This window comes from Chlamydotis macqueenii, chromosome 6 (assembly GCF_036417535.1).
Source record: "Chlamydotis macqueenii isolate bChlMac1 chromosome 6, bChlMac1.mat, whole genome shotgun sequence".
Lineage (NCBI taxonomy): Eukaryota > Metazoa > Chordata > Aves > Otidiformes > Otididae > Chlamydotis > Chlamydotis macqueenii.
In genome coordinates, this window is record NC_141561.1 from 39395241 (window position 1) to 39456188 (window position 60948).

At 51.6% G+C, this 60948-nt stretch overlaps 4 protein-coding genes across 6 annotated transcripts; 3 read left to right on the plus strand and 1 right to left on the minus strand.

Moving 5' to 3' along the window:
* Positions 1 to 31752: 31752 nt before the first annotated feature.
* Positions 31753 to 43960, minus strand: MREG (melanoregulin). Its single transcript, XM_086750981.1, has 5 exons — positions 43689 to 43960; positions 40833 to 40992; positions 35006 to 35096; positions 33418 to 33581; positions 31753 to 32941 (listed from the first exon to the last, which is right to left on the minus strand). Exons 1-5 carry the CDS (start codon positions 43958 to 43960, stop codon positions 32807 to 32809), a joined length of 822 nt encoding a protein of 273 aa, XP_086607107.1. The 3' UTR covers positions 31753 to 32806.
* A 246-nt stretch (positions 43961 to 44206) lies between these two features.
* LOC147600253 (putative methyltransferase DDB_G0268948) lies at positions 44207 to 53358 on the plus strand. Of its 3 annotated transcripts, XM_086750984.1 has the most exons (9): positions 44592 to 44704; positions 45046 to 45167; positions 45433 to 45593; positions 45750 to 45963; positions 46225 to 46325; positions 46564 to 46701; positions 47000 to 47139; positions 47188 to 47331; positions 53303 to 53358. In XM_086750984.1, the coding sequence occupies exons 2-7, from the start codon at positions 45057 to 45059 to the stop codon at positions 47088 to 47090; spliced, it is 816 nt and encodes a 271-aa protein (XP_086607110.1). In that variant the 5' UTR covers positions 44592 to 44704; positions 45046 to 45056; the 3' UTR covers positions 47091 to 47139; positions 47188 to 47331; positions 53303 to 53358. The 3 variants fall into 3 exon arrangements, with proteins under 3 accessions (XP_086607112.1, XP_086607110.1, XP_086607109.1); XM_086750986.1 differs by lacking the exon at positions 44592 to 44704 and adding an exon at positions 44207 to 44345 and having other exon boundaries at positions 47000 to 47331; XM_086750983.1 differs by having other exon boundaries at positions 47000 to 47331.
* LOC104484456 (putative methyltransferase DDB_G0268948) lies at positions 50254 to 53358 on the plus strand. The gene is made up of 7 exons (XM_086750982.1): positions 50254 to 50390; positions 50712 to 50833; positions 51103 to 51263; positions 51419 to 51632; positions 51883 to 51983; positions 52582 to 52719; positions 53018 to 53358. Exons 2-7 carry the CDS (start codon positions 50723 to 50725, stop codon positions 53106 to 53108), a joined length of 816 nt encoding a protein of 271 aa, XP_086607108.1. The 5' UTR covers positions 50254 to 50390; positions 50712 to 50722; the 3' UTR covers positions 53109 to 53358.
* A 4516-nt stretch (positions 53359 to 57874) lies between these two features.
* Positions 57875 to 59077, plus strand: LOC104481749 (interferon lambda-3-like). Its single transcript, XM_010123054.2, has 5 exons — positions 57875 to 58036; positions 58305 to 58382; positions 58539 to 58682; positions 58796 to 58876; positions 58982 to 59077. The coding sequence occupies exons 1-5, from the start codon at positions 57875 to 57877 to the stop codon at positions 59075 to 59077; spliced, it is 561 nt and encodes a 186-aa protein (XP_010121356.1).
* The last annotated feature ends 1871 nt before the right edge of the window (positions 59078 to 60948 follow it).

Genomic DNA, 60948 nt, shown 5'->3' on the forward strand with positions numbered 1-60948 from the left:
ACAAGGGAGAGGAGAGGATGAGCTGGGCAAGAGCCCACATGTGCTCGAACAGAAAGCCTCTGATGTTTCGCAGACGTGGGGAGGAATGCTCCCAGAGACACAAGGCGCAGCCCAGGCTGGATGAGCTGTTACAGCTCTCGCTTCAGAATAAAAGCCCAGCTTTCCCAAAAAAAAGCCACGTGCTCTGGCCGAAGGGACAGGGAAACAAGCCGCTTCTCCTAAAGCCTGCCTGTGTTATCAAGTCCTAAGGACGATAATGCTCCTCTTTGGCCTGGGCAGCTGGGGCCTGCAACCCTGAGAAGTGACAAACTCATTGCTGACACCTGGGAAAACCAGCTCGAAGATGCTTCCGGCACGGGTAACGCTGCCAGCTTCCGTCAGTGGTTTAGGGAAATTACCAGCTAGACATGGATGCTTTTGCATTTTCTAGAGTGTCACGATTTGGGGTTGTTTTGATGAAAGCCTGGTTGCATTTGAGGAGCTCTAATTATCCCTTCCAGGGATATGAAGGAGCAGCAGACTGTCTGCAGCACCTAGAAAGTTCAGGGTCACCCTGACCCAAGCTCTGACTCAGACTGCCCAAAAAGAGCCCGTCTCCGTGGGCAACGTGTTTGTAATCGCCCTGGTCGAGCCCTGAAGGCAAGTTGGGGCCTGGGGTGGTCCCAAACAAGCAGACGGCACAAAAACAACGCTCCTGAGACACATTTTGTGACGTAGCTTGGGAAAAAGTGCTTTTGCACTTTGGGCCAAAGCTGTGAAGAGCAGGAATGTGGCTGAGGACACCTGCCCTGGCTGCTAAGTGGGTACGTGATTCAGCTGCGTTAGGTCCACCGCACATCCCTCCTCCACCACCCAATTAGGCAGCTCTTCTTATAGGGTGAGATTTGCACCCTGACCTTTGGCTCCTGCCTGTTCCCAAGAGGAAATAACTCATCCCTGGTGACACAGCCCTTCGCAATGGTGCAGGAATTGCTGGGACGCTCTAGGAGCTGTGGTTTACAACAGGTATTTATCCTTTGATGGTGTTGGTTTTTCCTCCTGGTGTGCTGGGAGCCCAATAATTGAAATGTTGGTATTGCACCTTCTTTTTCTACTGCCTTTCTTGCAAGGGTTTGCCAGCCAGAGTCTTTAGTCTGACAGAGTGTTGTTGGGAACCAAGTGGCAAATGTCCCAACTGGGCACTTGGGTTGTATAATGAGGCTGCTCAGGAGGTTATGTGATGGAGAAATGGGAATGGTAATGTTACTGGGAGGGAAAAAAAAAATATTTTGGGAGGTTGTATAAGAGCTTGGAGGTGTTTGGGGTGCTAACGGGTCTTGAAGGACCTGGCCCAAAGAAGGCTTGAGTGGCACAATGGAGGTGTGTATGACTGCATCTGGAGTTTGTCTGTTTGTGTCTCTCTTGGAAGAGTTCCTACAGGAGGGGAAAGCTGGTACGTGGCTTTGTGTGGTGCAGCTTGCACGTGCCCTCCCCGCAGAGGTGCGGTGTTGGCCAAACGTAGGCGCAAAGGCCGTGTGTAAGGGCTGATGAAGTGGAGCAGACCTTAGCAAAAGGGGCTGGCCGCTGTGGTAGACGTCAATGATAGGCAACCACCAGGAGATGGGAATGTGTTCTGAAAGGGAGAGTTTTCAGTGGGATTTAAGAGCAAATAAAAGGAGCCCTTGTGAACTCCCAAATCCCACAAATCTGTAAGTCTAGTGAGGGAGAAAAGCGAGTTCACGTCTAACATGGTGACAAACCAGATCTAAGGAGATGGAAGAAGTTGCTTGTGCTGGCAAGCCCTTCAAGGGGATGGAGATTGCCCAAGCTGTCTTTGGGAAAAAAAAAAAAAACAACAAACAACTTTTTTTTTTTCTTTAAAAAAAAAATAAAAGCATCACAGCTGTTTTTGCAGGGAGTCTCTCTGTCAGGAAGTAATGAGATCTCGCTGCCTGATTGATAAAACACACACAGCCTTGGAGTAAAGAGATTTCATCTGTTGTGGTCTTCAGGGCATCACTGTGCTCTGTGATATAAAAAAAAATTAAAAATCACTCTCTGCTGACTCATGCTTTGCTCTCTGGAAACTGTAGCCCTCTTGGCAATCCCCTTCCTTTCCACCCCTGGCATTTTTTTTCCTTGACTGCAGTTGTCCAATTTTTTTTTTTTTTTTAACTCAAACTACATCCAAAAGAGTATAGCTGGTCGAAGGTAGCGTTTTGTCTCCTCTAATCCGATTGGGAGCAGATGGAAGATCACCGAAAAGCACGCCAGTGCGACTGGGAAAAGTGCTACGGTATCCCTCGCTGCCCGTGTGTCGTTGCCTCACGCACATCCAGCCATATGCGAGGCAGACCAGAATGGTTTTTCCCAAATTATTCCAGTAAAGTGACTTGAAAAGAGCTGGGGTGAGAATGTGAGTGTTTCAAAATGACTTTAATTTCAAAGCTTTCTGGAAAACAAGACAACTTGAAACAAGCAGTTGCTGGTTGTCCTAAACAATGCTATTTTGGAGTGGGTTTTTTCCTATTGACCTGATGTTTTTACTTCAGATGTGTTTGTAAGATGAAGGCTAATCTCGTCTAACAGCTGCCAAATTAAGACCACTGATGTTTTTCCCCTTTGAAATATGTATTTTGGTTGGTTGGGTTTTTTTTCTTGTGTTCTTCTCAGCGCGAGCTGATGTGGAAAGTGCTTTGAGCATCCTTGGAATGTGGTTTGCTCAGGGCAGAAAAGAGTTTCGGAACCAAGCTGTCTTTCCAGAGTCCTCGTACCCATCACCTCTTTTCAGCCTGGTCTTCAGTGTCTCTTGTGGTCATCGACTGCTTTTTCCAAAATAGCAAACCCCTCAGCGGTCAGGAATTCCCAGTCTGACTTGATGACCTCAAGCATCTCTGCTAAGAAGTGGATAAGTGATGTGGGGGGGACCCTTAAACATGGAACACTAATAATGTTTGGGGTACTGGTTTTGGGGTTTTTTTTTAACTTCTAAAAAATCTGAGAAAGCCGTGATCATACTTAATCATGATTTGACCATGATTACTTTGCCCTTTTTGAGATTCTTCTTACTCATCACCTAGTTGCTGCTTCTGACAGTTTCCCGTTGATCCCCCTGCCTTTAAAAAGCCTTTTCCAGTTCATTGTTGTTGTCACTGGGATTGTTGTTATAATAACAGCGATTATTATTTTCATAATCAGAATGACAGACCATCTGGGGAACTTTGGCTTTGCGATGTAACTACTTGAGATTCTGAGAGGCTTTACCTTTAACCAAATAAAAGCTTTGTCCTCAGTGCTGCGGAGAAAGTCATGACAAATGCAAAAGCAAATGAGAGAAACTCAGTCATGTGATTGGGCTGAATAATCAATGTCTTTAAAGCCTGGTGTGCCAATAAAAATCCTTCACGTATTTTCTTCTAATAATGGCGAGAGACTGTGTTAATCCAGTAATCACAGAATGGTTTGGGTTGGAAGGGACCTTCAAAGCCCACCCAGTCCAACCCCCCTGCCAGGAGCAGGGACATCTCCAACCAGATCAGGTTGCTCAGAGCCCCGGCCAACCTGGCCTGGAATGTTTCCAGGAATGGGGCTTCCACCATCTCTCTGGGCAACCTGGGCCAGGGTTCCACCACCCTCTGTGTAAAAACTTTTTTTCCTGATGTCTAATCTGAATCTACCTCCTTCTATTTTAAAACTATTACCCCTTGTTTTATTACAACAGACCCTACTGAAGAGTCTCTCCCCATCTTTCCTGCAGGCCACCTTAAGGTACTGGAAGGCCACTGTAAAGTCTCCCTGGAGCCTCCTCTTCTCCAGGCTGAACAACTCCAGTTCTCTAGGCCTCCAACTTAAACTTCTTCTTGCTCACTTGACTGTTGTGAGTTTCTTCAGTTAGAAGTCTGAGTCCACAAATTTAGCTGAAAAGAGGAAAATTATGCTCTACATAGCATTTTGTGAAGTCAAGTACTCCTCAAATCTACTACTCCAGCATATCTACTGACAAGCCCATTGCAAATGTTCCCGTGTGCTCTTTGGTGGTGTAATTTGCCCCTATTTGTATCGTTAGCACCTGGAAATTATAGGATATCCAGGGAGTGACTGTATTTCTTGTAGGGTGCTCAGTATAGACCCATTTGTCTCTTGGTGCAACCAAAGTAATGAGGGGGAGTGAGTTTAGGGGTTTTGATGAGGCGATTGCTGGAGTTTAATTTATTTTTTTCTGTGGTGGTTGATATTTGCAGTGCTATAGGCCTGCTTGGCTTTTTTCCTCATCTGCTTCTGCTCAGCTTGGTGACTCAACTCACGTCCTAATAGAAAGAAGGAGAATCAGCAAGAAGTAATTGAAGCTGTATCTTCTGCCTTGTCTCAAAGGCTTCTCATGAGAAATTTGGCAGAAAAACAAAGTGAGCCAGAACTGCAGTTTACAACCTGATCATCTGTAAACTAATCAGCAGAGTTTTTCCAGTTCATACAGGTTTGGATAGTTGAGATTCTGGCCCTGGATCTCTTGTTTCTAGAGCGGAAACAACCAACCAACCTCCTTCAGCTTTCATCTTGCGTGGTCATGACATGCTCATTTAGTTTAAGATGTTTTTTTCAGCCAAGGAGCAGCCATATGAGCTTGGACGCTCTCTGTACAAAACAAGTGTCCTTACTGGAGACAGAAGGGCAGTAGGACTGCAAGACCACCATCTATTTCTCCAAAACTTGGGTGGACCAAGCCCACGTATGGGACTGCGTGATGCACTGCTGTCACAGCCTCCCAGGAAAGTCACTGTTTTTGCACGACCTGGAGCATTTGCCGTCTCCCTGTGTCTGCCCCTCGTGCTGGGACGTGAGTGTTTGAGGGCGGGCACCATCTTGTTTTGTTCTGTTTCCTACAATACTTGGCAAAGAGGAAAGAGAAGGGCGTCTTGGCTCTCTACCAAGTCTCCAAATTGCTAAAATAATACCAACCCTGTAATTAATCTAAAATTTTTATTATTGTCTGACACTCCACAGCTTATTTTGGCCCTGGGAGTCTGCAAATTTGGACAAAAAAAATTGTAAAAACTTCTCAATGTGGAGCAAAAGAGAGCGCCCAGCTCCAGTCTGTTTAGCAAGACACAACTATGAATCACTGCTCCTTGGTGAGAAGAACATAGGATTTCCTGGAAAAAAAAAAAAAATCAGGCCTTGACAGAGCTGTTTGATCTTCAGTTGATGTTTTGTTTTTGTTTTCTAAGCAGCAATAACATCATTTTTCCCTTGTCCTTGAAGTGAGGCATTAATTAGTTAATAACACGAATTAGTTACTGCCTGTGACAATTGTTTCGTCATATTTGGTGGCTAAATAAATGGTTTGTCCAATTAATTACCAAGGAGATCTTGCTGATGGGGCTGTGGACAGTTTATTGTGGAATGTTTATGTGCGTATGTCAAGCAGCCAAAAGAGGACACGACAGTTCGTATGTCCTCAAATAAAATAGACGTTATTCTTTGATGGAGATGCTCCTGTAAACAAGCAGGGAAGAAACAAAAGCCTGGCCAGCCTGGGAGTGCCTGTCCTCCTTTTGGGAAGCCAGTTTAGTGCTTAGCTTGGGCTCCTCGTGCTTGGCTCTTGCCTCTGCCCTCTGCGACCCGTGTCCTGTTGATGTGCTCTGAGTCAGGTGTCATGGTTTGGCCTTCAAACTACATTTTGGTAACCTGGTAGTAGCAATGAATGAGAGGTGCCGCATGGACAACAAGCGGAGTAACTTCCAGGAATGTATCCCTCTGCCAGGTTCCTTCACCAAACTTGTAATGGTGAAGACCTGTGCTAAAGCATAGAAAACCAAACCTATTCCATGCTTCCCAGCATCTCTTGGCAGCTCACACATTACGTCTTTATCACGGCACCTTAAATATGCACTTTTTTTTTTTCCACACCCCTCTCAAACTGAAGGGAAACCTGGCAAATTCAAAGGGGAAAAAGAAGAATCTGTTGGTTTCTTTATTGAAGTGGTAAAACCGCCTCGGTGGTTCCACATTGCTCTGTCTATTTTGGGGACAAATGCTTGTCACTCTTGAGAAACTCCTGGCCAGTCTGGGCCATTAATGGGCATGGGTAATGTGTTCAGTCTGACCAGAGTAGCTGGGCAGCCCATGAAAGTCCAGACATATAATTTAGAAGCTGTGACTTTACCAGATTTTCATCAGATCTCTGTTGTTCTTCTATGTCCTCTCTCCCTCCATGTGGGCCTGGTTTAATTTCCACCAAAGTCTTCCAAAGCTACCTTTGGTAGGTGGGCAGGTGGATCCAGGCCAAGCATGGCCCTGTCTGTGGGATGCCAGTGAGAACAGGCAGTAGCAACCTGTTATAGGGATGGCACATCTGATTTTTTTTTTTTTTTTTAACCCTGTGACTGCTCTGTGGGGATGGCAGCGTCTCTACTGTGTGACACTAAAACCCCCAGTGCTCCTAGTCTTAGCTGGATGTGGGTGACAGACTTTGGCAGGTTTCTGTGGCAGCACGGTAAAAGACAGCCTACAAATGAGGCCAGGCTGAGAGAGCTGGGGCTGTGCAGCCTGGAGAAGAGGAGGCTCTGGGGAGACCTGAGAGCAGCCTTCCAGTGCCTGAAGGGGGCTGCAGGAAAGGTGGGGAGAGACTGGTCAGTAGGGGCTGTTGTGACAGGACAAGGGGCAATGGTTTCAAAACAGAGGGAGATGGATCAGACATCAGGAAAAAATTTCTTACACTGAGGGTGGTGGAACACTGGCCCAGGTTGCCCAGAGAGGTGGTGGATGCCCCATCCCTGGAAACGTTCAAGGCCAGGTTGGACAGGGCTCTGAGCAACCTGATCTGGTTGGAGATGTCCCTGCTTCTTGCAGGGGGGTTGCACTGGGTGGGCGTTGAAGGTCCCTTCCAACCCAAACCAGTCTGTGGTTCTAATGAAAAACTGCTCATAGACGAGGCTGATTCCCAACCCCTCAGCCTGGCTCCTTCTCCGAGGTGGGAGACCTGTAACCTCTGAAAATGCTGCGTAACAGCACTGGGTACCCTCACTTTTCGTAGCATCGCATAGTTGAGATCTTGCAAGTGCTTGGCTGTATAGGTGATGTCCTGCAGCAATGGTTCCACTGGTGAGGAAAGCATTTCTGGTATTTGAGGGTAACGTGTTGATTTTGTGTTTGTGTTTGGTTTTTTGTATCAGCCCTTGTCAACTTCTTCCTGCAACACAAAAAGAACCATTTCCCTTAGATAAGTCCGGGCTGAGAAACATATATTAAACACTTTTTTTTTTTTTCTCTCCTTTTTTCAGATTAACCACTCCTCTTTCTTTCTCCTGCTGTCCCCGAAGTGGAAGTATTTGAGGTTCTTTCATAGAATCATAGAATCATAGAATAGTTAGAGTTGGAAGGGACCTTCAATGGTCATCTAGTCCAACCCCCCTGCAAGAAGCAGGGACATCCCTGACTAGGTCAGGTTGCTCAGAGCCCCGTCCCGCCTGGCCTTGAACGATTCCAGGGATGGGGCATCCGCCACCTCTCTGGGCAACCTGTTCCAGCTTTCCTGGCTTTAGCCTCTATTTTTCAGACCTGCTTAATTCTGGGTTTTAAGCTGTGGCACTTTAAGGTTCAGCAGGCCATAAAAACTTGTCCAAGTCCTGCTTGAGGACACCAGCGTTGTGTATTTCAGTGACATGTGTGCGCTCTGCTCTTCATGTAGCATCACACAGCGTTCCCGTGGCTGTGACAAGCTTTGGGTTGGGAGCGATGTCCTGCCTACCTCCAGCTGAAGGATCCAGCCCTTGCACTGGGGCGTACAGCCCTCCAGAGATGTTCAGGTGGGGTCGGCGAGGGTGGGATGGTGCCTGGTAGGGCTGTGGCAGGGGAGCGCCGAGAGGTGGCTGGGACCCGGAGGAAGTTCTGGTTTGCGAGGAGGGAGCGCGGTGCTGAGCAGGGCAGCGGTCCAAGCAGATTTGAGACTCTGCCAACTGTTAGCAATGGAAATCTTGCTGATAGGTGGCGATCGGCCCATCCTGCCCGGGGTCAGCTTCCCCGCAGGCGTGAGTCGTCCTTCCTGCTCGTGGCCCCACGCACGCTCTGCTCCCAGGGGAGCTGATTGCAGCTTTTAGGCAAAAAGATTACACCAGTGCCAGCTGATGTCACGATCCCATTCCCAAATGCTTTTCCACACGCTTGAGATGTGTTTAGCAGGTAAGGGGGAGCTGACAACTGTCACGAACTGCAAAGCGAAGACTCCTCTGCTCTGTTTAGCTCGTTCTAGTTCGTTTGACTCAGAGCTTCCCATGGGCTTAGCAAGCCATGTCGGTGTGTCTGCATCTTCATCCTGGCTTTAAACCCACCCTGTGAAATGTTAATGCTGGCTTTTGCTAGCCGAGTGTGGGATCACGCTAGCCAAAAGGGTCAAGGCATTGGAAGCATCGTGGAGAGCTTCTACAGCCCCAGAGCTCCAAAGGCCACCAGCTCTCCTCTGTGTGTTGGTTGGCAGAGTGTTTGAGGGAACTGAAGAACTGCGTGTTTGGGGTTGCCTCACAGGTCTCTTGGAAGATGTACTGAGCCACTCAGACGGAGGTTGTGACCTATCTGTCCTCTATAAGACTTGTGTGTGTTGCCAGCAGTCAATGTGGACTTGACGTCTGAATATAAGCCCTTGAGGTAATCTTGGGAGCTACCCACCAGATACCAATACCCTTCCTGCAGCTGCTTCCTCCTCCCTGTCATACCCTCTCTTTGCTCTGGAGAAACCAGCCCAAGGCCATGAACCAGCAGTGAATATTGACACAACTGGCCCAGTAGCATGGTGTGCTGTTCCCTGCTGGGCCCAAGGCCCTGTTGATAGGAGTCCCTTAGTCCCAGCTGCAGGGACTGCAGTAGCATGATGCTTTGGATCAACTGAAACAGTGGTCGTTGGGGCCAATACGATGAGGGGTAATGGTTTTAAAATAGAGGGAGGTAGTTTCAGATTGGACATAAGGAAAAAATGTTTTTACAGTGAGGGTGGTGTTGCCCAGAGAGGTGGTGGATGCCCCATCCCTGGAAACGTTCAAGGCCAGGTTGGACAGGGCTCTGAGCAACCTGATCTGGTTGGAGATGTCCCTGTTCCTTGCAGGCGGGTTGAACTGGATGGCCTTCAAAGGTCCTTTCCCACCCAAACCATTCTGTGATTCTAATGTTTGCTACTGCATAGTTTGGTCTGGTGAGAGCTGATCCTCTATTCCCCAAAAAGTGGGCACGAAAAACACATCCTCAACTATCCGCTTGTGCCTAACGCAAGCTTCCCAGTAGCTTGTGCAGGACATAAGGAGTTTATAGGGAGTCCCAGGTGACATTCAGTGCTTCACGCTGACCCAATGCTGGCGTCCCTCATGGACGCCACTAATCCAGCTGGCTGGATCCTCTCAAGCTGCACATGGGGTGTGTGCATGCTGTGGGGACTTGGGGGGCTTGTTCTCGTGGTTGGCTGGGAAGAACCTCTTCTGTTCATCACTGCGGAAAAAATGCACTTCCTGAAAGCTGTTTTTCGTCGCTCCCCAGAGAAAGCTGAGTGTGAAGGGCTGTTGACAAGAACTGATAGTACTGGCTTCTTCCTCCAGAGGAGGAATGTGGCTGTGGGCAGGGCTCGAGTTAGGACAAAGGAGTAGTGAGGATGGGCCTTATTTTCACGTTCTGCCCAACGGGGATGTGGCTGCTCCTCCTGTATCCAACCCAGTTGTCAAATGTTATTGCCTTGCCTGCCTTCAAGAGCAATGCATTACTTCCTTGGAGCTCCACAGAGCTTGCTCTGGTCTTAGCTGAGGCACTGGAGATAGTGGCTGTGGACTGAAATGTGAATCTAACAGGTGAGACCTGATGTTTCCTCACGTGCTACTGCAGTACGTAAGAGCAAATGAAGAAATAGCTTGTTAAGTACTTCTTAAAAACTTATTTTAATGTGAAATCCTTTCAAGGAATCTGGCCCATGCAGGTCATGCCTCTTGGTTTAGGAACAGCAGAAACTGGAATCACAGCTTTCCTGGGTAGACCTACTCAGTTCTCCTTCCCCTATAAAATATGAGGGATGACTAAAGCTTTCTGCTCCTGTAGAGACTGTAAGGGTCCATGCCAGTAGATGTTACTGGTCATGAGGGGCTATGACAACCAGCTGCTGCATGTGGTGACGCGTCCCTACTCCAAGAAGCTTATTCCAGACCAATCCTTGTGGAACTAGAAATATCACTGACCTGGGGAATAGGACACAACTGGCTACCACACTTGTGGGGCCTTTGGACTTGGCACGAGGTACATCTGACAAAACTCACGCAAGGAATGGGCTTGGCAGCTCCTACCAAGCTCTTAAAATGAGGAGGTAAACCAGGGGTAAGCAACCTTTCTGGATGAGAGGGATTAAAACCAACCCCTTAGTTCTGCCACTGGTGCAACATGGATCTGACACAGGGCTCTCCTTACATCCTCTAAAGCCTAGGAACTTTCTTTCTTTTTCCCCATCTTTGATTCTCAGCTCTGATGAGGGTGTCATCAAGAACTACAATTTGTTAGTAACCATTTGATACTGACTTTTCAGGCTTCAGGGAGACTGGACATGCAAATAAAAGTGCCATGAGAATCACAAGACCTGAGGCTGAAAATACTGTACTGCGGAACACTGTTTCTATTGTGAGCGCAATCACAAAACAACAAGAAACTCATCTCATGCCAATTAGCTGTGTGGGCGTTCTTGTTTTTAAACGCAGATTTCCATATGCAAAAGATGTGGGTAGTTCCCACTTCATTTATCTTTGCTCTTGAGTTCGTGTGCAAACAACCCGAATTCCAGATATGTTATTTCATGGCGATAAAGTGAACGGGATCCCATAACACATAGCTCCTTAAAGCTAGGTTAAGTGGCCCTCCAACTTTGAGGGCCGTGCTCTGAATTGATGCAAAATGAAATGGATGGGACTGTTCTGGCTTTCTGTGCGTTGATTTAACCGTGGCAATTCCAACAGAGCTGTGTCTGTTTCTAGAGCACCTTGTTGCCCCCTCTTTTTTCTTTCAGATTCGTTTAAAGAAAGTAAATTTCCCATATACCTAGAGGAGAACAATAAAGAACCTCTGGTTGGTGGAGAGATAACATCTTATAGTGCCCTTTAACGTATCAGATGGAGGGGTGGGGGTGGAATATACAACAAAAAGCTGGAGGACAGGCTCTGGATTATGTTCTCAGTGTCTAATGATCTTGTTCAATCTCAGGGTACGTTCAAGGGCATGTCTGGGTGAGGGAAGCTGGAAGAGCAGCTGTGCTCTGGAAGCAGCGGTGTAGGAACTCCTGCCTTGCCAGCACACCTAGGTAGCCCTCGGGATAGCAGTGGCTGACAGTATTTGTTCTGTTTCTGTGTGGTGGAAGACAAAAAAATCAAGCCGCAAACAGTAGGATCCCCCGTTGAGGATACTGGGAGCTTTCTACAGGGTACATCTGCCTACAGCCAGGATTCTCCATGCTCTCTGCAAAACTAAGGGGTTTTCTAGCAGGGAAACAATATAAGGTCTAATTCTTCTTTTCAAATGTCTGAAGTGAGAAATCTTAATGTAAATTATTGGTTTTGGCTGATTCTCATGTCCTCTTTCCAGCATGCAGCTCTCGCTTTGCGTTTTTTCTCCTGTATCTATGCTATGCCGATGACATTATTTGTGATTAAACGAGAGAATACAAGGAAAAACTTAGTTGGCTGAGTAGGAAATCACGTGTCTACCCCTCAACGCCAGGCAGGCCTTCGCGAGCTTTTGAACCAAGTTATTTCATGGTCCTCAAGGCCAGAACTGGCTTCCCACAATACCCACTCTTACTGCTACTCCAGCGATGGCTAATCCTAGGATGGTCATCTTGTGGGTGTGGGACTCATCAGCATTGCTCAAAAGCAAAAAGCCTCTCCCCAGTTGTATATTCTCTTCCCCAGCACCTTTCTCTGAAACAAGAGAGACCTGAATTAGAGCACTGGTTTAAAGGGGTCTTTTCCAAAGCATGATGGAAAGGCAGAGGGGCATGTGGGGAGTAAAGGAAGGTCCTGGGTGTGCTGAAGCTCAGGGTGTCAAGTTTAATATCACAAAAGGCTGCTGGCAAGAGGTCTGCTTTCCCCAGAGGAGTCTGCTTGAAGGGTGCTCCTTTGCTTTCTGATGTTCTGCCAACTTCTCCAGCTCACTTGCTTTTCTACATCAACCCTCTGCATGCTCCTTATCTGAGGAAGGTCCAGCCCCAGCTCTTCCTCCTCTTCCATGTGGCTTGCCTGAAAAGGCTTCATTCTTACTGTCTCCTTTCCATTCACAATATCGGTGCCTGAGGAAGGACAATTTCAAATAGGCTAAAGGGGAGAAGAGCTTGCCATTAGGCCTTCTGAACGATGAAGGTGTCCAGCTGTCCTGCTAGGTAGCTCAGGTGAAGAGTGAAAAAGGTTGTTACCAGGGCAGCAAGGAAACCTGTGGAGTAGTTCTCTGGCACTTTAAAGCCAAACGTAAGGCAGAGTTAAAGGACTGTCTCTCCAGCCCTTTGGAGTCATAAGGGAGACCACCACAAATGGTGGATCCAGCTCCCCATCCATTTTGGGAACAGCCACAAGTCAGAACTGATCTTTCCTCTGCGGTGAAGGCTTGAGAAAACAAAATGCAGGAGTGAAAAAGTTAAGGCTTTTCCCCTACTTTCAAAACTAAAACTAAGCCAAGTGATGCATTTTTTTCCACTGTATTTTTTTTTTTTCAAACAGATCTTTTTCTCACAGCTCTGTTTCCTGAAGCGATTCCATTTCTCAAGGTCATCTTAAGGCTGCAGATCCTCATGGTATCGCTCTTCCAGCAGCCTCCCTGGCCCGATGGGCCTGCATATGAAAACTGTCAGGGAGACTAAGAAGCAGTGATTGCCCATCCCTGCACCAGGCTGGGCTTTTATTATTATTGCCAGGATCTCCAGCCATCTCCCTCTGTGCTTGAGGGCTCGCAGGCTGGCATGCTGCTTCTGATGTTCAGTTGAAGATGGAGATTTGACCTCATGTTGGAAGCCTGTCCTCATGTTCAAGGTTCAGAAGTTAATCCTGAGACGTTGTAACCATGTTTGATATCTCAGGGTCTGTAGAGCACCTGGCGGGATGGCATTCACTGGCTGATGAAGACTCAACTTGAGTAAATTTAGAGGCTGGAGCTGGCTTTTGGAAGCCTCAGCCTCCATTGAGTGCCTGAAATTGGTGTGACTGCCTTGAAGGATTATGGGCTAAGTTAGTCCTTCCCTGTGGAGAGGAGCTGAATGGTCTATTTGTACCCAGAGGACTGGTTAACACTGGTTTAGGTTCACTTTTGTTCCTTGCTGACCCTCTTCTCTCTATTATTCTCCCTTGTTCTCTAAATTAAATGAGTCCAAACCAAAGACTCCGAAACAGGAACAGCAGCCGGGGTTGAAAGCTGAGAGCCTGGGTCTGGCTCTCATGGAAGAAATCAATTGGCCTTTGTACTCTTGAGATAAACAGCACCAGGGGATAAGAGCTTGTGGCTGAAGTTCACAAATGTTATCTGCTCTGAGAAAGGCAAACATTTGATCAATTGTGCTGGATGGAAACTTTGGGGGGCTGGGAATATGTACACAATCTTGAATCTGTGCTCTCATTGTTCAGACGTGGTCAGGGATGTCTCTCTGGCTTGAACCGGTGTATGAAGGGTCTAGTCATAGGATGTGAAATCCCTCTGATGGTAGAGAAGGGGTAAGAAGCTCAGCATTAAAAAAAAAGAAAACAACCCCCACTTTTCCCAAAGGAGAAGCTTCGAGCTTCCATGGAGATCTTCTGGACATAGGTAGGCATCAGTGTGAGGTGCATTGGGGGAGGAGATAGGAAGAAAGTTCAGTTCCTGGCGTAAATCCCGCTTGCTGCAACACTCCCATGAGCTGAGAGGCACTCGTGGTCAATCTCAAGGACCGCTTGCAGTGGGAGAAGCAGTTTGAAAGACACACAAAACTGCAAAGCAAGAGAATTTTCTTGCCATTTGTTGTGTGTTTTTGCTGCCAGAAAACAAGACAAGGCTGCTCCTTGTACTTTATTTCCCGAAGTCACTTCTGTAATGGTTACTTTATTAGAAAGGAAACATGGAAATTTACAGGAAGGGAATAAAGCTCAGCCTAATCATCATTGTTTACCAAATGTAGGCACATCTCCAGTGGCTCAGAGCAAAGGTCCCTTTTTCCCAGCATTCTTCCTCCACAAGCGACTGGTGTTGGGTGCAGAGGGGAAGGATGCAAGAATAGCCCAGTACGGAGTGATACGTCCATGGACTTACCCACCCGACATCCGCCAGTCCAGCCTGGGAACCTCTGGAGCCCAAAGGCCGTGTCTCTATCTCTGGTCTGGCTTACTCTCTTGTGTATTCTGAGATGACTACCAGATACCAAATTTTGGTATGTTCCTTTTCCACTTAACAGCATTGTACATACCAGAAATGCTTTCAGTAGCCTCCTTCTGTGAGGTTGAATATATTTAGAGGCCAGATCACTCATTGTTTTAAATCGGGGTATTTCCACTCAGAATTATGAGTTGTTCCTTGCTTCTTATCAACCAACCAGCTGAGACTTGGCTCACGCAACCCACACACGTGGGTGTAAGCCCAGATGGGATAAAAATAGCCTGTTGCCCGCCTTGGTTTTCCTTCAGGCCCTGATGAGAATCAAAATTTGACCAAATGCTGTCTTGCCTACTGCAAATAGAGACTGAGATGTCGTAGTTCAGCCCCAATCGGACCAGACTACGCAGTCTCTCTCTCACTCCCCCCACACTCCGAGAGAACAGGGAGAGAAAATACAAGGAAAAACGGCTCGAGGTTTGAGATAAGGACAGGGAGAAATCCTTAAAGTTACTGTCACGGGCAAAACGGACTCAACTTGTGGAAAACTATTCATTTATTACTACAAACAGCAGGAGAATGAGACAGAGAACAAGATAACCTCCCTCCACCCCTCCCTCTTCCCAAGCTTAACATTATCTCTACCACCTTCCCCTCCCCAGTGGCACAGGGGGGAAGAGGGAATGGGGGTTGCAGTCAGTTCATCATACGTTGTTTCACGCTGCTGCTTCATGGTCACATCTTATTCACTTCTCATCTCCTCTCCACTTCTTGCAGCCGGGCCAGGCTGAGTCGGGCCCAGTCGGCTGCCTGGCAAGAGGCCAGAGGGTGAGGCCTGCAAGGCCCATGAGGCCTGTGCCTTCCCCTCTGCACCTCTGCCCCCGCTCAGCTTCTTCACATCTTCTCTTCTCTTTCTTTTTTTTCTGCTTTCCCATTCTTAAATACGTTATCGCAGAGGCGTTATCACGGGACATTCTGCTACCAATCAGCTCGGCCTTGGCCAGCAGCAGGTCCGCCCTAGGCCTGGCCAAGTCCCCTGAACAAAGGGGAGCGACTTCTAGCAGTTTCCTACAGAAGCTGCCACCTTAGGCCCCCCCTCACTAAACAAAACCACAACATGAGAACAGGGCTGTAATGTCAACAGAGGCCTGGTAGCTCTGAAGCTCTGCAAATATGTCGGAGAAACAGTGAGAAGGGCAAAGTTAGGGTAGGGTTGGTTAGCAGCTGGGCTTGAGAAAGTGTCACCAAGACCTCCACTGTCTACCAAGGGTGTTAAATTCAAAATACATTCTGCAGAGGAGTGGAAGAGGTGATGGGTGGATTGTGGCCATCTCCCTCTCATGTAGCTGAAGTGGGGGTCCAGGAAACATCTCTGAAGTGCGGAGATAAACCACATGCAGGGAATATTGCAGCAAGTCGCTATTGCAGAACACGCCTGCAGTACTTGTGATGGGTGAGAGAAACTGGGACCTCCTCATCTGTCTCTAGTTCTTGAGATTTAGTGAAAATGGCTCCTGAGCTGATTCCAGCTGGGCAAAGAGATGTGCTTTGGACCCTGTGGCTGCTTCAGGGCTTGATCTAGGCAGCCACCAAGTAAGAGGTCTAAGCAAAAAAAAAAAAGCTTTTTTTAGCTTGGACATCAGACGGATGTGTAATATTTCATAGTGCCTGCTACAGGATTTTTTTTTTTTTTTTTAAATAAACTTCCCCCTTTTCTTCTCCCGCTATGCCATCCTGGGAATCTGGTGCCCTTCTCTTCCTGGCTCAGCTGTGCTTTTTGGGACAGCAAAGTGCTTTCTCTGCTCTATCAAGTCCCACCACCACCCTCGGTGTCTGCTTGTGCCGAGCAGATTCATCTCTCACCACGCAGCAGGCAGAGGCAAGAGGTTTCTCCCAAAAGGAGAAGGGATTCAGACTGCAAGATGCTCTGTTTGCTTCAGGATTACTTGGAGTGGCAGGACTGAGCTGTCCTGAAAACCAGAAGAGTTCGTATAAGTGACAGCAGTGACTGAGTGGCTGAGGAGAGATGTCCTCTTCAACTTCTAAATTGCAGATTTCTATGAACCGAGCCCCGAGGATTGTCAGTTAAGATACTTGTTCATTTGTTTCCCTGCTCTCTCCCTCCAAAATCTTACGGTGGTGAATATAAGATGAAGGGACTCGTGCTGTGGGGGATGGACATGCCCGTGTAGAGCATAAAACCCACTTGAGAAGACTTGCTCTGGGACCAAGGGAGGCTTGGAGAAGACCAAGGTGGCAATCTGGGCAAGCATGTGCCTGTGCACATGTGGTTGGGGACAAGGGCTGTTGTGGGGCTGTTTGGTTTTGGTTTTTTTTGGTTTTTTTTGTTTTTGTTTTTTTTTAATTCAAATAAACATTGTGGTCCTATTCTTTGATGGGCTGAAGGACATGGGAGCCTCTTTTTCCCAGACATATTTTCTGGGAATCTATGCTCTCTCCCCACAGCGCAGAATAAACAAACTAGAAATTTTGGGTTTTAAAATCAAAATAAATAACCATTGTTCTGCCTTCCCCCCTGCCTGCTTCCCACCGTCTCCCCAGCTGCCTTCTCTTGACCAGAGCATCCCTCGGGAGCTCCTCTGTCCCAGATGTGCTGGCAGTCCTGAGATAACGCATCCCACCATCTCCTCCTGCCGAGGTGCAAGGGCAGCGCTCGCTATGTCCTTGCCATCACGTCCAGGGCTCTAGAATCCAGCCCCAAACCAGCAGCTAAACCAACTCAGGGCTCTGAGGTGGGATGTAGATGCAACGATCATCAATTATATGAAAGCTGGTGATGGCTTTTTACCAAAAGTTTAAATTAAAAAAAAATAAATTAATCCAATGGGGCACCGTGTGATAAGCGGAGATGGGGCATCTTCGCTGCAGCCCTTCTGTCCTCGGTAAAACAGTGGAGCATGTCCCAGGCTGTGGCCATAGACACCATGGGAGAGGAAAGAGCAGCTAGGACATGGGTGGTGGCCTTTAACTGCCACAACGCCACAGCTCTCCAAGGCTGTGGGCATGAGTGGCTGTAAGGAACCATGCATTTCTCCCGCACCTCCCACCTCTCAGGAGCCCAGGGAGATGCTCATGTTCCTGCTGTGCAAGAAATGGTGCTTGAACCCTTATCACAGCTTAAATTTAAAAAAAAAAAAAAAATCGTAAAAAGGAGAGACTAAGGCCCCTCACCCCTACTAGGCGCAAATCAACCAAAAAAAACCCAACATTTCAGCTTGTTCTTTAAAAATCCAGAGAAGACGACTCCACAGGCAAGCTTGGAGAGCAAGCAGAGGAAAGTATGAAGGCATTGCTTAATATGGAACCAAAATCATCCCTGATGCAACTTAAGCCCATTGCTACTTCTGTCTCAGCAGTTGTGGTGGACAGTAGAATGAATCCATTCTTCTTTGTCCTGCATGAAAGTCATAATCCTCTGTCTTCTAGACTAAACAACGCTCATTCTTTCACTCTTTTCTATAAATCCTGTCTTCTGGCCCTTCTTGCTGTTCCCTTTTGGACTTTCTCCAGTTAATTCATATCTCCAGGAGCTCGGTGCCTGGGACTGGTCACCATGTTCCCATCCTCTTTGATGTGAAACTGCTGAGTGTAAAAGTGAAGGGCTGCGTTACCCCAGGCGAGCGTGGGGATGGCGGTATGTAAATTTGTCTGCAGGAAAATGAAACTATCAAAGGGTGTGCGAGCAATTGCTTGCACGTTATTTGTAATATGTTACCCAGCGCTGGCCCTGGAGATGCTGGTTGCTGATACGGCGAGCGGAAGTCCCGGGAGGAAGGTGCTGTCTGAATGCCAGCCCAGAAGCAGCATGTCCCATGTGATACAAACTGGACTCGATCAGATTGCACGTGTGCCGGCATCCCTATCTTATTAATGCACAACTTCTGCTCCACAACAGCTTGCGCCCAACGCGTGTGTTCTTCTGAGGTCAGATCTGTTTTATTTGCTTTATTGCTGATCCTGGGAGCGTGACTAATAAAAATCATAGCACCGTTTTGTCCAGCTCCTAATCTCTGAAGGCGTTTTCCTTCTTCCTTCCCACCCCTTGCTTCTGTCCATTATGGATCTGTGAGACAGGTGTGCATTGAAGAGACTGGTTTGACGTTTCATTAACTGGATGCTTCATGGATCTAGAGGACTGACGTGCTCGTGCATGAGGAAACAGCGTGATAGTGAGATATTGTGGGATACCAGGCACCAAGACATCTGCCCAACTCTCATCTGCATCCGTATTTACTCTGTAAGGAGCTGAGCGGTGGTGGAAAACTCTACCGTGGTGCAGCAGAGGCATGGCCAGTTGTCCCGTTGTCCATGCTCTGGGAGCTTGCATCCTACTGGGCAGCTTTCTGACACCGACAACTCTCACCTCTTGTAACGTAAGGCTAAAGTGTGCTTTGAGGAAAAAATACCAAGATAAAGAGTAAACTTTTTTCCACATTGCTGGGCTAGAAGCTTAGGTTACTCCATAGCTTTACTTCTAGAAATGTGCATTTTTAAATGTTCTCATTTCCGTTAGGAGCATCGTGCTTACTGAAAGATAAGTATGAAAAAGCAAAGGAGGGAGTGTCTGGGTGTCTGGTTTTGGTGGCTTTTGGGTTTTTTTTCCTTTTGAGCATAGCGCTTGTTCAGTGGAGATGGAAGACACTGTTTTGTGGCCTTGGTGTAGGACACCCCACTGCTTTCAGGAGCTAGGTATCAGTGCTTCTCAGCACCGTCAGCCCCATGTAGAGGTGAGCCAGCGGCCAGGGTTGCGTTACCCAAACGCAGACAGCTACGCCCAAACAGCTGCTCCGTATGCAAGGCCTGGTTCACTTGTCCACCCACTTTCTAGGCAGGGCAGCGGCCAAGGAACTGGTCCCAAGGGTGCCCCTGCCCACAGGGGAGTGCTCTGGGTGGGTGCAATAGTCCTACCCTCCACCTCTGTCGGCCCCAAAGTGTGTCCCAGTTTGGCAGGGCACCAGCAAACAGCACCCATGGCCCATGGGATACACAGGGTTTTGTCCCAGTTTGACTAGTGCTGGGCTTTTCTCACTGCAGCATCCTCCAGCCCAGTTTTTGTGCCTGGGGTGGCCAGGCCCTGTTTATAATTGACTCTTGTTGTCAATAATCAAGGAAAAAGCGCAGATAGGACTCGTTTACTTTAGGTGGACATCCCAACCTGGCTGTTACGCAGAGTCCCTGAAGCACAAACAGAGGAGAGCGGGGCTGCATCGGGAACCGCTGAAAGAAAAGCAGGGCGGCCGCGACGCGTGTTGAGCCAAATGCTTCGCATAGTTGTGCTGTCAGCAAACACGGCGAGCCAGAGGGCAGGGAACCAGGCGCTAGCACAGTTTCTTAGCTCCTATTTGCCTTTGTGTTCGTTATCTTGGACATAAAGAGGTCTGTAAGCCAGGGATTTGGGCTGTTAACCTCAAATAAACCCTGAAAGACCCACTTTGACGGTGTGTAACGGCGTCTGTTGAATTTAATGGAGCTGGGCTCGCTCTCACCAAGGGTGGTTTGGACTCTGAAAGCCTGCTGCTTCCTGGAAGCTAATGGCATTTTTGGGTTGTCTCTCTTGCGTTGTGTGCAACTTCGATTACAGCTTTTTTACCTTGGTTTTACAGCTGCACAACTGAGTGTGTGAGAGAGAATAGCCAGCAGTGAAAGGATGCACCGCTGTAAAGACAGACTTTTGGTTTTGCTGTGAAATAGTCTTTATCCTCAGACAGACAGCAAATATTTGACGCCGAGCGAGAAAATCAGGTATGCTATTTGACAAAGTGGATCGTCGCGGAAGGCGGTGCCGTGACTCACCAGCAGATCATTTCGTAGCCTTACCCAGCCCCGTCGCTTCCAAATACTGCTCAGGATCAAAGCATCTCGCAGGCAGGCAGTTTTGTTTCTTTAACTCATGCTTCTTCAAATCATGCTTTATAAGGTCAGCAAGCTCCCAAAGAGCGACTTGGTGGAACACAGCTGCGGATGGAGAGCTACGGCGTGAAATGAAGGCCATCAGCAGCTGACGCCGTTCACACGGAGAGCTGGGTGCAGGAGCTCTGTGTTTTCATGTTGACAGGTCGCTGATTCACCGGCGGGTAAAGGAAGCTCACAGCAACGTGAAGTTCTTGGCAGGTAGGGTGGCGTGGATCGTTTCCAGCTCTACTGTTGATTTCTCGAGGCCTTCTGAGCACTCAGGTGCGGGCTGGAGAATAAGCCCTATCATGGAGTGTTGGAAAGGGAGCAAGGAATTGTGGTTACGTAAAAGCTTTGACCAAGCAAAAAGTTATCCCAAAACAGACCCCCCAAAAACTGATCTGTTCCCTTGGTCTACATAATGACCAATGACTGAGGGATCATTGAAATGAAGCACAGATCAAATAATTTGGAGGCTCTGGAAGATAAAAGCCTGACTGCATCTGTTGCATTTCCTAAAAGCTGTTTGATACAGCTTCCAGGTCTTGGGACCTCCCAACCGAGAGCAGCAAACCAGAGGAGATAAAGCATCCCCCACTCTGAGTGACAACTTCCGGACAAAGACCAAGGTGGCCCCATCTCCTGTGGGAAAAGCTTGGCTGAAGGCAGGCATGAGCAAAAAGAATTAAACTCTTACTGAAACTCGGTTTTTAATAGCATCAGATCCAAGCCACAATTTGGGAATTCTGAAGGCCATGTCCCATTCTCTGGTTGTCCCTGATGTCAAGCAAGATTTCTTTCTTACTATTTTATTTATTTATAAGGAAGAAGCGCTGTATGTTCACAGCTCTCCTGGTGACTTCAATAAGCATCAACTGACCATCTCTGTAGGATCACAGTGCAATCTAACATGTCTCAGGTGTAATTCTCCTCCGTACTAGCTCACAACAGTGCAGCACAGTCTCACTACACCACCCTGCCCCTAAATGACCTACAGAGATAATGCTGGGTCCCAAAACCTCAGCAGTGCCTGAGGATCAGGAGTGTGGAACAGCTGTCCTTCCCCTGGTGTCTCCTTGTAGCCCTTCACAAATCATAGAATCACAGAATGGTTTGGGCTGGAAGAGATCTTCAAAGGCCACCCAGTCCAAACCCCCTGCCAGGAGCAGGGACATCTCCAACCAGATCAGGTTGCTCAGAGCCCTGTCCAACCTGGCCTTGAATGTTTCCAGGGATGGGGCATCCACCACGTCTCTGGGCAACCTGGGCCAGGGTTCCACCACCCTCAGCATAAAAACTTTTTTCCTGATGTCTAATCTGAATCTACCTCCCTCTATTTTAAAACCTTTACCCCTCATTTTATTACAACAGACCCTGCTGAAGAGTTTCTCCTCGTCTTCCCTGTAGCCCCCTTTAGGCACTGGAAGGCCGCTCTCAGGTCTCCTCGGAGCCTCTTCTTCTCCAGGCTGAACAGCCCCAGCTCTCCCAGCCTGGCCTCACAGAAGAGCTGCTCCAGCCCTCTCATCATCTGCGTGGCCTCCTCTGGACCTGCTCCAACTGGTCCATGTCCTTCTGATGTTGGGGGCTCCAGAGCTGGACGCAGCGCTGCAGGTGGGGTCTCACCAGAGTGGAGCAGAGGGGCAGAATCCCCTCCCTCGACCTGCTGGCCACGCTCCTCTTGATGCAGCCCAGGATGCGGTTGGCCTTCTGGGCTGCAAGGGCACATTGCCGGCTCATGTTGAGCTTCTCGTCCACCATCACTCCCAAGTCCTTCTCCTCAGGGCTGGTCTCAACCCATTCTCCACCCAGCCTGGATTTGTGCCTGGGATTGCCCCGACCCACGTGCAGGACCTTGCACTTGGCCTGGTTGAACTCCATGATGTTATGTTGCAACAAAAGCTACTAGCATCTTCATGAAACCTCAACTATCTATTTGCACGGCATCTCTAAAGAAAGACGCATAACATCTCAGGCGGGTTCTTCCTTTTCAAGAAAAGCTTCTGTGTGTGGATTTGAAGAGATGGGGATGAAGCTTATGCTGTTGCTGAAGCCAATCTGTGCACATGGGGGCTAATGGGTACACCAAAGCCCCCCTCAACACCTACCCTCTGTTCTGAGCCTCTGCTGGCTTTCTGCTGCCCCCGGTTTGTTATTGCTGGGTGCAGGGTGAAGGAAGGGGCGCTGGTGGCTGTGCTTACTGGGGAAGTCTGAGAGCTCTGGTTTCCTTCAGACAGAGCACACAAGAGTGTGGCTTCTCCTTTGCTCGCTGCCAAGGAGAGGGCAGGATGTTTATGTGCTGCTGAGCTAAAGGTACCCGCAGCCTGAAAGCCTCTTACTCAATTTTGCCTGGAAATTAGGATTTCTTATTGGCATGTCCAGTATCAGCGGATCCAGCTGAAACCTGCCGGCCCTAAACAAACCCTGCCTTCAAAGCAGGGCTTGCAACATCCTCCACGAGGTTTCTGGCTTGACGTCACCTTCCTCGGAGCTGCTTTCAAACAGCCCCTTGTTAGCCCGGGAACAGGGCGCAGCGCTTGGACACACGTTCGCAGCCCCCATCGCCGCTCGGGGGCCAAACAGCAAGGGGATTTATGAGACGTGGAGAGCGGAGGAAAATATTGGGTAATGGGAGAAGCGGCCTGAAGGAGCCGGTCGGGCTGTTTATCTCGCCTTCATCCTCCCCTGGGGAGGCAGCTGCACCGTGTCACCTCCGTCACACAAATCCCTGCCCAGCCTCATTCAGAAAATCCCACTGAAGCCCTATATTTGGGAAGGGAGCCCTGCCCAGGCTGGACTGGGATTCAGCACAGGCAAAACCCTCTTATCGGCGTGGAGCTGCGCCGGGTGTGAGAGCACAGAGAGCTCCTTCGTCCCTGGGGCAGTGTAAAGAAGCGTGCCCTGCCGCGCTGGCTCTCGATTCGAGTCGAAAGCGTGGTTGCCACCTGCAATCCTGCTTTAACTGGATCAGCCATTTCCAGGCAGTCGCTCTTTTATGGCGTCGGTGTCTGGTTTTCCGACATAATTCTTCCTTTCCCTGTCTCAGACGCTGTTGAGTCTGGCCCCTCGCTCTCTGTAATTGAAATATAAGCATTGCTGTGCATCAGACAGACTCAGGCTTGCTTTCTGAGTTTTTTTTTTTCCTTTTTTTTTTTGGTTTTTTTTCCCTCTCCCCCTAATTTCTTTCATGCTAACCCACAAGAGGATGGCTGTAACTTTAAATACCTTCCAGCACTGCTAGCTGAAATGAGGTTGGGGAACAGGGAGAATTAAAATATGCTTCAAAGGAGTACACAGGAGGAATACAAATGGGAACAGATAGCCTGAATTTAATCTTTTATAGGGTCTTTCACAGAGAACAACATCGGCTCAGGAGGGGCCAGTGCCCATAAAGGCAGAAGGAGACAGCAACCTGCTACCTCCTCCTCTTTGCAACGTCTTTTATGAAGACACTGCTGTGCTCCAGGGTGGGAAAATGCAGGGTTCTGGGATTTTTTTCAGCTCTCCCATCAAACTGTGATGTCTAAATCCTCACCTCTGCCCAGCAGGGAATCCTCCTCTCCTCTCAGAGCAGACGTGTGGTCCTAAAGAAGACTAAAATTAAATAATCTCAACTGAAATGGCAGAAACTGTTGTACCCACTGATGTTCTCCAGCCCAGCGAGGTGTTGACCTGCACGGTGCAAAGCAAGCAAAAAGTAGACGCAGGCTGTGAAAGCATCACGTCTGTGTTCTCGTGGGGTGGGAAAACTGTTCAAAGAAGCTGTCGCAAGTGCTGCAAATTCAAACTGAAAAGCTAAGAGCTACTAAAGTGTGTGTTTGCTTCCGTCCCCTTGTTTGCTGAAGACTTATAGCGGAGAGTCGGAGCAAATGCCCTTTGCTCCTCGCTGTCGTACATCACAAATGAACCCAGGCAACGAGTCACTGGCTCTCGGAAGAAACCGCTGCCCTGTCTTGAAGATGCAGAACTTATTTCATCCTAAAAGACACAAATCACTCAAAGGTAGTCAAGAATGGAAGAAAATATACAAATAATAGTGTTTGGGGCCAGGTCCTGAGACACCTGGAGCTGGCAGTGCTGCAGTGATTTATGTGAGGGTACTCCAGGGCATGGACCGCTCCACTCGGAGAGCTGATCTCAGCCAGGAGAGCCTGCCAAAGCCATGGAGAGAGGGCTGTGTCCTGAGCAACGTCCGCCTTCGCTGTGGGATGGGAAGGAGTCTGACAGGACAGTGTCCTGGGAACCCTGTTACACTACAGCTGGGGTATCTCCACGTCCCGTTGCTCCTCACCAAGCTTTGAAGCTACAGAAACATCTGCCTGCCGTGAGCGATGGTGCTCTGTTTGCCTGGAGGGTGCACCCCAGAAACACGCAGGTGTCCCGAGCTGACGTCTTGCTGAACTGCCATCCTTTATCTTTGAGAAAGGACTCCAAGTGGAAAATAGCATTTAGTGCCCTTAAAGCAAGAAGATAAACTGCTTCGACCAGGTGTGTTTACAGCTTAGTCACAGATGTCCATGCTGACCTCTTCTTTACCCACAATTCACTGTTCTCTGTGAAAAACTCTTTTCCGTGTAAGATTGTGAAATTAAATGGATGTATTATGTCCTTTTGTGTATCGAGAGGAGAGGAGAACCCAGTGTTAAACTGTTTGTGACATCAGGATCGTTGCCATCCCTCCCCACCTGGCTCATCTTTATTTTTTCCCTCCTTGAAGACTACCTTTTTATCCAATGCTAGTTTACCAAGTGTAACCAGTCTTTAATGCAAAGGAAATGGGGAAAAAAATGGAGAGTAGCATCTCCAAAAGAAGCTGCAAACACAGGAATGAAAAGCAAGGTGGTGTGGACCACTTTTCTCTGCTGGATGATCCTTCTTCAGTGCTGAGAAACGTGTTTATTTTCACCTCAGCACCGCACAGTGACTCCTGGCTCTCCCAGATTTCAGCCTTGGGCTCTCTCCACTGAATCCAAAGGCTGCATTTGCATGAAACGTTAACGAAGGCAAGAGTTTTGTTATCTCTAGCAAGTCTTTCCGCTTAGCGCAGTGGGTGGGAGAGTCAGTCCCAGGCTTGGCGGTTGCGTCCGTACCGCATATTTCACAGCAGAGCTGTCGGTTTGCCGGCCGTCGGTTCGCATAGTTTCGTGGTTACGTCTTGCTCTAAATATAGGAAAAGCCTGGTAATCGCTGACGTCAGGCCATCCTGTTCCCAGTCAGCCCCCTACCACCTCGTTAACTTTTGAAACGCGCCGGTTTACAAGAATAAAAACGAGGAAGTGGGGAGGTGTGAAAGGTAAGGCTCAAAGGTAGATAGCATGTAACGGCAAACCTAACACGAAGTAAGAATAATAAAATGTATGGGTTGAAAAAGCCCAGTATTTACAACTAGTGATGTAAATTGTCAGTCTTAAGAAAAAATGAAGGCTGAGGAGGAAAGAAACCGCCCCGCTGCTCCTATCCTGGAGATGCTCTGCAGTAGCCTGAAGCACGCGCGATGCTGTTAAACATCTTGAGACCTTAGCACATATACACGACCTTAAAAGAAATTAATGTTAGCAAGTGGTATTTATGAGTAGAGGAGCCAAAGCTCCAGTGAGCTTACCTCTGAACATCCTGCTTACCCGCCGTCTGTCTAGCAGGGTCTGCGCTGGCTTGCAAGCGGAGGGGCTGGATCAGCGCAGCGGGTCCTCTTGCCCGTAGGGCCTTTTGAAACTGAGCTTTCTGTGCGCCGCCGCTGCTCGAGGAGCAAGTAATTGCTGTGTCTGTGACTCTGTTTGACCTCTGAAGTGTGTCCGGGCTTCTGGGAGACATCAGGGCTGCAGGGGAGGTGACTTGGGTCTTGCTTTCTCCTGGTGTGCAGTAGCCCAGCTAGGTAGGTGCACTCGTTTCGTCAAAGTTGCCTGAGGTGGAGATCCAGCTTCAGCTTCACCAGGCATCTGGTGTGCTCCTCAGTAGGATCTTGCTAAGCTCCTCAGCACGGGAGCGGTGGGACGCAAGTTCAGTGCGAGTCCTCGGGTATTTAAGCAAGAGGCAGCTTTAAGTACCAGTTGGGCGTTCCGAGCCGTTCACCATTCCCAGTATGTTTGTGTGTACTTTGGGGAAGCTCCTTCTCTTCTACAAAGAACAACCGGAGCATAAGCCACTTGGATGCTCTGCGCATCCTGTAATTCCCCTCTTTTGTCACAGGCTTCAGAGAAGTGACATGAACTGCAAACTGATTACCCAAACTTGGGTAATTCCTGCGCTGCGTCTTGTCCAAGGAGATAGGAAGAAAAACCAAAAACCTTCTTCATGCAATTGGGCAAGCTCAAGTAAAGCATGCGTCTGATGAGTTCAGGACCGGTTGCTATGTGTTAACTGTCTCCCTGTTCAACAGATCTCCCAGTTCCTGAGCGTTCATGGAAGAGAGAGGCTGCATCTGCCTTTAATTGGGAGAGATAAACTGCAGGCAAGCCAAATTCTGAGGCATGCCGGCACATGTCCTTTGCAGAGCTATAGTCTCTCGCTTAAACATAGTCAGAATGATTAAAAGATGCCCTTCCTTATGTTTTTTGCTCAAAAATTAATCATGCTGCTACTGGCTGCCGCGCAGCACTCTTTGTTAGCAGATGGCAAAGCAGCTCACAACAAAGAGTTAAGTATCAGGCAGAGTTAGGATTTAAACCAAAACTAAACTAACCATTTTCTGTCTGGAAATGCTGATTTATCAGAACTGAAAGTATTTGTGGGAATAGGTATTCCCCTGAATTTAGAAAAAAAAAAATAAATTAAAATTTAGCACTGCTTTAGGAGGCACTGCTGTGATCTAAATTTGCAGTTTTATTTTCTGGATAGAAACAATGCTTTATTTGGCTTATACGAAAAAGCTGGAGAGCATTAAAAAAAAAAGTCAAAATTGAAGCAAACCATCTTGAAATTATTATAGCAGAGTCTTTTGGATAATAGGCTTGTGAAGGTTTTTAGATACAGAGTTTTGCCCGAAGACAGATGCAGAATTATCAAGGCCCTGATGATCCCTCCAGCGCAGGAAGCCCATTTTGCCGTCAGCTCCAGTAGGTACGACCTCCCCGTCCTGCGCTTGGGTGACCCGAAGGGCAAACAGAGGATGGGGCAGCTCCAGGAATGGAAACGGAGTTTCCAAATCCTGGGCCAACTCCCTATCACCAAGATAACGCTGTTCCCTTCCCTCCCTCCCACTTTGTCCCCAAACGGCTGACTGGGAGCTGCTGGCTCCCCGCTGGGCACGTCCCGGGCGAGGTGAATCACGCCGCGTGGCTCTGGGTTCCCATCACTCCTCTATCTGGCTCCATCACCTAAGGAAGAGTGGAAATGCATGTTGAAAGTTAATTTTTGACTAGCTGGAGTTAGAGGTATTCAAAGGAGCGTTTCACAGAGGGATTCATTCATTCCAAACCTGCCCTCCAGATGAGTTTCACAAATCTATTTCACTTTTTTCATGTATATATATAAAAGGTTTAATATATTTCCTTTGTACCAATCACTACTTCTTTGGCTGAGTGAAATATTGTGTGTGCCAATAATGTTTTCCACCCAAATTTCTCACGCTGTTTTCAAAAGCCGAGCGATAATTTCAAGCAAGAAGGAGGTTGGCTGAGATGACCTCCTGACGTCCCCTCTGACCTGAGTTTTCCCCATGATCCCTTGGCCAGGAGAAATGGTTTGGGCTTTATTTTCTTCCTCCAGACAAGTACAGGTAGATCCTCTTGTCACTTGTGGAAATCTTTTCATAACCCATACTTGTTATTTTTGAGACTTTGATGCAAAAGAGGACTAGATGGGCAGCTGGCAGGAGTTTTGTTTTTGACTTCAGTGGTGTCTGGACTTGCCCTGGTGTTTGTGTCTCCAAAGTCTGACTCAAACCCTGTTCAAGCCAATGGACAGAATCCCAGTAGCTTAACAGATATAAAGTTGCCACTCTTGAAAGGATAAACTTTTGGTAACGCATCGTTTCGTAAATATCTCTTCTTTCTCATCTGCTGGTGAGCTATCCTCAAACGAGATTTTAAATGATGGTTTTTGAGGCATACACAAACACATTTCGTCCTGCTGGCGCTACCCAGATGACGCGCTTTGCCGTACCATCGCAACAAATTTTGGCACCGATGCCGTGCCCACTGCACACAGCCTTCTCCGCCTGCCAAATCCTCTTACCTTCTCTTGGGCAGTCGCTGGGCTGTGCCCGTTTGCCTCCGTCTGCTTTGATATGGCTCCGCCTCTTTGGCTGTTTGCTAGTTTGGCTGCCTAAATCTGTTTATTTTAATGCCGCTGGGAACCTATCACGTCAAGGATGCCCACAGCCTCCACGGCATCTTCCTTTGCTAACCCAAGTAAGACAAAATAGTCACCTCAACTCATTACCACTTTGAAAAATGACTGTTCTCCTTACCCTGTAAGGATAAGGCTTATGGGCGGAGGTGGTACGTTTTGTTAGACCAACTGCTAGAAAAACCAGATGAGCTTTTGGCCGTGCAAGTCTTTGCTTGGAGCATTTAGGAGCGGCCATCTCCACGGCCTCCCTTGCGCAAGGGCAACTCCCCGACGGATGTGTCCGACAAGGTCTGCGATTTGTAAACCAAAGAAATGTTTCCAATAATCCATAAGTTGCCTAACAAGGACTCCCCATGCAAAAATGGTTGGTTGTCTTCAAAGAAGGGCTTTTGAGAGCTATTTTGTGGTAAGTCACTCGGTGTTACTGATCCTCATTAGACGAGAAAAGTACACGCTTTCCCTCCAGGAAAAGTATGTAAGCGTTGGAATTTCTAACGTTGGAAATGATTGAAAGCGAGCGGTTTGAAATGGTAATTTTTCCTATAGCTGAAGTGTAAAAGATGACAGTTTTCTTTCCCATGTCCATTCTCATTATTTATCAGGACTTACGGTGTGATTTACATCCATAACAAGGAGAAGGCAAAGCCAGACTCCTTTCAGGCCACTGCCTCCCATCTCCTTCGCCTGCTGCTGCTCCAACCTTTACCAAACACCTCCACTGCCACCTTCTGCCTCTCTTACAGAGCACAGCTGCATGTCCACCATGGCTTTTTCTTCTCCTCATCTCGCCAAACTCAGGATGTATGCCCTAGGAAAACTTGGAATGCAAAGGAGAAACCATGCGTGCGCATGCAGAGCCAAGAGGGTCTGTAAGTTGATTTTTGTTTCTAGCTGGTCTCCATGACCAGCAGTTGACCTATACGTGAGTCCAGCTTGGATTTAGAGAAAGGAAACCCTACAGTGTTGCTCCCCATGACCCAAAAAACCCTAAAAGACGTTGTTCAGCCACGCTTAAGCCAACACAGTGGCCAGTGGTGACCACATGGGCACTGGTAGAAGACAAAGCTCAGACTATCAGTTGGTAGAAATCAGGATTTCTGTGCTAGTTGTGTCCGCTTCTACTGCGGCAAAGGAAAAGGAAACCCACGTGGCGCGTGTCTGTGACTTGTGGATGGAAGAAAAATGTCCTCTTTTCTTTTTTTTTTCTTTTTCTTTCTTTCCAGTTGAAATATTAGTCAAACACAAAGCTGATTTGAGAAAAAAAGAAAAGCATCTGAAAGCTAAGTGAACTCAGATGTACTTTAAATCCTCTCACGTTGCTCATTTAAAAGAATTATTGGTATTTTTCCTTTCCTGGCTAAGGAAGGAGTGCCAAAGTCGTCTTCTATTTAGGAAAATAAATGATCTCTGCGAACATGCTAATTCCTGCAGCAGCCAGCCCCACGGCGAGTGGCACTTACAAGTAGGAGCAGAGTCCTTGGCCCCAGCCCTGCTGAACCTTTGAGAGATGGGCTCACTGCTGTCTCCTGGAAAGCGCCAGAGCGATTATTCAATATCTAAACCCCAGCCTTTAACAGAAAGCCAGTTCTCGCCGGCTTGAGAGGCTTGATGCATGCGAGAAAAGGTTGGAAAAATTTCCCCTGCATTGTAAATAGGATTTTTCTCAGCATGCTGCAGCATGGCTAAGGGAACAGTGGCATCTGGTGTTGGCTGAGCTGTCCTACAGCCACCGCTCCCCAGGTGGGTGCTGGCAGGCTTCGCTGGGCCTGGGCAGGATTTGGGTCTCCACACGCAGGTACCTAGTGGTACCTGAGACCTGCAGGACATCACAGACATCTGCACAGACCATATGGGAGACGCAAGCCCGTCTGAGTGGCAGCTAGAGGTCTGGATGGTGCATCAGATGGGAGAAACCCAAACTTGCTTCTAGTGAAGAAGGTAATCGCTGTTGATGGGGGGCGAATTCACCCCACTCAAGACCCTGGCAGTGATACAAGACCACCAGGGAGCCTTTGACTTGGACGTTGTTTGACACTTGGGTATTTTATGAAATCTTTATTCCATCTTTCTCAATCACAGAATGGTTTGGGGTGGAAGGGACCTTTAAAGGCCATCCAGTCCAAGACAGGGACATCCCCAACCAGATCAGGTTGCTCAGAGCCCCGGCCAACCTGGCCTGGAATGTTTCCAGGGATGGGGCATCCACCGCCTCTCTGGGCAACCTGGGACAGTGCTCCACCACCCTCAGTGTAAAAAATTTCTTCTTTCTGTCTAATCTAAATCTGCCTCCCTCTATTTTGAAACCATCACCCCTCGTCCTGTCACAACAGGCCCTGCTGACCAGTCTCTCCCCATCTTTCCTGCAGCCCCCTTTAGTTACTGGAAGGCTGCTATCAGATCTCCCCAGAGCCTCCTCTTCTCCAGGCTGCACAGCCCCAGCTGCAGGTGGAGGGTCCCCAAGACACAGCCAAAGGCTCGCTGGAGACAAACCAAGCCCTCTTTCCTTCTCCTGCCAGCAGAGGAAGCCCACATCTGAGCAAACCAAAAGTTAAAGGTGTGAGTCTCCCTGGTAATTTCTATGCAAATTAGAAAAGGCAAATTACTTTCCTCATTTTGCTGACTGAAATTCAGTTTATTGATCTTCTGCCTCAAGTGCAATAAAGATGGGGCGCTTCCTCCTAAAGATGAGCAGAAAGACCACCTTGAGCTTGGGCCTCTCTGGAAATGACGCCTGCTGGTTTCTGTAATTTTTCAAGTTGCAGATTTTTAGAAGTTCTGCATCCTTATGCTTCACCAAAGCCTGTTTTGCAATATTTGCAGGTTCCCCCATGATGGGTTTTTGCAGAGCGCTGGGCCCGACGGACCATTTTCTGTTCAGTTGCGATGGGTACGTAACCTGACGCACAAGTCCCCCCGCCCAGTTATTCCTCCCCGCTTGGGCTGACTTTTGGGAGGCGTCCCGTACTTTGGCACGGTGTGCCTCAGACCACCGCATCTCTCCGTTCTGCAACGGTTTGTTCAAATCAAACGCCGCAGTTGGCACGCACTGAAGTTTATTTTCTATAAAAACATGGGAGGTGTTTCAAAGCGCAGCTCAGATTCTCCTAAAAATAAAAAAAAAAAGATAAAAAATTCAAAGGGAACTGGGCATCTAACTCCAAATCCAACAGAGAGTTTTCACTGATGTCCTGAGCTGACAAAAATGTTTCCCAGGAAGACTTGATGAACAGAAAGAATTAATAAATATAGATTTTATTTCCAACACTGTAGGTACAAACAAATAAAAGCTCAGCTTTGCTATTTTGGGAGGTCCTGTGTAGCCAGCATTTTCAACTGGCCAATTAGCAGCACATGTTAATCAGGGAAGAACTTCTACTTGTTTTTAAAAGATAAAAATCCAGTGTTTTAAAATTATTGCTCATTACCAGACCAAACCCCAAGATATCAAGGGCGTTCGTTAAAAATCTTCGTTAACAGCAGGGACAGAACATGCTGACAGTACATGCAGCTTTATAGTGGGCAGTTTCTTTACTCAATTAAGACCAAAACTTTCAGAAATTAATTAAGATGTTGGCCAACCAATCTGAGGATATTACAGGAGCCACGTCCTCAGCAGGTCTGACCTTGGCGCCTTCCTAAAATCTCCCTCCAAACCACTAATGACAAGGGGACACGGCACCCGACCGCGACGCTGCTCCAAGGCTTTGTCGCCCGGCGCTAACTCCTCTCCCGGCTGCGCGCTGCTCCTGCCTCTTTGCCAAATCCCCTGGGACCTGCCCAGCAGGGCTGCCACGGGCTGGGGATGAAGAAGAGGACCGATGCACAGAAAAATGTCATGGAGTTGGAGATGACTGAGGTATTTTTCCTCCTGGCTAGCAGGGTTGAGGGAGGAGACAGCGGCAGGTACCAGCAGAAGGTGGAAATGTGGATTTCCTCACAGTGCTTGTAACTAGAGGCACCGCAACTTTTGCAGCTACCGGTAGCAACGCCCTCCACAGCGGGTTCCCCCCGTGCCTGTCGCATACGCTACTTTGCTAGTGGTCTCCCACCGGAGCTACACTACGGAAGTTCTTGCTCCCTTCTGCTTGGGAGCACATCGGGGCCAGCGTCCGCCTTCCTGTGCCCTCCCGGTGGGGCACAGCTCGCTGACCTCCCCGTTCTGCTCCGGCTGGCCCGCTTGCTTCTCTGCAGGAAAACCAGGAGTGGCACTGCTTGTGCTAACCCCTCAGCAGACGAGCCCGGTCCTGGAGGGAAGGAAACCTGCTGTCCGTCTTGCGCCAGCGAGGCACGTTCCTTAGGGCATTGTGACGGAGATGCACTGCGGGGTCTTCTGGCTATCATCCACTCTTTCCCCGCTGGGTCTCTTGGGATACACCACGCTGGCCATCTTGAAGAACTCATCCGCAGCGTCCAGAGCTATGAGCCGATCCTGCCAAAGCAACGGGGTTTTACGGTCACTACGCACTGCTTTGGGCCTGGTCAAGGTCCTCTCTCCACAGCCACTTTCGGGCTGAGCAAGGCATTAGGTCTAATCTGTTCCCGCTTCGTTATCGGGCTGCGAGAGCACCCAGTTGCACAGGGCTAAAGGAACTCGGAGGGGTAAATTCATGGTGCTACTAGAGCAACCTGATCTGGTTGGAGATGTCCCTGCTCCTTGCAGGGGGGTTGGACTGGGTGGGCTTTGAAGGTCCCTTCCAACCCAAACCATTCTATGATTCTACAGCGCTGACATTTCCAAAGAAGCTGACCAGCCAAGGTACAAGTGCAACATCTGATGGGGATGCCCCAGATGCCACCATGTATTTGAACGTTCTCTGGTGCAGTTTACCTGCCCGCTCCCCTTCGTCTGAACTCACCTGCAGAGATGGGGGCCGTGGGGAGGAAGGCATGCTCGGAGCTACTCACCACCACAAAGAGGTAGCGCTCTGAAAGCTCCCAGCTGGTCGGGAAGATGTTTGTTTCTTCTGAGAGCTTTAACAGGATGTCCCGGGCTTTGCCCATGTTCTGAGAGTCGCTGATGATGCTGAGCTTGGTCACCGACAAGAGGGAGTCCGCTTCCTTCTGGAAACCTGGGAAAGATGTGTTACAGAAACGAGTTAAACATGTGGGCAGGGTCTTCTCCAAGTCCTCTAGGCTCCTGCAAGGTTCCTTATTCCCCCTTCACCTTGGGCTGCCGCGGTCCCTACTTGCTCAAATAAACCAGTGTTTCCTTGAGGCATGCTCTGTGTCTGCATTTGGGGCAGGTATGAGCTTGCTGGTGGGAAAAAAAACCCCACATTAACCCATTCAGAGCAAGTTTGTTGCTGGTTTTCTAGAGAAGGTGTATCAACATCCACACCCAAGGTGTTGATTCAGCTCTTGTGTGTTCCCAATGCTACCAGAGCTGGTGGGGCTTCTTGAGCACCCCAGCAACTACACCTGTATGTTGTTGGGAGGTAAGAGTGATAAAAATCTGCAGCAGTAATGGATGCATGGATAATTGATCCTGGAGCAGTCAGCAGGAAGGGCATCCAGGGAAGGAAAGGGGGAGGAAAATGAATGCAGGGGTCTTTAAATGTCATGGCTCCCATTAACACTTTTTTCAGCTCCAGGGAGCTGGTGGTGATGTGTCACCTGAAAATGCTTATGGGGAAAGAGTGGTGGTCTTATGATTAAAGCACAAGTCTAGATAATAAAAGACAGCGTGTTTCACATCTGACTGCATGTCTAGCTTCGCTAAGACCAAATAATCCCTGGCCTCGAGCTTCCCCACCCTTTGCAAAGCAGCTCCGGAGGCACTGCGGAGGTGGGGGAGATGTGGGAGAGGCTTTGTCAATGCACTGTAACAGATGGAAGGGTGTGAAGTGATCCCTCCCGTGCTTGGTCTGTACAGGCTGCGTGAGCACCTGGGTGAAGATGAATGCTGATACCTAGTTATGAATTTATAATCCTCCCAGTGATAACATCCTTGAACACCCCAATAAATCCACTCCGCTCGCACATCCTCCTCCCATTAGCTGCCAACCACCTCCAGAGCCTGACGCAAGTCACGAGCTGCTGGCACATCTTCTTGGCCCCAGTGTCATGCTGGGAACACAGATGTATCTGTGTTTCAAATCGGAAAGGAATATTCATTTCTCTCTGCTTATCTTGTTTAAGGAAAAAAACCAGGGTGGACTCCCAAGTATCCCTGCTAAGTTTCCACAAGGAAGCTTGAAATGGATGATTGTGTGTGCTATTATGGGCTTGAAGGGTTCTCCCACTGGTCGTGGCTCGGGGGCTTTTTGACGTGCCTGCAGACACAGTGGCCCCATCTCCTCCCAGCCATCCCTGAGCTCTGGGGAGTCTCCCACAGGCTCTCAGCTGCCATGTGGGCTACCTGCTGGCATGGCTCAGCGGCCTTGGTTTATTTTCCTCCACCAGCCTGGCTTTGTGAAGCTGTTCCCACCCTCAACCATCATGGGACCTCTCATTCATTACAAGAGAAATGACATCTTTTTGTCCTCTGGCTTACCTAAATCCTCCAAAATGTGTTTCCACCTGCTCCTCACTTCTTTTCGGGTCTGCCGTAAGGTATAGATATCATAGTTGAGCTTCTGCCATTCCTGCAAAGCAAAGGGATAAGAGATGCTCGATCATTTGCATGCGGGGAGGTCTCTGCTGCTTTTCTAGGAATTTCAGCTTTTAGAAACGGAGCCAGAGTTGAACTGAGGGATCGGTGCGAAGGTCGATGGCCAGGCTGCCACTGCCCCTGGAAGAAATGACAGCGACCAGCATGGAATATTTTAGCTTGACGTTTGGTACAGCATCTCTGTACATAAACAGGGTTCCAGTTACCTTGACATGGGATTACAGAATTTAGCTTCGGCGTTGCTGATGACCAAAGCGGTCTCGGTCTGACGGAGAATGTAATTCCAGCTCCGCGCTGGAAATTATAACACTGTCCTAGGCTGGAGGAGAACATGAACTTCCAAATGTTGATCATTTGAGAGACTTCAAGCCCTTCACCCCCAACCTTGACACCCCTGCTCGTATCAAAACCTGAGGTTGTGAGAATACTTAATTTGGCCTTTAACGGCGTGGGAAAGCACAACCACATAGCAATAATTACCCTCTGCGAACTATTGCAACACCTTATTTCCATACCCTTGCAGTTCAACTGCCACGGCGCGTCTTCTTACATCTGATGGGAAATGAAAAGTTTGGAAAAAAGGTACTGCTCTCAGTCTGGCCATGCATGCTGTGGAACTGCTTAGCCCAACTGGCGTTTAACTGGAGCAGGCAGGTTTCAAAAGTACTGGGAAACAAGAAAAAAACAGACTGCTCTTAAAGGCTGGGGTATGAGGGATGCACGCGATGGTTGAGGGCTGAGCCGGAGTCATTTGACCCATCAGTGACTGGCAGTTAATCCCTCGTTTAACCCTGCAGCTTAACTCCTTGCACTTGACCTCAAGCTTTTTATCTGCATCATGGGACACTGTCTACAGGGGAAGGTTTGGGGTTATTTATTATATTTACACCGGCACAATCAAACGCATCCTGTGGAAATGCGTGTATTCTGCAGGAAAACCAGGAGCATTTTCCCAGCTAAGTTTAATCAATGCACGCACTGAAAACGAAGCATCCACACCGCGGGTCGTAACATCACTCGGCTAATTTCCCTGCGCTGACAACCTTAATTAAGCTCATTTCTCAGCAACAGCTGACATAGATGGACTCTTGTAGAATAAAGAGGTGTCAACCTGCGCTGGCTCCCTGGGATTTTCCTACGTGACACGCTGGGCTCAAGGGGGTTAAATGATACCCACTGGTTTTCTGATACCTGATGCCTTCAAGAGTTGATTTGGGATTTCTTAAGTGTTTTTTTCTTTCCTGAATGTTGCTGCCACACCACGGCCTTAGAGAATTAAACGCCGAGCCTGTTTTCTTGTTGTTCGGCGAGAGCTGCGGGAACCCGCGTTGAAGATTACGCGTTGAAAGAAACAGCCGGCGGTGTCGAGACAGCGGTGGATTCAGGTCAGGAGAGCAGGAGAAACACGGCTCTGTCTGCAGCCACTCGCTCCGCGCCGCTCATCCTCCCAGAGAGCAAAATCCCCTTCGGTTTTACCTTTGTGTTTCTGGCTCACAGCTAGGAATTGAGCTCCTCTCAGTGCAAAAGAAAAGAATTGTAAGTGTTAAAGAAGGAGAATGAAGGCTGCGCGGTGCCTTGGTCCCTGCTGGCAGGGATCCCTCAGAAACATCCCAACCTGCTCGTGGTATAAGGAGAACAGAGAATAAACCAGTCTGGGCATGCTGGTGGGGAAATAAGGGGCGCGTCTCTGCCCTCCTGCAGAGATAAACAAGTGTTTTAATGCACATGATCGATCAGCACGGCCGCTGTGATTCCAGGATTCCTTCACACTGCTGAATCAGCGAGCCGGAGGGGTGGGAATGATGCTCCCCTCCCCAAAACTTGCCTTGCTGGCAGCAGCTTTCAGGGCTGCAGGGATTTACCTCCCGTGGTCACCAGGCAGACTCCCCGCTAAGCTCAACAGCCAGCACGCAGGGAAGCTGCTCCCAATTTTCTCTGGATTAACAGCAGTGCGGTTTCCCTTGTCTATTTTTATTTTAAGGGAATCTAGGTTATGGCTTTCTCGTACGTCGCAGTTTCTGAGTTGCGTTACGGAAGTGAATGCAGTTGTGTATTTACTCCCAGAGTACTCTTGCTGATGAAGAATTTGGGGGGTGTGCAAACAAGCAGCTTTGGTCCAGAAAATGATGCTTAACAGTGATGCCTGGGCGTACCCCTTTTTTTTGGCAGGACTTCTTTTGCCTGGGTGTGGGGCTGAATGTATTTACGTTTCTGTAGAGAACACTGGGAGGAGGATGCTGCAGGTGGTGGCAGTCATTGAAAAGAAACTCGAGATGATCAGGGTGAGGACGGGCTGAGCTCTCAAAGGGACTTGTGCCCTGGTCCTGACCCTTTTTTGCAGTGTTGATCTTTTAAACCTGCATAGCAGAGCACAAAATATACCAGGGGGGGCTTAAGAAAGCCTGAGTGCCTGAGTCAAGAATATCTGGGGAGCAGCAAGTAAACCCTGCCGTCTCTCTCCCCTGAGCACTCAGTCCTTCAAACATTTACCTGGAAAACTTCCCTGCCAAATCTGGAAATGCCAAATTGAAGTGAGGAAATGCTGGGTGTGAAAGATAAGCCAGGCTGATACGTAAGTCAGAGCTCTGGAAAGAAATGTGCCAAGAGAACAGGCAAGCACTGTCCAACTTCTTGTCCCCCATTGTCTGAAACTTTCCTAATTAGTTGAGCAAATACAAACTTTAGATCCACGCTCATACATGGAACCATTGACCGACATCTCAGCTTAGAATAAGCTTAAGCTGGGTTCAGTTTTTAGAGGAGGAGTTCATAAATAATTTTTTGTATGTATTAAGTGGGACGGTTCTGGGCTCCCGGACCAGCATCCCCAACCCTGGGCAAATCCCATCACCTCTCCGTGCCCCAGCGCCAGCGTGTTGCAATACCGACCTCCTCTGTAACGCGTTTTAAAAAAGAATAATCCGGTTGGAGAGCAGGAGGAAGGAGAAAAATAGGTTTTGGCAGCTGGTTAATGGGCTTGCCAGGAGGATCATGCCAGCGCAGCCCTGCTAGCCACGTACACGCTGGAACGGTGACTCGGCCTCTATCTCTACAGCACCTTAAATAACATCCTGTTTTCCCAGAGATCCTCAATTCACCTCCAGATTTGGGGGTTTTACTTTACGCCACAGCAGGTTTCATGATGCTGCAGGGCAGGAGGAGGAAAAGACCCCATTTTTTCCATATTTCAGACGTTGACCCCAGCCTTCAAAAGCTTTGACAACAGCTTTGATCTCCAAAAGCTGCATCAGCTTTACCAGCCCCCTTAAGCCGGCCCTTCAGCTCAAGCAGAGAGAAATGGGAAGCTCCCAGTTGCTCAATCCTTACGATTTTAGGCGGCTCCATCGAGTCTTGCCTCATGCACCTATCGCAAAGTGGGTTTGGCAACCGCTGGGTGCTCCAGCCGGCTCCACCGTGGCCGGTGGCCCCGTGAGCCGTCACTCCCAGCACGCAGCATTGAGCAGGATGATCAAGTGGGCGTGAAGCAGGGCGCACCTGGGATGTCCCGCCGCTTGCTCTGAAGAGCTTGCTGCCCTGGTTCAGCGAGGAGCAGGGCGGAGCAGCCCTCCCATCCTTTCACAAGCTACGGTTACACCAAGTTTGGGCTGGAACTGTCAAATTTCCCAGACCGGGCCTGTCGGGAGGGGCCAGGGAGAAGAAATGGCTCCGCACGGATCGGTGTGGGTCCAACCCACGGCAGGACCAAGAACTGACCCTGAGAGAGGACACCAACACTGTGATAGCACCACGAATGATCTAATACGCAGAAAATTGATTGAGCTACAGGGTGCACTCAGGAACGCCTGACCCACCGCTCCTTCTGGGTATTTTCTTCTTAAAAAAAAAAAAAAAGAAAATACCCAGGAAAGCACAAGTGGGTTAACCAGATTAAGAAAAACACGGTACTGGTTCGACACCGAGGTGGTGCCATACAGATTAAGCATGGATGACGTAGAGCGGCCTGCCCTTTGGTATCTGGATCCTGCTGAAGTCCTGTGCTAGGAAATCACGAAGATAAATTGGGGGAAACAGCAAAGCACACAGTAAGTGCACAGCAGGGCAGAATTTCTTTGTTCAGTGAAGAAGCAGAAATACAGGGAGTAGTGCTTCTTTCAGCCTGATTTTAAACAAGAGGGAAAAGAGGACCTACGGCGTCGTAAAGCTAAGCAAGAAACGGTTCCTCTGTCCCCTGCCCTGCAGCATCCGCGCGCTCTCCCCGGGGACGTCGGGAGCAGAGCAGCTCCCAAAGCAGATTATGGCTTCTGCAGCCCAGTGCTGTTTTTCAGTTAGGCTTTTTTTTTCCTCTCTCTCAGTGCCGAAGGAGGGGAGGGCAACGCAATCTGGCCTAGTTTTAAAATGCTTGCTGGAGTAAGGAGAGATTTTGGCACCCAGGGCAGGAATGTTGGCTTTGCTGGCCAAGTCCCTCCCTGTCCTGCCAGCCAGAAAGAGCTGCAGCTGGAAACGGCAACAGCTCACTGGGTTTATCTCTCGTGACTCAGTTTCCCTCACTGTGAAAAGAGAGGTCGGCAATCACCAGCTGCAAAGGGCACCGTGCCACAATTCAAATCGAGCGTATCGTGCGTTGGCTTTCTTCAAAGTCGCCCTGATGTTGTTCTCCTTAGGCTTTTTTATTAATTGTGCTGCACAAAGCGCTCTCCTGCTCACCCATAACCGATGCTCTCCTCCGCAACCCAAGCAAGGCTGACACGCAACGTTCCTCTGCCCGGGGAGACATCCTCGTAGCAGCCCGTCCTTACAAAGCAGCCTACTGAACGGAGTTGTCCTTGTTTCCTTCAGCCAGTTTGGGCTGGATGAAGCTCCCTGTCTTCTCTAAGAGAGCTTCTCATGGAAGCTCGGCTAGCTTTTGGTTTCAGGGGACGGTCACAGGAGGAAGAGTTACGGTCTTGCCGTCTCTTGGATGAAGAAGGATCATGCTGAAATTAGATGTGAAGCCTCCAGGCTTTCCTGCAAACATTCTGAAGTCTTAAGAGCAATGAGAGAGAGGAAAACATGTCGCTATTTGCTGCAGCCTGCTCCTAATCAGGCCACTGAAATCTCCTTTGCGCTGAAGTGCTTTAGTGAAGGAAATTGGGGCTGCAAAACAGCCTTTATGTAACGGTGATGATTTTTCCCTTCTGCGCTAAGAGCTGTGCCAGTTCTCTGCTGCTCAATAATTGCCGTCTGACCCATCAGAGGAGTATTTAAGGTGACGCGTCACTGGAGCGGCAGCTCAGCTCCAGGCGCTGCCGTCGCCAGGCGAACACCGCTGCAGGCCGGGCTAACGCCAGTCTGATGATGGAAAGGCCAAAGCAGGGGAATATCGGACAAAAAAAGCAACCTGTGAAGCTAAGAAATTGAACTGGGGATCCCAGTGCTACCAGTACACGTTTGTGGGTGGTGGTAGAGGTTCTTGCTGGGCATCGTGCATCCCAGCTCAGGGCGGCTCTCCTGGCTCAGCCGCTGGAGACATCCCCAAGCTCTCCAGGGATGAGATGACTACGGAATGCATCCGCAGCAGATACAGGGTAAAATCTGGATGGTGACGGAGCAGATGGGAGGGCCTGAAGCCTACGTGAGCCACGCTGGGGGACTTTGGGGTCTTTATAGCAGCTGAATGGGTGCTTAAATGAAGGCACTGCCAAAGCACCCAATGAAAACACCCAGCCTAGGTCGGCAGTGACACCAAGCGCGAGGAACGGCACCGCCTCACCTCCGAGTCCTTGTCCAGCTGGTTCCTGACCACAATCATGTTGTACAGCACCCGGTCGTCGTCCGCCTCCGTGTGGGTCACGTCGTGTGGGGTGCTCCACAGGTTCTGCTCTTCGTCCCGCGCCAGCGTGGCTCCAAAGGAGGCGTAGGGGTTGTTGTTACTGGAGAGAGGGAGAGAGGAGAGGCAGAGTTAGATACCACAGCGTCACGCTGCCTTCTCTCACCTTCCCGGGGTAACGTGCCCGTTGCTGCGGCATCTCCTCTCACAGCCCAGGGTCCTGCCTGGGTGAGGGGAGGAAGAGGAGGAGAGGGATCTTGGACAAAACACGCGCCAGCTGTACTGAAGGAGCTGGGACTTGTTATCCTGAGGAAGAGATGGCTTGGGGACATCTCATCCATGTGCGTAAGTCCCTCACGGGATGGAGCAAAGGAGATGGAGCCAGACCCTTCTCAGTGGTGGCTCGTGACAGGACACACACTGAAATACAGGAAATTCTGTTTAAGAAGAAGAGTGGGTGAACACTGGCATAGGTTGCCCAGAGAGGTTGTGGAGTCTCCATCCTTGGAGACACTCAAAACCCGAAAGGACATGGTCCTGCGTCCTTCTAATCAAGATGTCCGGACACAACACAAACGGAAAAATATTTGCAGCCTTACCCAACAGTCTCAGCAGCCATCCCGTGGCAATCCCTGCTCACTTCTTGTTCCAACAACCCACTGTTTATTCTGTTTGCTACCCAAACCCCATTCCGTTCGCAAGGAACCCGACCAGTGAAACCTCAGACAACACCCCAAGCACTTCAGCCGTGATGCCAAGCCATAGAAAAGATGCCAGCAGGAGCTCCAGCGCATAGATAAAACACAAAAAATAATCATGCACATCAGCATTCTTGCAGGAAAGGTAATTAGACTTTCAACACACTGAAAACCTGAGCAACAGGTAATAAGGGAAAAGATAATCTCTTACAATCTCTCATTAAAGACAAGCAAACAAACGTTAACTTGGAGGGTGTGGATGGCATAACCCATCCTGCCTTCAACGGGCTTCTTCCCACTCAGAGACTTATCATTTGACTCTAAAAAACGGTATTTGGCAAATAACACTAACGCGCCTTAGCTTTCACAAGCTGCTCCCTCGCAGCTTGCAAGGCACTTCCCAGCGCATCTCTGTTTCCAGCAAATCCACACCAGCACGGAGAGCTCTGCCGACAGCAAGCACTCCCAGAGCGCACTGCACTTCCAAGCAACATTTAAAATGAAGAAATAGGAGGAAAAAAAACAGAGCACGCGAACAGCAGCCTGCTTTGCAGGTTACAGGAGTCTCTGTGGGACTTTTTCCAGAACATGGTGAGTGTGCTAATGCTTCATCAACAGATTTGCCTGCATCCGTGCTCCGTTCCCACGTCCATGCACAGCGCTGGGCACCTCGTCACGGGTTCCAGCCAGCCTTGTGTACGCTCAGGTAATGTACACACCTAATTATAGACATATCACCTCCTTCTCACCGCTTCGTTCTTTGACGTGTTGGGTTTATGAGGCCGCAGCCGCTCTGCTTGGGGAAAAATACGGTGAAAAGTCATAAAGTCAACGTTTCGGTGGCAATGCCAGCTCTCAAAAACTAAAACTCCCAAAGAGGGACAAGGCAGCCATTAGGCTGTTAGATTAATTAGGCTGGCACGCTTGTACAGTAGCAGGTGCCTTTGGAACACCTGGCATTTATTTATACAGCCTTTCCCTACTTACAGCCGGCATTAATTGGATCGCTGTCGGAAGGCGTGTTACTAAAGAAAGGTGCCGGGCGAGGCAGAGCCGCCCCAGCCGGGCGAGGCAGCGGGACGGAGCCTCTCCGCACATGTGCTCGGCTCTGGGTAGGTTAATGCCAATTTCCTGGGCTGGAGGCCCCATGCTCGGGATTATCTGGTTATTATTTAGGTAGGAAAATCAGGACGTTTCAAGCCCTGTTGCTGGCTCTGCTATTACCCAACGGCTACGTAGGCCACCATGGGTGCCTCCCACCCTCCTGCTTGAAATGCTTCTGTCCCACCAATGACACAAGGAGAGCACGGTCCCTGCCCTGTCCCTTGGGTTTTCATCTTTTTGCACAAAAATCCCTCCCAGCCTCTCAGCTCTGTGCACAAGACAGATGCGACCGACAATGGGAGAGAAAAATCTGCTCTCTAGAAATCAGCATGCGTGCTGTTTTCACGTAAAGCCAGCTCCAGCAGTGCCGTGGCGTCTCCTTTCCAGCATCGCCAGCCCGGGAACGGAGCTCTGCGCAGCACCGAGCTGCCCGACGGAGGGACCTGACCCCCTGCGTAGCGATGCGGGGACCCTTGGCCTCTTCTGTTGAAATCTCACCGTAGAAAGACAAAAACTGAACGGTTCCTGTGGCGAGGGACCCAGCGGAAACACTGAAGAGATGCCGCTTGCTAAAACTTAACCGTAAAAAACCCCAGCAGCCCGGCGCGCATCACGCCACAAGCAGGCAAGCCATGCACGGCAAGGCAGCTCAGGCAAAAAGAGAACTGAAAGCAGCTCGTTACCGCCGGGAGAAAAATCCCTTTGGAGCCTCGTGCAGCTCTCACAAGGGATGGCCAACTCCTCACGGATGGCAGCGGCGGTAAAATCAGTGGGAGCTGTTTTTGGGGAAAACGGGACTTGGCTTGACGTGCTGGGACAGCCAGCCTGGGACCTGGATGGAGTGTGGGGGTGAAGAGGGGCTCACGCATGGCCCTGGATCTGCCATCTCGAGTGGGAGCATCCCTCCTCCTGCGAAAGGCGGGGGGGGGGGGCCTCAGCTCCATCCCTCCAAGAGAGCTTGGGGGGGTTAGGAAGGGGTCGAGAGGGGGAGTCTTACCTGAGCAAGGGCTCTTTTTCGGGTGTCACCTCCCCTCCACAGCAGCCGCAGCACCGGCCCAGCGAGCGCAGCCAGGCTCCCAGCCCCATCCGAGCCGCCGGGGAAGCCGGGTTGGGCGGGCCGGCTTCAGCCCCTCCTCCGGCCGGAGAGGGGCAGGACCAGGATCCGCACCTCCCACGCCTCCTCTCAGAGTTCCCACGGCGGCTCTGGGCGGGTTCAGTCAAGGCCAAGACCTCCAGCACCCTCCTATTCTTTCCCGCACCGTCCCGCATCCTCCTTGACGCCCGTTTCAGCCCGGGATAACCTGGATGCGAGTGGGAACTGAGCTCAGTGCAGAGAAGGAGGCTGGAAGGAGGGAGAAATAGCACCTCGTTAGGGAAAAGAGAAAACCCATTATTATTTTTGAAGTAGTCCAGGTAGCAAAGCAAAGGGGCCAGAGTTCTGGTGGCTGGGGTAAAGATACGGTCGTGGAGAAAGGAAATGGGAATTCATTGGAGAAGCAGGGGTAATTAATGGGAAGGCGTTTCTGAGTTGTGTAACACGGGTTTTGTAGCTGCGGGAAAGGGAGCCGGTTCAGAGTTCTCCGAGTGAACTCAGGGAAGATTTTTCCTCCGAAGGTTATTGCAAGGGACAGCGGGAACACAATCCCAGAGCCAGGTTTGGAAATAAGCGCGGCTGGGCCAAGGCCTGGAATGGCGGGCGCTGGGTAGAGGAGGGAGCGCAGGGGAGCGGGGCTGCGGCGGCGGCGAGCGCAGGGGGTGAATCCCCGGCCCAGGCCGGGGCAGGGGCTCGGCCCGGCCCCGGCGGGGCGGCTGCTCGGCGCTCTGCGGAGCGGTGGGGGCTCGCTCGGCCGCAGGCCCCGCAGGGCGGGGGGCTCGGAGCCGCCACAGCCCCGCCCCGGCCCCGCGCTCCCCCCGCACCGCAGCGGCGCTGGAGGCGGCGCCGGAGCGGGGCCTCCGGGGACAGCGAGAGCGGGCGGCCGCCACCCAGAGCCTCCCGGTGCGGAGCGGAGCGAGGTCGGTGTCAGCGGGGGGGGCGGCAGCGGGGGACCTGCGGGAGCCGCTGCCATGGCGGCGGCCGGGGCGGAGCGGGCGGGAGGCCCCGGCGCGGGGGGACTTTGCACGGCCGGGCCGGGCTCACCCCGCCCGCGGTGCCGACTCCCCGCGCTCGGGAGGAGGCGGGGGGGGCCTTGCGGGGCAGAACGCGGCGGAGGGGCTCGGCGCCATCGGGCCTGGGCTCCCTCGGGGGCAAAGTCCCGGCCGGCAGCCGGAGGCCTCGGCGGTGGCGCTGGCGGGCGAGGGAGGAGCCGGGCCCCGCGCTGACAGGGCCGGGCCGGCCGCCTCCTCCCCGCTGCCAGGTCCCCCGGCCATGGCCGCCCAGATGTTCGAGGGGCGAGGGCACGCCGCCGTCTACCAGAAATACCGCTTCGCGCCGGGCCAGGAGCTGCAGCAAACCATCCTGGGCTACCTGCGGGAAAAGGTGAGGGGTACGGCTGGGGCGAGGGGGGGGAATTGGGGGTCAGGAGGGGCCCTTGGGGGGCAGGATGGGTGAGCGTTGACCCTGCTGGGAGCGTCACCCCGCTTGGTGCCACGGGGAAGAACAAACGGGTCGGGCTCAAGGCAAGGTGTGGGCGCAGAAGAGCCTTCGCGGGGCCATTCCTGTGTGGATGGTGGGGGAAGGAATTGGGGTAAAAGCACCAAAATGGGGTGGGTGCCCGCTGAGACGCGTCTGCTCCTCCCCACAGAACGCAACCTCCCCGGAGCTGGTGGTGGATGTGGGCTGCGGGTCCGGCCAAGGCACCCGCTTCCTCGCGGAGCACTTCAAGAAGGTGGTGGGAACGGACATCAGCGAAGCGCAGATCCAGGAGGCCCGGGATGCCACCTCCCCGCCCAACGTCTCCTACCTGTGAGCGTCGGGGCAGCTCGGCCAAAGGCAAAATCCAGTAGCCATGGTCTTGCATCCCAAACGGTCATCATCGACTCCAAAACAGCCCCACTGGCTTTGCGTCCTCCATGGTAATTCCCATATTTCTCCCTGCCTTTTTTTCCTTTTCCCCGCCAGCGTGTGCCCTGCAGAGGAGCTGCCGTTCGGGGATGCCTCGGTGGACCTCCTGGCTTCCTTTACGGCCGCGCACTGGTTTGATATCGAGAAGTTCATGAGAGAAGCAAACCGGGTGCTTAAGCCGGGTGGGTGCGTGGTCCTCTGCACCTACACCATGGACATGAGTCCGCGCTACGGGAACTGCTCCGAAAAGCTGACCAAAGTCTTCAAAGAGGTGAGGTGACGGAAGATCAACGTTGGGGCTTCCTCTGGTGCTCTGGGCAGCAGGAATGTGCAGTACTGGGATGCAGAGAGGAAAGCGTGAGGGCTGCGACTGCAGGAGTCCTTTTGCAGGATTAAAAAAAAAAAAAGTATTAAACAAAAAAAAAACCCTACGTGTATGAGTTCATGAGATCTAGGGCCAAGCAAAGTTTAGTGGAAACGGAGAGCTTCAAGTGGTTGTGTGTTTATTTTTTTTAATCTGCTGTCTTTACAGTCCTGGGACCTGTTTTCCAAATACTCACATGGTAGAGTGAAACACGTCTTGGAAGACTACAAAGAGATCTTCGAGGCCTTGCCGTTCCCAGACAAGAAGAGGTGAGCAGAAACCCCTCGGTGCAGCACCAGGAGTGGATAAAGGCGGCGTCTCCAGCTCCTGCGCGGGGCTGCTCTGCCACGGGCCCAGCGAGGACACGAGGGACACAAGGGTTTGCTGGAGCAGGTAGCTGCCAGGTTTCAGCAAATGTCTTTGCATCGTGGCAGAGACGTGTGGCTGCGTGTCCAGTCCCGTTGGATTGTCTGCCCAATGCTCCTTTCTTCCCCGTCTCCCTTCTAGAATCACCGATATCTTTGACCAAATTCCCATGACTGTTGCCGGTGTGGTTGGTTACCTGGAGTCTGTTTCTTCATTCCAAGCCTTTAAGAAGGACGAACCCGAAGCTGCAAAATCCCTTCTCCAGGAGACTGAGAAGAGGTAAGACAAACCCTCGGTAAAACAGGCAGCACCTGAGAGTCCCTTCTTAGACTGTGGATGAAGAGTGAGGTTGTGGTGACCCCTTCAAAGCTGGAAGTGACACGTTCCCTTGGAGGCATCCCCGTGCCTGCTGATTTCTCCGTTGAGCAGACCAACCCCTGTGCGAGTGTTGGAGGCATCTGCCATCGAGAGCTGGGTGCTTTGTGTGGAAGAGAGCTCTTTCTGGGTGTGGACTTTGCCCCCCACAGGTGGGAGCTGGCTGGGCAGAGCGAGACCCTTCGTCTGCTTCTCGTTTCAGGATGCTGGAGACGATGGGAGTGTCTTCTGCTGAAACCCCAGTGGAGTTCTGGGTGCGGCACGTCTGCGTGCTGGGCTGCAAGGGGAAGTGAGAGGAAAACCCTTCTCCTGATCTGGTGCTGGAAGGGAAGGAAAGAGGGGGTTGTGTCCCAGTACGCCACTTGTAACTCCCCCTTATTCCTCAGGAAGATGGATGCTGATTTTGGTGATTACAGTTTTGATTTTCTGTGGAAAGCAGACATGGGTTTATGCCTGCCCTGTTCCTGTCTATGTCGGTCCCCTGGTCTGCCTGGTGCAGCGCCCTCAATGAGAATCACAGTACCAGCGGAGACTGTGTGCTGCATTCCCTACACAATTAATAATTCTAATAAAAAAAAAAGCTGAGAAAACGCTGCTTGTGGTTCCTGTTTTCAAGAGAGGCTGTGGAGCACCTGCTTGGTGGGGATAACTGCGTTTGATGGACATGGCTCTCCTAGGCCCTGGGTGGCCTGCTGCTGTCGGCAGCGCGAGGCACGCGGAGCAGCACAAACCAGCCGAGCGTTGAGGCGGCTGCTGCAGATCACGCGTCCCAAAAGGCGCTGAAGGGTTCTGGGGGTGTAGCGGGCCTGACCCTCCTCTCCTGACTGAAACAGGCCACCGCTGGCCATCATGGCACAGGCAGAAACCAAAAATCCGCCTTTCCAATCCTCTGCACCACTGTGCTTCCAGGCTTGTTCTGGCTTGGCTTTTGGGATGCAGGGCTGCAAACCTGGGAATTGCAATGGCAGATCGGCAGGGGGTGCAGGACTTGGCTGTCTGCCGGCGTAGAGGTTTTTGGAGGACGAGGGAAGAGCCTCAATGATCGCTCCCTTCCCCTTTATTTCTCCCTCTCTTACAATGAGTGTTCCTATTGCACTGCCTGGCTCAGACCGCGAGGAAGGAGCAAAAAGCTTAATCACCAAATTAAGATGGATCTCAGTTAATCACCAGAGATGTGATTGCATTTCAGAGCAGACCATCAAGCATCAGACCCAAAGCGATCGCTCCAAGTTTGGTTGGCCACACGCGTCCCAAAGAGTCGTTTCATTTTTAGTCCAGCAGCTTCCTGCCATGATGCAATTTTTGGCTTATCCCAGCAGATCTAACCATGTAATCTGCCATAGCCTCGTGCCTTTCACAAGGGAAGGTGAAATAAAATCAACTTGGACTCACATTTCTCTCTCTCTTTTTAAGTCCAGGCCTTGTTAATTCCTCATCTGTGAACGTACGGCCCCTTGGATGCCTGAGCGCCCTGGAAAGTGAAGCTCTGCGCTGGATGAGGCACGGCCGTTTTGTATCAGCGCTGCAAAACGCCCCAAAGGAACGCGCTCGGCTCGGTGGCACCCGAATCCAGCCCTCGGGAGGTTCCCCGCACTGGAGCCCAGCAGTCTGAGGTGAGTTGAAGGCCATCGGGAAACGAGCGATGGGTGTCCCTACGGTTACCAATGAATTGCAGGCAATGAGAAGCTGGTGGTGCCGCTTTGCTCAGCAAATCAAGACATCGGAGGAGCCAGGAAGCACGGAGGAGCCTCGGGTCCCTGCGTGGGGAACGGGAGGTCTCTGTGTGCTACACCACGGATTCTCACACAACTTCTTAATTTCATTTCATTCATCGCCCCCTGCACAATCAGTCTTCCCATCTTCCTTAATTGAAAGGTGAAATTACGGGAGAGGGACTTGTTTGTTATTGCTTCCGGAAGATCCCAGCGCTGGGGCTTTGCTCCTAGCCAGGGCTTTCAGCTCCCCCACGCGCTGTGCATCCATCATCCCTAAGGAAACATTTACGGCAGGATGAGCTAACAGAGCAGGCAGGATTTCAAAGTCAAGGGCGCTCTGTCTCCACAGACTTCCTGCTCTGACCTTGAGCTTGCCCCTGCTGGCCTTTAGTTCTTCTCCAACCTTTTGTCTGCTTGAGCACGAGAATAACCGGCTGACGTGCCGGCTGCCATCAAAAACATCTTCATCAATTTAAAGTCTGAGCCCTCTAGGTTTAAAAAGAGCCTTGTTAGAAATACCAAGTATTTTCCGATGCCTTTATTCCTCATTGTGATAATAAATCTTGTTTCTTTTTCTGTCGGCGAACAAATAAAGAGGGGAAAGTCTCCCGAGAGCCGAAGCCTTCCTGGGGTCTTCAAAGCAAATAATTTTCTTCACAAGGCAACACAAATGTCACCGGCTTCTTCACAGGGTCAATCACATGGGTGACAGAGCCAGAAGCGATGCTCCGGGGAGCAGCGTGCCCTGAGCGCTTCGCCCGTTCCCCCTCGGGTGCTGGGCTCCCGTTGCATTTTCCTGTCACCGCTGCCTTCGTGGTGGGGAGGGACTCCGGGGTGGAGAGGTTGGCACCGTGTTTATGTGTTCCTGGTGAGCAAGAGCCTGCTGGTCACAGATTTGTTTTACTCCTCAGCACAGTTATCACCTAAATACACGTCCCCCGAGCTCCAAGGCTGTCGGGAAGGAAGGAGCACAGTGCCAGCCCCATCCAGGTTCCCTGCCACCAGGCCAGCGAAACTGGTGGTAATTCTCCCATTGGAGGTAATTAATGGGAAGGCATTTCCGAGTTGCGTAATGTGGGTTTTGTAGCTGCGGGAAAGGGAGCCGGTTCAGAGTCCTGCGAGTGAAGTCACGGGAGATTTTCCTGCCCGAAGGTTATTGCTGGGGACGGCGGGAACACAATCCCAGAGCCAGGCCGGCTCCGAGAGTGACATTTGTATTCTGGATAAAACGGAGCGGCTCTTCCCCACCGGCCCCCGAAGGAGGGAGGGGAGGACAGGAAATCTTCAGGAATATCAAAGCCTGTGGCTGAGATGACGCCACATGTTTTGTTTTCCCGAGGCAGCGCTGTTTCCCTTGGCTGTCAGGTCATTCCACTGAAAAAATAATTCAGGATAACAGATCAGCTCCTGGCCATGGGTGAGGAGAGGGCTCAGCCGAGCTCTGGCAGCCGGTTTCCCCCGCGTTCTGCAGAGGCGGGGAGGGGGCCAGGCTGTAAGGGAGCAGGTGCGGAGTGATGTGGGACCGTGCGTTCTCCTTCTCTGCACGGAGTTGGGGTTTGCAGGGCAGCCGGTTCGGGACCCAGCGGGGCAGTTTAAGCCTGAAGGGCCCGTAGCTTGGGGGGACAACGTGCGGGAGACCGCAACGCGCTGTGCTGTTCCACAAAGCCTGCGGGATCTTACTGAACGGTTCAACCGATTCAACGGGCGGCGTCTGATGCTGCGTGCCGGGGTCCAAAGGCGGAGCCGCCACAGCCCCGCCCCGGCCCCGCGCTCCCCCCGCACCGCAGCGGCGCTGGAGGCGGCGCCGGAGCGGGGCCTCCGGGGACAGCGAGAGCGGGCGGCCGCCACCCAGAGCCTCCCGGTGCGGAGCGGAGCGAGGTCGGTGGCAGCCGGGGGAACCGGCAGCGGGGGACCTGCGGGAGCTGCTGCCATGGCGGCGGCCGGGACGGGGGGGGGACTTTGCACGGCCGGGCCGCCCTTACCCTGCCCGCGGTGCCGGCTCCCCGCGCTCGGGAGGAGGCGGGGGGGGCCTTGCGGGTCAGAACGCGGCGGAGGGGCTCGGCGCCATCGGGCCTGGGCTCCCTCGGGGGCAAAGTCCCGGCCGGCAGCCGGAGGCCTCGGCGGTGGCGCTGGCGGGCGAGGGAGGAGCCGGGCCCCGCGCTGACAGGGCCGGGCCGGCCGCCTCCTCCCCGCTGCCAGGTCCCCCGGCCATGGCCGCCCAGATGTTCGAGGGGCGAGGGCACGCCGCCGTCTACCAGAAATACCGCTTCGCGCCGGGCCAGGAGCTGCAGCAAACCATCCTGGGCTACCTGCGGGAAAAGGTGAGGGGTACGGCCGGGGCGGGGGCGGGGGGGGAATTGGGGGTCCGGAGGGGCCCTTGGGGGGCAGGAGCGGCGAGTGTCGACCCTGCTGGGAGCGTCACCCCGCTCGGTGCCACGGGGAAGAACAAACGGGTCGGGCTCAAGGCAAGGTGTGGGTGCAGAAGAGCCTTTGCGGGGCCATTCCTGTGTGGACGGTGGGAGAAGGAATTGGGGTAAAAGCACCAAAATGGGGTGGGTGCCCGCTGAGACGCATCTGCTCCTCCCCACAGAACGCAACCTCCCCGGAGCTGGTGGTGGATGTGGGCTGCGGGTCCGGCCAAGGCACCCGCTTCCTCGCGGAGCACTTCAAGAAGGTGGTGGGAACGGACATCAGCGAAGCGCAGATCCAGGAGGCCCGGGATGCCACCTCCCCGCCCAACGTCTCCTACCTGTGAGCGTCGGGGCAGCTCGGCCAAAGGCAAAATCCAGTAGCCATGGTCTTGCATCCCAAACGGTCATCATCGACTCCAAAACAGCCCCACTGGCTTTGCGTCCTCCCCAGTAATTCCCGTATTTCACCCTGCCTTTTTTTCTTTTCCCCTCCAGCGTGTGCCCTGCGGAGGAGTTGCCGTTCGGGGACGCCTCGGTGGACCTCCTGGCTTCCTTTACGGCCGCGCACTGGTTTGATATCGAGAAGTTCATGAGAGAAGCAAACCGGGTGCTTAAGCCGGGTGGGTGCGTGGTCCTCTGCACCTACACCATGGACATGAGTCCGCGCTACGGGAACTGCTCCGAAAAGCTGACCAAAGTCTTCAAAGAGGTGAGGTGACGGAAGATCAACGTTGGGGCTTCCTCTGGTGCTCTGGGCAGCAGGAATGTGCAGTACTGGGATGCAGAGACGAAAGCGTGAGGGCTGCGACTGCAGGAGTCCTTTTGCAGGATTAAAAAAGAAAAGTATTAAACAAAAAACCCTACTTGTACGAGTTCATGAGATCTAGGGCCAAGCAAAGTTTAGTGGAAACGGAGAGCTTCAAGGAGTGTGTTTGTTTTTTAATCTGCTGTCTTTACAGTCCTGGGACGTGCTTTTGAAATACTCCCACAGTCGAGTGAAACACGTCTTGGAAGACTACAAAGAGATCTTCGAGGCCTTGCCGTTCCCAGACAAGAAGAGGTGAGCAGAAACCCCTCGGTGCAGCACCAGGAGTGGATAAAGGCGGCATCTCCAGCTCCTGCGCGGGGCTGCTCTGCCACGGGCCCAGTGAGGACACGAGGGAGCTGGGTTTGCCGGAGCTGGTTTGCATCGTGGCAGAGACGTGTGGCTGTGTGTCCAGTCCCGTCAGATTTAACGCAGCTCTGTCCTGGCCCAGCAAGCCTGGTCTAAAGGCTGTAAGGACCCTTCTTGCTTCAGGCAGAATTGGGTTAGATTTTTTAGTTAGTGGCTTCTGATAATTTGAGGCTTCTGGGCAGGTCATGTAATGGGTGGAGGGAGACAAATAACCTGCCGCAGACCTGCAGAGTGCCGGTGGCTGCCTCCCCACCAAGGCATGGGGCAGAGGCTGGCTCCACAGGCAAAAAGGACGCGTTGGCAGTGGTGTTTTAGAGGTGTCCCAACCACCAAATACCCCAGTCAGATAATGTTTCCATCTCTTAAACCTTTGACAACATCAGGTGTTTCATTCACCACCACCACCTCAATCTGCTGTTGTCCTTGTTCCACCGCCATTGAGATTGAACTGCCCAATGCTCCTTTCTCCTTGTCTCCCTTCTAGAATCACCAATATCTTTGACCAAATTCCCATGACTGTTGCCGGTGTGGTTGGTTACCTGGAGTCTGTCTCTCCATATCAGACCTTTAAGAAGAATGACCCTGAAGCTGCCAAAACCCTTCTCCAAGAGACTGAGAAGAGGTAAGACAAACCCTTGGGAAAACAGGCAGCACCTGAGAGTCCCCTCTTAGACTGTGGATGAAGAGTGAGGTTGTGGTGACCCCTTCAAAGCTGGAAGTGACACGTTCCCTTGGAGGCATCCCCGTGCCTGCTGATTTCTCCGTTGAGCAGACCAACCCCTCTGCAAGTGTTGGAGGCATCTGCCATCAAGAGCTGGGCACTCTGAGTGGAAGAGAGCTCTCGCTGTGTGTGGATGTTACCCCCTGTGGGTGGGAGCTGGCTGGGCAGAGCGAGACCCTTCGTCTGCTTCTCGTTTCAGGATGCTGGAGACGATGGGAGTGTCTTCTGCTGAAACCCCAGTGGAGTTCTGGGTGCGGCACGTCTGCGTGCTGGGCTGCAAGGGGAAGTGAGAGGAAAACTCTTCTCCTGATCTGGTGCTGGAAGGGGAAGATTGGGAAGATGGATGCTGATTTTGGTGATTACGATTTTGATTTTCCGTGGAAAGCAGACATGGGTTTATATCTGCTTTTGGGTTCCTGTCCACGTTGGTCCCCCAGTCTACCCCGCGCTGTGCCCTCATGAGAATCACAGTATCAGCTGAGAGGCTTGCTGCATTCCCTACACAATTAATAATGCTAATAAAAGAGCTGAGAAAACGCTGCTTGTGGTTCCTGTTTTCAGGAGAGGCTGTGGAGCACCTGCTGCGGTGGGGATAACTGCATTTGATGGACATGGCTCTCCTAGGCCCTGGGTGGCCTTGTGTTTCAAGGGGCTTTAGGTGGAAAGGGGCATTTGCCCCCTTCCTGGGCCAGGCTAAGCCAGCAGCTGCGTGCCGTCTTTGAAGGGCAAGCTAGAAGGGGGATGTTCTTGCCCACCTCGTGGCCCTGTCCCTGCTGCTGCACCAGCCCAAGCACCAGCTCATCTGTCCCAGCTTTGCCCAGTGCTGTCCCAGCGCCGCTGCTTCCACCCCTGCAAGACTCCCTGCCCCCAGCACGGTGGGATTGCTGCCATGGGGCAGTGGGGCTCTGTGCTCCCGGACTTCCCAGCCCGTTATCGCTCACTCACGGTGCAAAGGCAAGCTTGGAGGCTGCGTTTCAGGGAGGGGCAGATGCAGGCAAAAGGGTTCAAAGCCGGGCGGAGCCCAGCACAGGTCCCCTCCTGTTTGCTTTCCAGAGATTTTAAGGCCAGGTGCAGCTTCCACAGGGACCTTTCCCTTTCCTGTAACTCCTGCCCCTGGCAAGAAGGCTGCCCCTCGCTCTGTTAATACTGGGTGCGTTAGTAAAGGAGACAGGAGTGACGCCTCTGCATTTACAGGGGCTGGAGATGCTTCAGCTGGGGTTTGTGGGTATGGTCCTGCCATGGCGACCTCCTTGACCTGGCAGAGGTGCTCAACCCGGGGCATCTCTCCACTGGGGATCACTGAATGCAGGCTCAGCTTGCCCAGAGTGGGGAGCACCCCGCTTGGTGGCTCCCAGGAGGGTGGTGGGGTCACAGGAAGCCAGCGACTGGGAGGAAAGCCAACTGCTGCAGGTGACCAGCGAAGAGGCTGCACCGGGTGCGGGTTGTGGTTGGGTGAGCGGCACCCCTAAGCGCCTCCCTTGCTGGGTGAGGACGGGGCTGGCGGCTTCTCATTTCCTGAAGGTCTCTCCCTGCCCAGGACCGCACCAGGTGAAGGAGCTGGGTGCTACTGGGAGGCTGATGCGCTGGGCAGGGAGATGTCCCCAGGGAAAGGACAGCCCATGTCCCTACAGCACCAGCACAAAGGCGTTGGGGAAAAAGGGGCTTGTTTGGGTTTTTTCCTCACTCTAACTTCAAAACAGCTTGTTTAAATCTGCTCGCTAAGTGCCTTTGCAATTAACAGCCCCTCCCTCCCCAGTGTCAGCAGAACGCCCCAGCATGATGCAGCGGGTGACCGGCCATGACGTGACACCGGGGATTGCATCACCAACGCGCTCAGGTGTGGGGTTGGCAGCGTCAGGCATGCGGAGCAGCACAAATCAGCCTGACATCGCGGCGGCTGCTGCAGATCGCACTCCCGAGAGGCGGTGAAGGGTTCTGGGCTGCGTAGCGCGGCCAGCAGCCCTTCAGCAGCATGGACACTCTGGGCTGGCAGGGACAGGTCTGGTGACTGCTGCCAAGCCAAGGCCACCTGATGTCCCCTGTCCTGGCACCACTGGGCCATGGGCAGGGCTCCCGCACATCACCCAGTGTTTTTAGTTTTAAAGCTGGCTTTTTAGGGGCACTTTTTTGGTTCTTTCTATCTTCTTTTCCAAGACCAGCTACTTTAGCAGAGCCAGTTCCTCCCAGACGAGCCAACCGGCTCCAAAAGGGTTGGGAAGGAGCGATCCAGGCTCGTCCTTCCTGCCCTGCTCCAGCGGCATGGCTTGTGGCCAAGACTTTTCCACGCGCGTACCACACGGCAGCCAATGAGTCACAGGAAAATTGCCTCACCTGGCACTGGTGCCAACCCTGCGCACCGCCCTGCCCATTTTCGCTTTCCTTCTTGCACTCAGGACCTCCTGCACATCCGGGATTTCTTGCTCCAAGCAAGTTTGAGTCATTCCAGCTCGCTGGGTCGCGTGAATCTGAGGAGGGGGCTCCATTGCCGTCATCTCCCGACACGGCGCCATTTGCAGTCAGGGCTGGGACTCAGTGGGGCTGGGTCAATGACTGCCAGGGATCCCCAGCACCCTGCAGACCCCGCCGGGCACGGCATCCCCAAGCCGTCCTGGCTTTGGAGGACCCTCCGCTGTCGTGGCAGAAGCCAGCACTAGCGTGGTTTGGAAGAGTTGTGCTGAACGCTGCCAGGCTTCGCTGGTCGGGCTGGGGACCAGGCTTTGGTGGAGCGTGGCATCACCGCGTGAGATGCTTGTGGCGTGCCGATACCCAGGATGGCAAGACCACGTCCTATCAGGGAAAAGCCTTTGCTGCTGCTCAGCCAGGCACCCACGGGCTCGGCTACGGCTGGCAGCACGTGGTGGGCAACCATCTGAGCAAAACGCCTGGGAGATCTTCAGGGCTGCACTCGCAGCCCCAGCTTCCCTGTTTTGGCTTTCACTTTTCCTTTGGTGCCTCTGGATCTCCTTTTGCCTGCATGAGGAGATGAGGTTTCGCTTTACTTTTCCAACCAGAAATGACATCCGGGAGACAAAAGCCACAGAGATGGAGAAAAGGAGCCAAAGAAGATGGGTCCTGCAGGACGTGATGTTGCTCAGGGACCTGATGGGTGACCTGAGAGTGTCCCCAGTGCTGTCCTTGGTGGGAACCCATGGCATGGGGCAGTGGTTCATGATGGGTCTGTGTGTGCCCAGAAGATCTTCCAGCCCCGCTCTGGGAGCGCAGGCTGCACATGGGGCCACTCCAGCAGAGCAGGTGTGGGACATCACCGTCTCTGTGCTGAACATCACCATCTGGGTGCTAGGAACCCTCTCCAACAATGGTCTGGATGATAAGGCAGACCATACCTGCAGTGTACCAGGTTCACAGATGACACCAGACTGGGAGGAGTGGGTGATGCTCCAGAGGGTCGTGCTGCCGTCCAGAGTCCCTCAACAGTCTGGAGAAATGGGCTGACGGGAACCTCATGGGGTTCAACAAGGAGAAGTCCAAATTCCTACACCTGGGGAGGAACAACCCCAGGCACCAGGTTGTGCTGGGGACTGTCCAGCTGGAAAGCAGCTTGGCAGAAGAGGCCCTGGGGGTCCTGATGGACACCAAGTTGAACATGAGCCAGAAACCTGCCCTTGCAGCAGAGAGGGTGAATGGTGTCTGGGGCTGCATGAGGAGAAGTGTTTCCAGCAGGTCGAAGGAGGTTATCCTTCCCCTCTACTCAACACTGGCCAGGCCACCCCTGCAGTGCTGGGTCTGGTTCTGGGCTCCCCAGCGCAAGAGAGACATGGACATACTGGAGAGAGTCCAACACAAAGATGATGAAGGGTCTGGAGCACCTCTCCTATGAGGACAGGCTGAGAGAGCTGGGGCTGTGCAGCCTGAGGAAGAGGAGGCTCCAGGGGCTCTTGGTGGTGCCTACTGAGAGGACACAGGTAGTGCGCTAATTTTCTACATTTAACAATTGATGAATGCATGCAAATAAAAGCACAGCGATAACGGCTTCACGTCGCAGGAAGTTACCTCGCGGGAAGGACGGGTTTTGCTGAATAGGGACGCTGTTCCAGCTGCCAGCGGAGAGATGTCAATCCTGTGCTGATATTTGCCTTTCTGTGCTAAATGGGGAGGAAACCCCAGCCAGCTCCAGCGGCTGGTGGGAGTGGCAGCCCCGATCATCTCCGGCAGCCTCCCGGCACAACCCTGCATCCCACCTGGAAAACACTAGGTGGATGTGCCTCTGCTTTCACCTTTTTTTTCTGCTTTTGTAGCAAACCTGCTCCCTCAGGATAATGAGCACATGAAGCTCATGCCTGCAGCCTGCGTTGAGCACTGCCTGCTCCTGGCTGCTGCTTTCACCCCCTCCCTGCCATGGCTGTTGCCTTGCGCTTTCTGCAGGGAAACTGAGGCACGAACTGTCGCTGCTCAGGAGACACTGAAACCCTCCCGGCCACCCCAAGCGCCGCTCTACCTGTGGGGCTGCATGCCCCAGGGGTCTCCCGTCACTTTCTGCACGCTGCTGGGAAGGGTCGTGCCCAGGCTTCCCCAAACTTGCCAGCACCTCTGCGCCGTTCGACGTGGCAGCAGCATTCCCCAGTCCTGCTCCCTTGGAGGGTCGCTTGCCGAAGGCAGCCCGAGCATCCCCGGGGTGCTGGGTGCACTGGCCCCACTGAGGCAGGTGACACGGCAGACAGCGGGAGGCGGGTGCCACTCACACCTGCCGCACCTGCGGCTGCGGGATTCCCTCCGCCGCAGCTTTCACTTTCCTGTTTTCAAAGCCACCAGGCCACGGATTTTCCTGCCAACCTGAAAGCGTAATCATGCCGGGCAGGCGGCATAAAAAGCCGGGGAGAGGGGGCAGCGAGGCAGCCACGGCAAGAGAGGCAAAGCAGCTCCCCTGGATCAGCCACCAGCCCTGCAGCCAAGCAAGCCACCCACGATTACACCGTCAGGCACCTCTGCATCAAGGATTTAGCGGATTCAGCCCGGAGCACTCCGGTACATCTCCAGATTCTTGCACCGCAGCCACTTCGTCCCGTAACCGGTTCGCTGTCGGGATCTCATCCGCAAAATGCTGCATCTTGGTTTCACGCTGCTGCTTGCGCTGGCGCTGGGGGCCAGCCTCGGGGCCGCCTTCCCCCACGACGCCCTGAAGAAGAGCTGCAGCCTGTCCAAGTACCAGTTCCTGGTGCCCCACGAGCTGAAGGCTGTGCAGAAGATGAAGGAGCAGTTTGTGAGTACTGCTGGCAATGGGGGGCTGCAGGCTGGTGGGGGGCGAGGCAGAGGGGATGCCGGATTCGAGAACCTGAGTGACAAGGTGGATGCTTTCCAGGACAGTTTGGGAACAAGGAGGATGTTTTCCAAGGGAGTTTGGGGATAAGAAGGATGCTGGGCCAAATTTTGTCCCAGTTTCAAACCCCTCAAGGCTGCCTGGGGTTGCACACTATCACCAAAAGCCAAGATGACAGTTTTTCAATCTCTTTTTTGGTTTATGCCTGCAGGAGGACATCATGCTGCTGTCAGATCGCAAATGCAACACCAGGCTCTTCCATCGGAAATGGAACATAGCGGAGCTGTCGGTAAGAGTGAGGCGATGCCGTAAAACGGGGGTACGCTCCCCCTCCACCTGGGACCTCCCATCAGCTGGTCCCACCTCCATCCACACCCCTGGGGCAGAGCTTCGAGACCCCCGTCCTGCAGCTTTGGGTTCCTGACCGGGATGCTCTCGCCCGCAGGTACCCGACCGAGTGATGCTGGTGGAAGCCGAGCTGGACCTCGCCACTGCCATGCTGATGCTCCCCGCTGACCCCGCGTTCTCCAAGACGCGCCAGCAGCCCCTGACCTTCCTCACCCAAGCCCGGGAGGACCTGCGGGGCTGCGTGAGTACTCTCCCTTGCCCAAAACTCCCAGCCCCGTACCAGCTCGGCGGCTCCAATGCAAGCTGCAACGCTGCAGGGCATCGTTGATCCTTACACGGCCGCTTTCCTTGCAGGTGGCCACGGAGGCTCCTTCACATCAGCCCTCCGGGAAACTGAGGCACTGGTTGCAAAAGCTGCAGATGGCCAAGAAAACAGTGAGTCAGGGCGAGGGGGTTTGGGGGTTTTAGCGACCACACAGCTGCATGGGGCCTGCTGCATCCCACTCTTGGTGATAACACCCCCCCTTCTCCCCACCGCAGGAGACCACTGGCTGCCTGGAGGCCTCTGCCATCCTCCACCTCTTCCAAATGCTGAACGACCTGCGGTGCGCAGCCCTGCGGGAGCAGTGCACTTAGCCCCCGTCGGCACAGCCCTCACCGGCCCCAAAGGATGCTCCGAGGACCGGGAAAAATGATTCTTACTGCACCACTGGACTGTATTTCCTATTTAAGCATTTTTCTTATTTATGTGAGCTCAGGGAATTTTGTTTTCACTGTCTTTTAACTTATTGTGTATTTATAAATGGCTCAGGAAGAGGTAAAGAAATGCCATTCCTGAAAGATGCTATTTAACAGGGATGAATGTATTTATTGGATATCTTTGTTTTGCTGGTTTTCAAAACAATGTTTTTAAGAAAATCTTTTTTGTACTTGCTATTTATTGCAGAGTCTATTATGTATATTTGCCTATATAAATTATTTTTATATGCTATTTAATATAAAAAATAAAATAGACACCATAAATGGACAAGCAGCCACAGTATGTTTTTACTGCGCTTTGCTACAGTATCGTCCCTTTGGAATGCAAGTTATTGTGGGGGATGAGGGAGGACATTGAGGTGAATTTTGAGCACTTGAAAATTAGCAGAACTTTGGCACAGGTGTTCATCTCTTCATCTCCAGTTGTCTGGGGGTGCACCCTGACCGGCCCCCCTGGGGTTTGCCTTTGGGGACAGATGGATGCTGTTGCGGCCGGGGCTGTCCCTGCTGGGCACCCGCTTCCAGGACGGATGCTTGTGTTAGGTGGATACATGGATCTGGAGAGGAAAGCCTAACGATACAGCTGCAAGTGCTGCAGCTAGCCACCATTAGCCTAACGCCCCTGCCAGCTTTTTGTAGCTCAGGATGAGCCCATCTGCTTCTCCTGGAGGATGCTTGCAGGTGGGCAAGAAGTGCTTTGGCTTTTCCTGCAGGCTCAGGGGAAGGGTGCTGGGAGGGTGACGCTGGGGAGTCAGGGCCTTCCTGAGCATCACTGAGTGCTTGGTGTGTTAATGCAGAAGGATGTTAATGGCAATTTTTCAGCTTCCCCAAGGAAAATGAGAGAGGTGTGCTCTTTGCTTTAGTTTTAGTTCAGACACAGAAAGAGCAGGAGCACAGGCAGAAAGCCTTGGTTTTGCTGTGTCTCCATATGGTCCCAGCATTTGGCAGCAGCTACTGTAGCTCCCATGCAGACTCCCATCTCTGGCCCCAAGGGCAAAATTTACCAGAAAGAAACCCAAAAGGTAGACGGATGCACGTTTAACCTGCAGTGGAGGGGAGCTTTCTGTGCCAAGCTCTGCTTGGAAAATGACCGGGAAAGCATCGAGGTAGACCAAATGGTTGGAAAAGGGTGAAGGCAGCTGGCTCCCCTGAGCCAGCTGCTTGTTTGTGATTTGTAGCATCACAGGGAAAATACTGATGTCGTGGAAGAGACTGAACTGTTAGAGGGTGAAACATAAAGGCCATCATGAGAAGGCAGCTCTGTGGCTGAAGAGCACAAAATACCTCGTGGCAGAGGTGATTGTGCCTCCCCGCTAGTGATCGATGGGCAGGTGTTGAGATCTTGTTTGCATTTTGCTGTGGAGTTTTATTTTGATAGGGCTGGCTTTATTTCATGTATGCACATGGTTTTGTGCTTCTATCAAACAAGCAGAGTAAACACCTACCAGATTACGGAAAAGGCAGTGGAGTTTGGGAGTTCTTCAGTTCAGCCTTCTTTGCACTGGTCCCGAGCGGCAAAAACTCCGCAGCTTCGCAGGGAGTGTTGCCCAGCATGGTGCAGGTGACATTTCTGCAGGCAAAACAAAAAAAACCCCAACAGCTGAGTTTTATCGATGGATGGTGTTATACGCTCCTGGGTCATAAACAACTGCGCCAAACCCTCCGACCAGAACGCAGGTTGGTAACATGTAAGGAATAAACCTGCTCTCACCTGGTAGCAGCAGCACTTTTCAGGGATGCTCGGCACT

What these genes read in the sequence shown, in the direction of transcription:
- MREG (XM_086750981.1), bottom strand. Translation starts at nt 43,960, where the DNA reads ATGCGGGACGGTGCGGGAAAGAATAGGAGGGTGCTGGAGGTCTTGGCC. An exon ending in GAAAAAGAGCCCTTGCTCAG is followed by an intron (nt 40,993 to 43,688) that starts GTAAGACTCCCC and finishes CCCTCTCTCCAG; the next exon opens with TAACAACAACCCCTACGCCT. An exon ending in ACACATTTTGGAGGATTTAG is followed by an intron (nt 33,582 to 35,005) that starts GTAAGCCAGAGG and finishes CATCTTTCCCAG; the next exon opens with GTTTCCAGAAGGAAGCGGAC.
- LOC147600253 (XM_086750986.1), top strand. Translation starts at nt 45,057, where the DNA reads ATGGCCGCCCAGATGTTCGAGGGGCGAGGGCACGCCGCCGTCTACCAG. An exon ending in CCGCCCAACGTCTCCTACCT is followed by an intron (nt 45,594 to 45,749) that starts GTGAGCGTCGGG and finishes TTTCCCCGCCAG; the next exon opens with CGTGTGCCCTGCAGAGGAGC. An exon ending in CTCCAGGAGACTGAGAAGAG is followed by an intron (nt 46,702 to 46,999) that starts GTAAGACAAACC and finishes TTCTCGTTTCAG; the next exon opens with GATGCTGGAGACGATGGGAG.
- LOC104484456 (XM_086750982.1), top strand. Translation starts at nt 50,723, where the DNA reads ATGGCCGCCCAGATGTTCGAGGGGCGAGGGCACGCCGCCGTCTACCAG. An exon ending in TGACCAAAGTCTTCAAAGAG is followed by an intron (nt 51,633 to 51,882) that starts GTGAGGTGACGG and finishes CTGTCTTTACAG; the next exon opens with TCCTGGGACGTGCTTTTGAA. An exon ending in CTCCAAGAGACTGAGAAGAG is followed by an intron (nt 52,720 to 53,017) that starts GTAAGACAAACC and finishes TTCTCGTTTCAG; the next exon opens with GATGCTGGAGACGATGGGAG.
- LOC104481749 (XM_010123054.2), top strand. Translation starts at nt 57,875, where the DNA reads ATGCTGCATCTTGGTTTCACGCTGCTGCTTGCGCTGGCGCTGGGGGCC. An exon ending in GGAACATAGCGGAGCTGTCG is followed by an intron (nt 58,383 to 58,538) that starts GTAAGAGTGAGG and finishes TCTCGCCCGCAG; the next exon opens with GTACCCGACCGAGTGATGCT. An exon ending in GGGAGGACCTGCGGGGCTGC is followed by an intron (nt 58,683 to 58,795) that starts GTGAGTACTCTC and finishes CTTTCCTTGCAG; the next exon opens with GTGGCCACGGAGGCTCCTTC.